The sequence below is a fragment of the Gymnoscopelus braueri genome (genome assembly GCF_963280865.1).
Source record: "Gymnoscopelus braueri genome assembly, chromosome: 1".
NCBI lineage: Eukaryota > Metazoa > Chordata > Actinopteri > Myctophiformes > Myctophidae > Gymnoscopelus > Gymnoscopelus braueri.
The window spans coordinates 12,367,199-12,438,238 of record NC_137603.1 but is presented as its reverse complement, the minus strand read 5'-3'; the positions used below and the strand labels follow the sequence as shown (position 1 = coordinate 12,438,238).

Genomic DNA, 71,040 nt, shown 5'->3' with positions numbered 1-71,040 from the left:
TAACTTATGAACTATTTTTTCATGTCGGCCTAATGGGTTTAGCTTGCAACGTGTTGTATGGAAATTGCAATGTAGACCAAGGTTTCCATTTCATCCATTAATGCATTTAACATGTGAACAGGCGCTGATATAGGAGTCAGTTGTGTGGTGTATGATTTAAGACACACACAAGACCTAAGAACTAATGTGGGAACACATTGCTGTGGAGTAGTGAGTGAATGTGGAGAAGAGTGCGTAATCAAACAGGTGAGTATGGGAATTATGGGTACTGATGTTTTGAGTCTTTTTTATAGATGGCATGTATACAAAAGCAACAACAAAATACTAAAGGATTTTCCGAGTCTTGCCATGCATGTGCTTGCAATGCAGCTAAAAAAAGGGTGGCCAGTGACTCACATTTTAATGATCCACAAACTCAGTCATCATTTTATAGTCATGCAACTCCAAATGTTATCTTGATCTGAAACTCAGTTCTCTAGTTTCATAAATAAATATGTAAAAAAAAAAGAAAAAAAAAAGAAATTTGCCTGAGATCATAAGGACTCAGATTTAGGGTAGGTTACAGTACACGGCGATACAATGAGTATGAGAAAATGGACCTGTAAGTGCCCATGCGGGACTTCACAGTGTAGGTTGAGTGAAGCTGTTAAGGCTTTACTCATACCATACATTGTATAAAGTGAAGTCATTTTGGAAAGGTCATGGGGTCACCAAATTGAGTTTGGTTCATCTATAGATCTTGTGCGCAAAGGTGGCGTTTTGACTTGAAGGTAGTTCTAGATGAAAGCTCATTGGGACACTCAAATGGTTAGGGTTCATCCTCCAAGGAACACACGTTCAGCATGTTTCATGGGAATCCGCGTATTAGGTTTTGAAAGAATAGAAGAAAAGCCATGTCAAATGCTATAAAAATTTCACAGATGTACCAAAGTACTGTAGAAGTAAAAAAGTTTTACTTTTGGTACATAAATCTAGTATGCTGGTATAGCTTTTACCATCAGAGATTGTTTTCTGACCCGCTTTCATAATTATATAGTCCTCTTGCAACATAATAAAAGACTCAGAAATCAGTCATATTCACAAATTGTATTTGTAAAGAAAAAGTGAGCATATGCATCCATCAACATCCTTTACTTGTATAGCAGCTTCTGACATTTAGCTTACATAGATCTAAGAACAATAATAAATATGATTTAAGCAGTCTGTGAGTAAGTTTTATAGATTGTCCATTTTCAACATTCAAAGCTGATCTGATGTGGGTTTGTATATTGTGTGTGATTGTGGGGAAAAATACACACACACACACACACACACACACACACACACACACACACACACACACACACACACACACACACACACACACACACACACACACACACACACACACACACACACACACACACACACACACACACACACACACACACACACACACACTTATAAAATCATCTGGCATTAGAAACTGTAATTAACAAGTGTAAGTGCACAGAGCATCTTGATGCAGTTTAAACAATGAACTTTACAATATATTTTAACATGATAGGCAGCATTTCTCTCAAAATTCAGCTCTCTCCACAAAAACAAAAAGACAAACACTGCCATACTGAATAACATCATAATATAGCTCTGTCAGTCTTAAGATGAATCGATAAGCAATTATCTGTTTTATATTTGAGGCTGCACAATAAATCAAACCATTTAAGTAATACAAAATGCCACATTTCTCACCCAGCATGTTTAATGGTTTCAACACATTCAGGGCAAGTATTTGTAATGCAACTACAGCAATGTTTATCATGAAGGTGTAGCACACCTGGAAACAAATGTTATGAGACTTCATTGTTGAAAGGTACAATGATGTAGCAGTTTTTAGTTTTACAACAGATTATTCTGCATGTGATATTAGCAGGACTAACCGGTTTTCTGCTGAGCAAGATAGGTTCATGTCTTCTCAGCATTCTCAGCACAATCTAAATATGACACAAATTAGCATAAAATGGCAACAATGACATTCAGGATGTGAAACAAACTACTTTGGTCCACTCATCTCAGAACTGAGCATATCGCTAGACAAATATTCAATTTAAGTATATTTTTGTAAAATCCTCAGTGTTCATGTATACATCTGTAACTCGAGTGTACAAATGTAACCAAATGGATCTGTATGGGTGTTAAATTAAACAGAGGATTTTACAGTGTGCCAAAGGACAAATGATTTGACAACCAGATAGGGTTGCTTTCACGCCTTGATGTCATTGTAACTTCATGTACCAAAATTGTGATCCTCCAATAGACAAAAAAGTGCATCAGTGGGATAGCTATATAAATTATATGACATTTCCAGAATTAAAATAAATGCTCTGCCATTTTTGTATCATAACACCTTTGACTTTTATACTGGAAAGAAAGGCATGCATAGGGTAGCAAAACTCCAGGAATATTCAAGGTGGAAACTTTCCATGGGAATGAATGGGAAATAATGGGAATATAATGGAAAAGATTTAGCTCAGGCTGTAATTACCATGTCATATGAAGATAGAAACAAGTCCATTAATAATTAATTAATTTGCCAAATACATCTATTAACTTGTCAAATACAAGCAAAGTGAAATGTACTGTTAACTAAATCAGCAAGTTAACTAATGATGAAAAGTACTTTGACAATTTGAGCCACTAATAAGTGATCAAATTTATAAAATGGAAACATTTAAAATGCCTTAATTAGCATGCTCAATCAAGCTACCTGCTACATGGTAACGGCTAGCTAGTTTTTGCTCGCTAGCTAGCTAGCTAGCTAGCTAGCTAGCTAGCTAGCTAGCAGGGATGTTTTTATTAATATACTGGAGTGAATATATTTTATATATTCACTCCAGTAAATTAATAAAAACTTCCTTTGGCTCGGACAGTGCAGTAGTGTGGGCTGCACGTGACAGGATGCACTGTGCATTCATTCGAGGTTGTAATTTTACTGACTTCCAATTTAATGGGATGCTGGCAAATTATCTGTACCTGTGGATGAGTGTGCTGCTGAATTCAGTGCATGCATTACTAACCTATATTAAAATTCCCATGTGGGTCTGCGGACAGTGGACAAACATGCTCATGGTCACAAACCCACGTCAACATGACCATATATGGAGACTGGTGGACGGTAAACGGCACAAACGTAACATGAACTGTTGTCAGACAACAGAAACCGTAGCCTAATATCACTGATTTGCACATGGATCAGAAGTGTGATGTAGATGTGAGAGCCGCATAGCAGCCTGTACTTTAAATGTGATGGCCCAAATAAATGGGCATACTTTTCACCAAAACATGCCATAAGACCAATTGCTTTTATGTGTATTTCCCCACAAAGAAGTTCACTATTAAAAAGGCACTTTTTAACATAATGCAAATTGTGCACATTTCCAAAATTCCCCAGCTTAAATTCCCTTGGAAAATGTCCACCCCTTTGCAACACTAGTTGGGAAACACAGAAATGTAGCAAACATACAGTAGGAAAACATCAGTACACACATATCCGTGTCACTGACTTGCATTATGGTCAAAGTCAGTCAGTTCTCAGTTCTCAGAACACAGAAGCAAAAACATTCTGTTATCTAGTCCATACCAATACAGGGGACAGGGGGTGACACATATGTTGTGTCAGGGACCCCAATATGAGAATATTGTGTCCGGGTAACTCAGTCGGTAGAGCTCTCGCCATTGGACCACAAGGTCATGGGTTTGATCCCAGACACCGCCAACTCAGTGTATGAGTAGCACGTGCGGCTTGGGTGCAGCAAGTCGTGCAGCACGTGCGGCTTGGGTGCAGCAAGTCGTGCGGAAAGTACTGGGAGCTGATGTGGCGCTCCACCTCAGCAATCCACCTCCCAGGGGTCTGGCGCATTGTAACGGGGACAGCCTCCCGTGTTATCGGCTGATACCGACAATAAGCCTCTCCCAACCTACTTAGATTAGTACAGAATTCTTCTGTACTACTACTACTACTGTCTAAAGTGTACCTACTTACCTACTTAGATTAGAACAGAATTCTTCTGTACTACTGTCGCTACAGTGTAGATGGGGAGATAGTCTTGTATAGCCAGACGATCAGCTTACACACGGTGAAGTTAAACTGCAACTCATTTCCCTGGGACCGACTGGAACCCCCTAAAGGACCCCCAGAGGGTCCCCAGACTCTAATTTAAGAACCACCAATGTAAATGTCTGTACATGCTTATGATCTCTGTCACAACCATAACCTCCTGTGAACAAAGGTGTCTAAAGTTAACAGAAAACTGGAAGGTAGTGGGGGGAAAAAACAGCTCATGTTGTTATTGTGTAGTGTGTTACTGTAGGTGACTGTGGTGAAAATACACTTCAAATCATAACAAGATAAGAAACTAGAAAAAGTGCTCCTGGGAGCACAGGTCAGATAGCTTATTGTGGCCTCCTGGTGGCGGTATAATAGGCCAATGTGAAAAGGTGGCATTTCTTCCTCAGCCTAGTGGGAATCGCACGCTGCGACATTTTGTTCAAAACGGACCAATCCTGCAAACTTTGGAAGCCAACCTTAGCCAATCAGGATGGAATATGAAATATTGGACAGATCCGTCTAGATCACATGACTATAGAGATACTGTGTCCCGTATCTTATCATTGTGTTGTTAAGATACTCATTTGCCTACTTCATGTGTCCATTTCCAAAGGGTTCTGAGACCAAAGTGCTTAATGGTATGGGTGGGAGCTAAATAAATGTATTTACATAATATACAATTTAGTTTTTTTTTATGTGTAGAAGTGGGAGCTAAATAAATGTATTTACATAATATACATTTTTATGTGTAGAAGTGATGCTCAGCTAAGTCTTAAGTGTTAATATAACCCTTAAGGGTTCATCTTTACACTCTCAGCGTCAAATTAACAATCAGGATTTTGCTGTGTGAAGTTTATGAGATTATGCTCAATGTCTTCTCAAACAAATGTTATTCTCTACATATTACAATATCAACCACATATCCAGACATGTCGCGACTGTTGACAGGCAGTTCTGGGGTGGCTAGAAAAAACAGAAGGCTAAATCGTGGAACAAGAAAAAAAAAAGAAAGAAATGGTTTGCTTTGAGGTAAGGATCCAGGAAGAGATCCACACAAGCTCACTCAAAATGACCTATACACACACATCTCCCCTCCAACTGAACCTTCACCAGGTCGGCATCACGTCTGGGAACCAGACCCGGCCCAGATGCTTGGAAACCTCCCAGTGGATGTCATCCAACCCGTAGCGGTTATCTGGCACCAGTACCTCCTCCATGATGGAGAGCTGTGTTAGCCTGTGTCCACACATCTTGACAAACTCCACAAAAGCGCTGCAGGACACCTCGCACTCTCCGAGGCCGATGGCCGACAGCTGCGTGCAGTGCTGCGCGATGCGGATCAGCTCCTCGTCGAGCGGCCGCAGACCGTTGGCACACACCACCAGTTCCACCAGACGTGGACAGTTGAGGCCCACCCGGCCCAGAAAGTCTTTACTGACGGAACGGCCAAAGTAAAGGTGCGTGACAGGGATTTCGTCACGGAAGAAAGGGCCGAATTCATCCTCGTACAAGAAGAAGTACATGACCAGGTTAAACTTGGGTGAGTGACGCACCATCACATCCCAGCTGCTCTTCTTGATGGTGTGGAAGTGCTGGCCAGGGTTCTCGCTCACCACGTCGATGCGAAGGTGCTCCAGGTGCACATGTTTCTCTGATGAGAGTGAGATGAGCAGCTCGTCACTCAGCAGATGGTAGTTAAGGGCTAGTTCCCTCAGTCCATGGCACTGATCCGCTACACACAGGATACCTAGGATTTAGAGGAAATGTTAATAGCGTTAAAAAGGCATACAGGGAAAGCTTGTTCCAGCTATATTTGCGCACAACAAATGAGCAAGTTGCCCTCCTGTCGTTTGGTCAAAGGTGTACTAAAATATACAAATGTACATGTTTATTTTCACCTACAAGAGCACTTGATAAACAACTTTTTGCAGATTTGGAGCTTTGAAGTGGGCAGAGGCGTCTAGACATTCAGAATAAGAAATAGTTTTCAACAGCACAAAACTTGATTAAGTTTATGTTATTATAGCCAATTATTTATACACAACCATGTAGCAAATAGATGCAAATGGGGTTCTAGGCTCCTGTCCAACAAAATCTTAAAGACACATTAATGAATGTGAACTGAGACAACTATGTGAAAGAATCACATTTCTCCCTTTGCCACATACAATGCTCATGTAATGCCTAATTTATACTTTGCTATACGACGGTGTCCTCACCTAATAGCAGATCTACAGTACAAGTTCACAACATGTCCTTGAGTTTGTAGATCAGCTATTTTCACAGCGGAACACCGTTGTGCAACTAAGTATAAATCAGGCTTCATTCTCTCATTCCACACTCACTCTACATATTTTGCTTTCCTTTCACACTCTAATGTATTATGTTTCTTTGCAACATCTCCCCGCCCTCGCCTTCCTCCAACTGTCGGTACCTGCAGGTGAAACATGAGGACAGCTGTTCATTTTCAGCAGTTTGAGCGTGTCACTGTTATTGGCCACCAGGACCTTGAGGGAGGGGTCATCTACGGGCGTGTCATCGATCTTCAGAGAGGACAGTGACTTGGAGTTGACGAACACCACTGTGAGTGCTGAGATGAAGTGAGACTGTTGAACAGACACAAAAGACATATCTGTGACTCACAGTTTTAAGCACATTAACCCTGGCGGCACTATTTTGGCCAGGCCCTTTTCAAAAATGGGTCAAAAATAGATGATCTATTAGATCAGTGGTTCTCAACTTGTGGGTCGGGACTACCAGGGGGTATTTTCTATTTTCAAAGTCAAATTAAATGTAATGCCTCAACTCCTACATTCCAAGTGCGTACCAGGGTGGGGGTCCCGAGTTCAAATATGATTTTTTGGGGGGTCGAAGCCACATGGTGAGCTTGTAGATCTGCCATTTTCAAATAGCCGAAGTATAAGATAGGGCTTAAATGGTTAAGTAATTTGGTTCCACTCAGTATTATTTATTTTTACCAAGTAAACAAAACCCCTGGAAATGTGAATGTGATTTTACTTGACTTGAAGTCAAGTAATATTCTGCTGACAATGTGCAGGTTTGCCTATGTCTAAACGGCAAAGCAAATATTATGTCCCGCTTCCACTTTATTTGTTGAATCACTTTAACTGGATAGGGCACACAGGCTGATAATAAAATTGCCATATAAAACAAAATAAAAGCCAGTGTTTTTGTGGTGGCTTGTGCTTTTTCATTATGGCCACCTTTTTAGTCTGTTAGCACCAAGCTGTGTCTTACCGCTGCTGTCAACCTTCCGAACCCATCAACTGTGTTATTGATAAGTATCAATATCACGTTGCTGCCCTACATCTCCCTACATCTGAATAACCAGCAGCATCTTCTGTTTCTCATCTTCCCCATTTTTACCCCAGTCTGTATATTGTCATCGTATTTACCTCAAATGAGTCTATTGTTTGGCCTAGCTCATGAAAAGTACACTGCAATATGATAATCAATGTTAAGAAATACAATGATGCTACTGTATCACAAGGACATAATGTGCCTCAAGCTGTAAAAGCAAATAACATCACGTACCCTGCAGACCAAGACACTGAACCACTTAAGCGCTACATATTTTGTTGCAACAAAAAGCAGATCTACATTATCTACATTAATTGAAAATATCTGAAATATTCGCCCAAAATAGGGATACAAGATTAATGTGGTTAAGTACTGGATGACTTTCCATGCGATGGTTTACATATGTTGACGATGGCGTCAGTTGCAGCTTACCTTGGGTAGCTCCATGAAGCTGGGCCGAGCTGTTGAGATCAGCCCCAAGGTCTTCAGAGAACAGTTCACCAGCTGAGAGAGGATGTCACATGCTGCCTCAGCGGACTCTGTGCTGCTGTCCACCTTGGGAAAGAAAATACATACAGTAGTAATATCTCCCTCCATTCAGTGTGGGAGTTATTAAACTGAGGAGAAACGCCACTTGGCTGCACACTTCGGTCATGTTCCTTCTTTTCCTTAACCTCTATCACCTTCCCACTATGTCATACACTTTATCCCATCCCTCCATTTATTTTCATTCATCCTACTCCGTCCCTCGTCTCACCTTGAAGCTGACATACTGTAGGTGGTTGGAGTGTCTTTTGATGATCTGTTTGATGAGGTCTGGATGTGTGGCCTTGAGATAGGAGCTGGCTGGCTGGTTCAACTCAAACTCAAAGCATCGCCACAGCTCTGGCATGTGAAAAGCATGGTTCCAGCCACGGCACACCTATACGGGAGGGCAGAAGTGAAAACAAATTACGTTTTTTTTTTTTCAAATGAAAGGATGATTTTCAGGACGGCACATCAGACCTAAATGTATCCTTCAACTTGTGATTTAGCCCCAAAATGACTGACTATCACAGGTTTTGTAGCAATTTGTAGCATTTATAACTTTGTTAAATGTAATTGAAAAATGTTTGTTATATAAAATTAATATTTTAGTGTTCTCAGGCCCCACTGTTCCGGTTAACCAGTGGGCACTGCTCAGTCAACAAATCAGACATCAAGAATAGAATGAAGAATAAAGGATCAATTGAATGATTATGCATTAAACTACTATGTCTGAGGATCTACTAAGTATTAATTGAGTATTACTCTAAAATGAAATGCCAACCATGGCTTGTCTGCTCAACTGAAAGGCAAGTACCATATATATTGCCTTTCAGTTGAGCAAGCCATGGTTGGCATTTTTATTTTATTTTATGTGAAGTATAGCCTAAGCTACTAGCTACAGTTCTAACGGCGTAACTTCAAACAGAGTGGATAAGAGGCAATATCTATCTGCTTCTATAAGCTACAGTGTGACCAGAGACTGGGGGCAACAGTTTCATAAAACACAGAAGTGAGGTCGGAATGGGTTCCCTTGCTAGATTTCCTATACTTTTTACCACATGGTTTTCGATAATAAGGTCTAAACCAGAGGTCTTCAACAGGGGGTCCGCGACCCCTAGGGGGTCCGCGGAGGTACTGCAGGGGGTCCGCGAAATTGTTGTTTGATTAAACAATATTTTTGTTTAAAAAATAAAATAAAAATATTTTTTTCCCCAAAATGTCAAATTGTCTTTAAACATAACATGAATGCATAGCAAACAGATAAATGGAGGCACAATGCACAATAACATGGTATGTTTATACATATTTTGTAGAGAATTTTAATTTTAATTTTGCACACCTACTGGGGCAGGTGCGTATAGGAGCAGGCAATATAAAACACAATTGTATACATAAATATACAATATATGTGGTAGCCCCCCCTACCCTACGAGGTAGGGGGTCCCTGCTCCATCTCCCCATCAGTTTGGGGGTCCCTGGCCTGAAAAGGTTGAAGACCCCTGGTCTAAACTAAGAGTTTCATGCTATGGGCATTATAAAATATATTAGTCCCCTGTGTGGTTTAAGCTAACTAAAGTAGCCTACTTATGTGCAAAATGCAAATGGCAAATAAATCATACAAATAGTGTTTATTTGTGATTACCAACATAAGCCTTTGTTTGTTACAGAGCTTATTATTGTTTAATTTATGTAAAACCCAATGCAAAAATTCCATTGTAAATCAACGATGGGGACCCATGGCGGGAGTAAATGCCAGGTTGGCCGACAAAAACACGCCATTCCCGCAGCACTCTATTGATGGCAAATAATGACATGGGTACCTGAGAGGCAAAAGCCCGGTCCAGTAGAGGCAAGTACATAAAGATGTGAAGCAAGAGCTCTTGTGGTAGACACTCCCAGCGGACCCGTTCCTCCAGTGACTCCTCATCTTCCTTGTCTCTCTGGTTGCAGGACCGTTTACAACATCCACCCTGAGGCTCAACACTGGTGCCTCCACCATCTTCCTCCTCCTTCCTTTGAACACCTCTTTTCATTCTAGAGAAATGAAACAGGAGTACCGGTACTCAGATTCAGTCACCTAAGCCATTGCGTGTGTGCATGCGTGCGTGCGTTTAGATTTATTGATATTCAATTCATCAGACATTTAAAGACATACAATAATATACAATAACATACAAGACAGTTTAGTTTAGTTTAGTAGACCTTGTATTGTGAATTTGTACTTCCATGTACTGTTATGTACTGTCATGTACTATTCTCATGTCTTTCTAAATAAACTACATCAATCAATCAAAAGACATCATCAATACTAGTAGCAATAAACGTATGTACAGTAAACAGTTGGGGTGGGGGACATTTCTAGTGTTAAGCTTAGAAGACTTTTAGAAGACTTTTAGAAGACTTTTCTAGGACCAGTCACAATTTGCAGACAGGTGCTTGTTATGGCGGTTTTGAAGGAGGGTACTAAGGACTCACCCTTTTTTATGTCTGTTGGAAGGGCATTCCACATTTTGGTGGCATAGCAGTAGAACGAATTTAACCCCTTGTTTGTGCCAAATCTGGGTTGAACGAGATCAGTGGAGCTTCCACTGGTGTTGTGCCTGTGTGTGTCTTTAACGCTAATGAAGTAGTTTGACAGGTACATGGGTATGTATCCCTGTTCTCTTGAGCATCTTGAAGACCAGGCCCATTGCAAGTTGCTTTACTCTGTCCTGAGCCATCCCACCCTAGCATAATGAGCAAGGGTTAGGTGAGTTCTAGGTGTGAGGCCAACTAGTAACCTGACCAGTTTGTTTTGAGAGGTCTACTAGACTAGAGTACCATGAGGTGCATGCATAGTCAAAATGATATTGGATGAGTACTCCAGCTGGTGTCCTCAGTGTATTCCTTCGTGTGTGTGTGTGTGTGTGTGTGTGTGTGTGTGTGTGTGTGTGTGTGTGTGTGTGTGTGTGTGTGTGTGTGTGTGTGTGTGTGTGTGTGTGTGGCGACTGAGCAGGACTGTTGATGCTGAGCAAAGGTGTAAGCAATGTGCATATGCATCTAATTATCTAAAAGATTGTAGAAGAGAACATTACAAATAGGCTGGCGGACATATTTTATTTTCTGCCCAAAAAGTTTATTATACAGAGAAGATGGGGTCCTAAGAGGCTTCCCACCCTGGAGAATAGACTTTCAACAACACAAAATAGCCTTTGTTTCAGTGAGTAGCTAAATAGTTTTGTTTATTTTTACTAAAGACGGAGACCTGGCACGGCAGTGGAATGTTCGGTCTATGAGCACAGCAGCGCGCCTGGCAGAGAGAACTCACTAACGCTCTGGACCAGAGCTACAGCAATCTGGGCACCCAGCGCCAAATGAAAAGGAAAAACAGCGCCCTCTGCTGTTTTTGACTATGCAGAATCTGTTCTTGAGAGATTAGAGCTACAGTAACAGTAGACACACCTCCCACTAGTTCCAACCACAAAAACATCCTGAGTGACTGATATACCCGTTTGTCATTCATTCATCTTTTCAAACTAATCCAGCTAACATTTGGCCACACTTGGATTTTTTTTGTTTGTTGGTTGTGGTTTTACATAATTGACGTTTGCTGATTACATGACAAGAGGATGACGTAACGTTTGATTAGCATACACGTCATCTCCAGTTTAAAAAAACGTAGGTACAGTCAAGTTCCAGCTAAAGACAACGACTTTATATTGTTGGTTAGTTACCCATGGTCTTACCTGCGTTTAGTTGCAACCGATGCTTGGGGATAAAAGACGATCAGTCTCGTCAACCAGGACCCACACAAGAAAACTGTGTTCGAGTCGACCAATCAACCAATCAAGCACATTCAGTCATTCAGTGCACATTGGACCATAACACAATGGCGATGTGTCAGGGGTGTTGGTCAATGATACAATTCACACGATTTGATTAGAGATTTGTAAAAGTATGTCGTTTCCAAACGCCTGACCTACCTTTTTTGCCACAACTCGTGTCCTCCTGTCTCGGTACTTTTCCCTGCCGGCTAAAGAATGGCGTTTGTTGTTGTGTCCAAGGGAAATGCCTGCACTTGCAGCGAATGTTCAGCAGGGGGAGCTGTAGCCTCAAAAAACAAAACCAGAAAACTCAAGAATCCTCAAGTTTAGTGGTGGTGGAAGAAGGAGCCTACTCACATGTGTGTGTTACTTAAGTATCAATATTGACATGTAGAACTACCCTGTTACAAGTAAAAGTCCGGTAATCAAAATGTACTTGAGTAAAAATATAAAAGTATCGGCATCAAAATATAGAAGTGTCTCTTGGTCCTGTTTGAAGAGTTACTGCCACCACTAGGACCTCAGGGGATAATATGCATCAACCAGCCCAAGTTCTATAATTACATTACAGTTCTGTAATTACATTGTTAATAAAGAACTTAATAGAGGACTGCTAGAGTGGCTTTGGATATTAGTTTGTCTATGTGCCATAACATCCACAATAAAATATAAATGAATTGCTCAGGGTCCATGGCAAGATTTCTGTGTTTAGAGTTATAAGATTCTTCCAAATCTTTCAAGATGTCACAATTTCTAAATAGCTAATGTATCAAATAGGGTGGTTAAGTTAAACTGGCTTTGATGTTACAACTAATCTTGCTGGAGGCCGCTGTAAACTCCCTCAAGGACCCATGTGGGTCATCAGACCCCACTTTGAGAACTACTGGTCTAGATCTACCTACAAGGGACCTTGCAACAGGTTCCTAACAGGTGGTACCTGATTCAATCAATAGTGGTAGCTTCTGTGTGATGAATCCTTACTTTTTGACTGCACCTCTCCCGTCATGAAATAATCTTGATTAGAGATGGTTATGCACAGCACTTTTACTATGAAATGTAAAATAATTATTACACTATGGGTTGTTAGCATACAGTTTATGTTTATTAAAATGGGACGGCTTTACAGTTTGTACATTCCAACCACATTGGCATTGATTTACAAAGCAACAAACAGGTATAAATACAGTATATACATACTAGTATAGATATATTTATAAAATACATTTAGATTTTTCCACATTAATTCTTTTAAAAAGTATTTAAAGTCGTGATAGGCTGTTATTGGAGGGATTGTTCAGCAAGCTACATTTAGAATGTTCTGCCATGTTGTGCATATGCTGTGAATTTGCCATGTTGAATTAACCTATCTACAACAATTTGAGAATCATCTTCCAAGAAATATGCCCAGATTTAGACAGACTTCTATCTAGAAATGGGTACAATTTACAAAAGGCCAAAATCAACAGCACGGGCACTACAGAAACATGGGAAACCTGCAAAGGCTTTGTTGTTAAACATAAGGGATAGATTAAGATTGGTTTGAATGGCAAAACAATAAAGCAGACAAACTGTTTTCTCCCCATTGTTTTTCTCATTTTGTTTACTCACCTAACATTCCTTAAAAATTAGGACGATAGACAACTTTTAGGCTTGACATGACCATCCCAGCAGACTTTCAAGATTGGGATGATAGCTGATTTTTGGGAGAGTTTGGGGTGGATGATTGGCACAGTGTTGGAAAGCAAAAATGTAAGGACTCAGTTTCCTACCCCACCATGCAGCTGCACACCATTAACATCATTTTTTACACAATTGATTTCCATTACTCTGTATGGAGTGCCATTGTGCGAGATAGTGCCACAACTGAGACTGGAAACAGCTGATGACAAACATTGTGCAAGAAAAGGAAAATCATGCAAAACAGATAAATCACACACCCTTTAGTCTATAGAGGAAAGTCTATAGAGGAAAGGTAACTTCTGTTGATAACCTTCTTGTTGATAACTATCTTGTTTATAACTGTGCTTTTACAACAAATTAGATACATTTATCTTTTCTGTGAATTAGTTATAGGGCATACTCTACCCAAAAACAAGACAGTACTTTTTTTTTTTGATTAGTAGGAGTAACCTTTAAGTTTATCTGTGACCTTTTGTTTTTGGTTTAGGCTATTAATGAAAGATGATTTCAGCTATTATTGTTAAAGGTATCCATGCTACAGTAGGATATTTCAGACATTTCATATATTCTAATAGAAATGACGTACCATTTTCCCAAGTATGGATATGGTATAGCCATATCCAATCACAGTAAAACAATGAATGCATAATTTGTAGTCTGTGAAAGTTGTTACTTTTGCTATTGAAATTTTATGAGAAAACAAAACGTTCCTTTCACCATAGGCCGATAGATAGCTAAACAAATGTACACTTCCCATGTTGGCATAAAGTGACTAAATTTAGAGCATTTTTGCTTAGGGGACAGCATAGTCGAGAGTGAGAGAAAAGCTGTGAGAAAGGGGCATAGATGTGCCACACAGGTTGGCAGCCACACTTCCAACCATAACATTGGTAGACGGTATATGCCTCCACCCACAGATTCTCAGAATGCCTGTGATGCCAAGCTTTTCAGAGGAGCATCATTTATTGATCCCTCTTGATACATCCCAAGTAAGATTCATTAGTTGCATTGACCATACAAGTCCAAGCCAACTAGATATAGTGTAACAAAGACGATATAACAAAGCAAGTTTGTGTGTGTGCGCATCTATGTTGGGAGAATTTAATATATGGTTGAAAATATGTTATTTTCAGCTTTTCCAGACCTGTATGTGTAAACTTCATATGACATTTCATATCAGGTTTCACATTATCATTAAAAGGACGTCAACCATAAAGTTCTCTCTTTACGTTTTGCGTTTACATGACATTATGTCCTTTTCTGTCTATCCTAACCCTCCCAGTCTTTATCTGAACCCCAAATGAGGCTTAGTTTTGACTGAGGTAAATCATTTAGTCTACAATAGGATTTCCCATTATTGTTGCCATATGGCTAGCTTCCACCATAAATAGCAGGGCTCATTTCATTTTCACTTTGTTACGTTCATCCCGGTCCATTAGTGTGTCTGACCGCCAAACCTCAAAAAGTAATAGCTGGAGTGGAATTAACTTTGCTGTGCACATTCGTACCAAGAGGACACATATACTGTAGTCTTTGTAACCCCATGACCTTTCCTTCCACCATCACCCAAACTTTCAAACGAGCAAACCAGTGAGATTTTTAGGCCTTGGCGGAGGTCTGCACTCTACTGAGTGCATTATTTCTTAACCACTTTTTACATAGCTTCCCTAATTTGGGCATGTCATAATAGAGATAATGCAAAAAAATAGCAGATCTTCAAGCTCACAACGTGTCACGATGCGACACGTTGTGAGCTTGTAGATCAGCTATTATTACACGACACCGTTGTACGACAAATGATAAAATGTGGCTTATAAATGGTTTAAATAAGCATCGTCTGTAGACAGAGTATAGAAACAGAGTAATGGACTCTGTAATAAAGCCTCAATTATGCTTTGTGATACATTGTTCTTCACTTGTGAATCTGTTAATTTGAGCAAAATGACAAAGTATAATTTAGGCTGAAGAGTGACACCGATCTGAAATTCACAGACAGAAACAGAAGTTTCATAAACAATGATGTTATCTCGAGTCTTTGATGCATTTCATCATTCATCCAGATTAGTTTTATGTACTGAGCATGACAAGACAATGTGAACAAGTCACCTCGACAGAAAACATAGGATCATGTAGTTTTGTTAAGACAATTCTTATGTCCGATGTCCTTGGGACAAAATACATATGCAGACAGAACATCTATTATCAAATTATGAAATTACCAGCACAGAAAAGGACAGCTTTAGCAAAAGCCTTATTTCAGACATACTTTTCTATATGAATGTAGATTAGGGGCAGTAAATTATTTATGTTCGTTACATCACAGTGTGAAAGGGCTGTATGAGAGCGGCACTGGAATAAATAGCTTAATTCATCTCTCTCACACACACACAAAGGCAGCGTTGCCTTTCTCAGTGACCTCCATGGTTGCTTCTATTCGTCAGGGTAATGGGTGTTCTGTGCTTTTTGTGAGCTCCATAATCCTCAACCATCACAAACGTAACGTATCAGACTTGTGTGTTGCACTTCCAATCACAGCCAAACCTCACTGCGGCTCAGTAGATGGAGTCTCATGTATGGTTGCTGCTATTGGTTAGCAGTCTCTTCGTGGGAGAGTCTCTCACTCTTTGGGCAGCACAGTGTGTATGGACAGGTACTCCGCCTGGCAGACATACCACGTCAGGTTCACTGAAGGTGTTGTGGCACAGGTGACATCCCTTCGTTTCTGACACAATCACTGGATTTTTCCGCTCTTTCAGCTGAGAGAGATGGCATATTAGAAAACATTATATTCAGTTGATTAATAATATTATCGTTTAATTGAATAAATATTAATTTCACCTAAAACATGGCAATCTTTGAAGTTGTTTTATTTATTATTATTTTTTACATTAGGCTAATTATAACGCCTTGAGGTTCTCTGTTGTGTAATCAAGATAACCTACTGCTACTCTAGATGGGGTTAGCAACATTTGTGGTTAAAACTGTCAGTAAGTCTTGTTGAAAATCACTGGCAACTGTCTTCTAAAAGCAATAATACATTTGAGGCTGTTATATATCAGCCGTAGTAATCTATTAAGCAATAATACACAAGGCTGTGGCAGATCATGATTACATGCATGATATACCATGGCCTCTTGTAGTATTGCTTAATTGCTACAGGACAGTGAGTGAAGGAACTGGTTAATAAATACATTTATGTTGCATTAACATAAACATGAACGAAGAAAACAGAAGGTAAACATTACAGGTTAAAAATAAAATAAAAACATTGAAAATGAAGTGACTGATTAATAATCCTACAAAATAAACAAGCTATGACTAAATCTGAAAATCCATAGGATTGAAGTGTTAAATAAAGGTTATCTATTTAAATTAGTCATGTCATAAATTAGTTGTGCTCACCCTGTCATGTTGTAGCTGAAGGTTTTCAGAGCGTGCCAGCCCCACGGCAATCTGGGAGGTTCGGCAGGCATGCATACTGGCGCGAACAGCACGACCCAAAAAGGGCTTCAAAAGCTGCAGTGACCAGCCCTCAGGGAGCATGCTTAGTACCCGGCACGCATCAAACACCTCCCCATGGCGGTTCAGTAGATCGACTGCAGCCATCTCCAGCTCTCCACCACCACCAGCTATCTTGGAGGTTCCGTGAAGGTCTCTGTCTAGGTAAACCCCCAACAGGAGGTGAAACAAGTGTTGTCGGAAATCGGAGCCTTTAGAAGTAGCGGCCCATATACAGTAAGCCTCAGCGGAGTTGAAGTCTTTGAGCTGATGCACCAAGATCTGCAACGCCTTATCGTGCTCTTCCTGTTTCCCATGTAGTGTTGCACGCTCTAGCAGCAGCTCTTCAGAGTTCCCCAGCTTACCTAAACAGAACAGGGGGAACGAGAAACAATCAGGGTGAAAGCCTGCACCAAGATCTCCAGGAAGTCCTCGGACCTTGGTCCAAAGTTTAAGCATTCGTCTTTGGATCTTTAGCCATTTATAAGACAGTTGTCTCACCCAAGAGCAATTGTACACGGTACAGATTTGACTCCCTGAGCAGAGCCTGCAGTTGTTCTCTGGCCCTATTCACCTGCTCCTCGGGTGCTGGAGACTGTGACATGAGTGACAAGACCCTGTCAAGGTACAACACAGCCAGGTGTGTGTGGAACTTCTCCTTCTACAGCCAGAAAGATGAAGAGCAAGTTTTAGTAACATTCAGAAGGTTCCAGACAGCAGATTTCTGTTGACTAACTGCATCAGATACATGTCTTTTCCAGCACAGTGTTGAGTATGTCTGTTTCCCATACCTGTAACCGTCTTTCGAGCACCAGGTATTCCAAGTAGATCAGCAGGGCCTGGCTGTGCTTCCCCAGGTAAGTGATGATGTCATCAGGGTTCAACTCACCTGACTGGTCTTTACTGGTGGGTCTCTTGGTGAAGATCTGGACACCTATCTGAGAACACAATGAAAACAAAAACTTATCAGGTTAACACTTTTGTTTTACTATTTCATGAGAAATAGTGTCTTACAAAAAGTATTCAGTGCCCTTGACAGTTCCAAATCCTGTCTTACAAGAGGTACTTTTTTGCTGGCCTTTTTTGCTTAATTTCAGATAGGTCAGTTTAGAGAGACAGCAAAGCCAAGGGCAGAGTGAGAGGAGAGACAAGCAAGACAAGACTAGGGTCAGAGTTGAACCTGGGTCCTTGCGCTCGCAAGGTGCACGTGATCAGAGCTGAGCCACCAGGTAACCCCTCCAATTGGTATTTTTATTTATTGCAAACTCATATGCTTTAACAGTACATTTTCAAAGCTGAAATTAGTCATTTTCGATATTTTAAAGAACATTGAAATATGCTGCTTGCATACTCCATACATTAAAGATGGAGTGCCATGATATTTTTCAACCCTAAAACCTGATCATAAGGTATTATTATTATGTAAGGATTTTTTTCAACAAAAAAAAGTGTACAGTAAGTGTTAAAATGTTGTTTTTAAGTAGACACACCCACCAGTGCATTAAGTATACCTGGTTCTCACCTTAGCACCTCCTCCACCACCTTAGCACCACCCACCTGTCCTAGTCCCTCCTCCTCCTCATGCCCACACCTGTTGTGTTATGATAATGAGGGGGAGGGTGTGGGCTTTGTGATGTCACTAAAGTGCTGTTTCTCTATTGGCACGTTTGACCCTCAAGGTTTCAGCCTCCAGGAAGAAACTCCAAATAGTCAGAGAAGACATAAAACACCATAAAAACACCACCGGGGGGCTTAATGAAGTTCTATCAACCTCATAGACACATGAAAAACAGAAAAAGTGCAAAAACATGGCACCACCTCTTTAATATTTGGTAGTGCACATTAGTTATGTACCAGCTTTGCACACTGTTATATAATAATTGATGATAATTGTTCATTCGTTGGTTGCTCAGTTTGGTTGGATGAGACTTTGTGGACTGCAGTTTTCAAATAGTGCCACAGATTCTCAAAGGGATTTCAATCAGGACTTTGACTGGGGCTGGGCCACCGTAGGACATTGAACTTTTTGCTCTTGAGGCACTCCAATGTTGCTTTGGCCTTGGGATCATTGTCCTGCTGAATGCTATCCCAAGCGCCAGGTTTTTAGCAGACTGAAGCAGGTTCTCTAGATTATTGTCCAGGTAATTTGCTCCACCCATTCTTGATTTAATTTGAACAAGATGCTGCTGAAAAGCCACCCTACGCTACAGCATGGTGGTGCTGCCACCACCACACTGCACTGTAGGGATGGCATTTCGTGAAGTATGGGCATTGGGCAGCATTAGGTTTGCACCACAAATAGTGCTTTCACTGCTTTGAAACATTATCCCATGAGTAATTCTCTTTTGAGGCTTCCTTCTTGCCACCCTCCCATACAAGCCAGTTTTTGGCAGAGCTCTCTAGGTATTGTTGTACCATTATCCTAATTTATGGATTTGTGTTACATAATCTCTAACTTCCACATGGTCTTCTGTCTTCACTTTAATACCTTTCCTTCAGACAGCCTGACCAATGATCCTTAAAACAGAGTGGGGGTTTTATATCCAGAAAACTTGACAGTTAATTTAATGGTTCACACGGAAGCGGTCAATGGTAAGGCAACTGTTCCTTCGTTAGGAGCAATTTATTTCATCTGTGTAGACGTAGAACTTCCAAGGCACAGGAGTTGAATACAAATATAAATATATTCTACCATAACAATAATGTCATCATAAAACAAATGTTTAGTCTTTAAATAAAAGGTCTTTGTAATTGAGTAAGATGTGAGAATTCAAGGGTCTGAATACTTGTGCAAGGCACATGTGCAACTGACTTGCACATTTGCATGCGTCATGTTTTAGGATGCAAAAAAGAAAATCTAAAAGCAGACGGTTACAGTTACTGTAATATGATTAGAATGAACCAATAAGAAGAGGCCAGTGGCAAATACAGTTAGCAAAAGTCCCTCCTTTTTTAAATTTGAATGACATTTTCAAAATACATTAGGTGTGAGTTACATACCGTGGGATCTTTCTGCAGGGCCCAGTCTGCATACTTCCAGACGAGGTCCAGATTTGTACAGAAGCTAAGGAAGTCCACAACATACTCGTATAAGTCTGATCTTGTGGTGTCCTGCAGTTCCCCATCTACTACACGTATCCACATCTAGAGGGAGAAGTCATTACAGAATGTCACAATGGTACTGCAGATTTTGAAGGACCTGTTAAGACCATTTCCTTTTATACCTGTAGTGCTGCTGAATCCTGCCCACTATAACGATAGAGGAGTCCAAGTGCAAAATATCTAAAATGGAGGAAGAAATAAAAGTTAAAGTTAATTTATCTTTCTCATGATCTCCTATTTTCATTTTTTATACTAACTCAACACCTGATTAAAGTGAAAACAGAAACAGGACTAGAAAAGTGTGCTCCTCCGAGCACAGGTTTCCGCCAGGCCGGGTTGCCTACCCAAGGCCCGCTAACTTTGGAAGGCAATCATAGCCAATTGGAATGGGATCTGAAAAAGTAGCCTCAAGAGAGAATGTGTACCGATTTGTGTGAGTTTTGGACGGAATCTATAGAAGTGGTAGCAAAAGGTTCTGAAGAAATGTGACATGGCAGAATATGTAATCTGGCACAAATGGCCGGGGCCTATATGCTTGCGTCATGATCCAAGGAATCCAGGGGAAAAAATATTTTGATTGTACGACCTACGGTTCAAAAGTTCATGTGAAATGGCCGCTACAATGAGGATTACAATGAGGACGATTTGGGGTGGAGGCTCTTTCTTGGCCTGATGTGAATGCAAGATTTCACGGCAATCAGCCATGATTTGTGGCATTTTGAGCAAAACAACACTCTTGAAAACTTTGGAAGCCAATCGTAGCCAATCAGAATGCAATATGAAAAAACGGACGTCTTGATCATATGACTATAGAGATAAATAATGTGAACCGATTTGAGTGAGGTTTGGACAAAATCTGTAGGAGTAATATAAAATAAATTGTTTTGCAGAAATCTGGTGGCGCTATAACAGGCCGATGTGACAAATATAAGGTTAAGGTTCTTCCTTAGCCTCCCGGGAGTGTGCGTGCAAAGTTTCATGCCGATCGGTCCAACAGTGCCGGAGATTAGCTGCTCACTAACTCACACACACAGACGGACGGATGGACAGGGGCGAAAACATAATCTCTGGCCTTTGGCAGTGCGGCCTGGTGGAGACAACAATGAAGGGCCTGATCTTAAACCCAAAGTAGCAGTTGCAATACCCACTTGTGAAATTTTTCAAGCCAGGGGGCGCTATCTGCAAGCAGACAGGCATTGTCGGAAGCCAACAAGTCCAGCAGGCTGTCATGGTCCTGCTCAGCATAGAGCTTCAACAGTGCAGTGTCAACGTCCTCTATGCAGCCGTTGGCCACCTCTGTGCTCCGAACCTGGGAATGTACAAATATTCAATGCACAAATTCACATTATGCACCGACAGCAACATATTTATTATAGGATAAATGTTCTACAAAGGGTGTTACATCAGAAGTCAATGTAAATACAGCCCTTTTCCTTTTTGTTTACCTCTCCCAAGTATGTGATGAGGAACTTTTTGCATCGCAGCACTTTTTCCTGATCCCCCTGAGCCAAGTGGTTGAGGTCGGCAAACTCGTGAAGGGGAGGGTGACAGCGTGTGAAAGAGGAGGAGGCTGGCAGCAGCAATGGGTAGAGAGATATCAGCTCCCGCACATCCAACTGACCCTTCCTGAAAATAAGAAAGGAAGGGCCTAATTAATTGCTATTTTTATTAATAATACAGTACATAAGCTCTTCTTATTTCTATCTAGGAGTAGAACGGATCCAAACATCTAGGACTAATCTATTGAAACAATCTAGGTATAAATAGGGTGACTAAGGTAAACTGTATAAATTATTTCATATTCAGTCTTGTAGGCTATTTCAAATTGAGCTATCCAAGATCCGATCAGCAGAGAGAAATTAGACTATCAAACAGTTTATAGTTGAGGTAATTAAGGCCTGAGTGATAATGAAGATCTTAATCACAGAACAGCATAAAGTACAATAGAAGTCTCAGCAAAAGCTCAAAAATAAAACCCTTACCTAAAGTGTTCTTTTGCTTCTAAAAACTGAAGTTGGCCAAACTGTATGAAGCCAGCCTGCTGGAGGATTCTTTTGTGCAAAATCTGTAAAAGGAAATTGACAATAAGTAAATAACAAATGTCCTATTATTTGTGTGTGTGTGTGTGTGTGTGTGTGTGTGTGTGTGTGTGTGTGTGTGTGTGTGTGTCACACACACACACATATATATAAGAAAGAAAATAAATTATATTACAAAATAGATTGTGTGTTTTAAGAAGTGATTTTACCAAGTGTACTTATCATGCTAATTTATACCTGGAACTTGTCTTTGGGAATGTTTCTCTGGGCTCCCTCTGTGAGGGTAAGTGCTTCCTCTACTCTGTGACTGGCCAGCAGGTCCTGTATCTGTCTCTCCAGAGGCAGAGGCACTAAAATGTACACCGCCTTAGTGGAAGCCAGAATCACCTTTCCTAGAGCACACATACAGTACAATGCACAGGTCACTCTCCATATAATATACACATCTGTTCACCAAAGCCCTATACGTTTCTGTGGGATGGACAAAAAGGGTCAAAAGAGATCGATGTGCTCATATTAACATGAACAGATTAGGTACAATGCAAGAGTAAATTATTTAGGGCCTGCCAGGGTGATTTATTTTCCGCCTGGGACCTAAATGAGAAATGTAATCTCTTGTTTTGTGGCTCAGGATTATACTAAATACTACCTACCACAGGAAGCACCATTATTTATGGTTTAAAATTTAAGATTAATTAGCCTTCGAAAATCAGTAAGAGCACAGTGCCGTCAATGGGAAACATACCAAACTGGTGTTTTTCTTACCCAATTTGAAATTCCAAATGCTCATTGGAATTTGCACATGTAAAGTAATAAGGAAATAGGAAGAACAAAACATGTGTGAGAGGATACCTTCAAAGTCTTGCAGAATGTGTCCATCCCTGAATGAGAGTGTCTGTTTTAACTGCTGATCCAGCATGCTGTGCACGGTGATGAAGCCTTCGTCTAGGGCCACCACGTAAGGAAAGCACACAGCTGCACCAATCACGCTCTCTGCCCAGTTCACAGGGGCACGCTGGGACACTCCCTCTGCATTGGCAAACATTCCTGATGGTATATGTGGGAGAGGTGTAGGGGTTGAGAAAAGGATGTTTTTTTTTAGTTGTGCATGAAGATGACAAGTATTCACTAGCCCACAGGTTTTCAAAGTGGGGGCCACCTCGGGGGCCAATTTGGAAAGGAGAGGAAAATGAAGGGAACATAAATGGTGTATATACAGTAGATCAATTCAAATGCAGTACATAAGATTATTGTGCCAGTGTAGCTAGCCACTGTCAACCTGGAGTCCCTATTTTAGGCATGTCATTATTGTACAGATTTTTCAGTTTTTCTAAAATAGCCCATCTACAGTGCATCGCAACGTGCTGTAAGCTTGTAGCACATTTTAACATCTTTTTTTAAAAGACATTTCTCAATAGGGGGGACACAGCCAGAGGCTATGGCTCTTTGAGGGTCCTTGCTAAAACAAATGTATTATTCACATATAAGTTGCATGAAATTCAAACATTAATGTGGAGATTACTCTAGTCCCGAGTAAATTCTGAAACCATCTCCGCTAAAAATGTTGATATGAATGCATCAATCCATTTTTCAACATACATCAATGCTATGAGTATAGTACTATATATAGGATATTGTGTTATAGTACTCAAATAACCGACATCCTACCCATTACGTGAGTGCAAGCTAATTTCCATGGTGCTTAAAGCAATATAGTGACAGCATAATTCATGACTCAATTGAAGAGCTCAAAGATACAGGCTATCAAAGTTGGACTATGTAAAGAGTACAGACGGTAAGTATTAAAAAGTAGTAATACTTCTTTGTACTTTCTACCTTAACCCTTTGTTTCATCCTTACTGTGGTGATGGGAGATAGTGGACCAACATGTTGGCACTCTCCCCCACCATCGTCAAAACACCAAATGAGGGAATATCTTTTGTTAGTATTGTGTTCCATCCCTTCAGTAGACTTTCTATGACAACTATGCCCTTCACTGGTGCAGTGAAGCTGTTCTGGCAGCTTGTGGTAGCCTAACCACTTAATAACATTTGCTTTTCCTTTGATTTATCACCCGTCTGTATATATGATCAAATCCCAGCTAAGACATCTAAACAACCCCAACATGTTTTTTGAAGTAACTCACCAAGACCACCAGGTGCAGCCAAGAGGAACTCCTCCCTGCCAATCCTTTTGACAATTGGCCTCCTTTCCTCACTGTTATAAGGGAAAAGATCTTGTGAGGCTCCTGTGCTGTAGTTAAGGATCATGTATTGTGTAGCGAGAGCCAGGCACAGGAAGTAACCATCAAGACTGATGGCACAGGGTTGTTCGGGTGTGGTCACCTCCTTCACCAGCTGAACCCTGTCCTCATACACCATGTAGATCTGCACTGTCCGCCGCCTGGATGAAATCACACCCAGCTCCACACAGAACGGGTCTCCGTTCACTGGGTTCTCGTTCATGCAGAACGTTGCCACACCTTTGATCTTTCCCCCGCCCCCCGCCGCGGAGGGCACCATCTCCAACGTGACCATATCGACTAGGAACACTATTCCATCACAGAGGACAATAAGACGCTCCAAAGCTGAAGCGGCCCGCAACTCGGTAACTGGTTTCTTCAGGCCCAAATACTTCTGCAGCAGCTTCTGAGCAGCGTAAGCCAGTCTCCCTTTTGAGGAGGTGACCTCCTCTAGGAGGAAGTGGTGGATGAAGCAGTCATTTGTGCCCACGTACAGGTGCTTGCCACAGCACTCAATACACTCTATATTGATGCGAGCCTTGTCACCCATCAGGAGGTCTCGCTCCACCGCGGGGACCAGCTCAAAGGCCTTCACACTCATCTCCACCAAGGCATCTACACTGTAGAAAGCAAAGTAAAAATATAATAACAATCACAACAACAAATGTTATTAAAGAATTAAGGAAATCCAACTACAGATCAATACTACCTATGTAAGCCTTTTCTTTACTTCTTGTCTGCACAGAGCAATTTTTCTCAAACTTTAAAATGTCAAGGTCTCCCCTTAAAGGGCAAGACCACTTTGGTAGAGGTTTGGGTTGTGTAGTTACCTTGCCATGATGTAACTCCAAAGGTGGAGCTCTCAAAGTCACTCTTTTAGCACGTAAACAAACACAAACAAAGCTGATTCAGACACTATAGAACATCACCAAACCCGGTAGTTTATTTTTATTGGCAACCTCCTGAAAAACAGTATTGGGTTTTGTGATGTTCTATATTGTCTGAATCAACTTTGTTCGCGTTCATTTACATGCTAAAAGAGTGACTTTGAGAGCTGTTTTACCTTACAATGTAAATCAACGAGGACCATATTTTGAATGATCAATTTCTAAACAATGGCGCAATTATTTCTGATTTATTGTCCACCTTTTGAGTTACATCATGGCAAGGTAACTACACAACCCAAACCTCTACCAAAGTGGTCTTGCCCTTTAACTCACACAGTATACAAATGGAACCGTTCCATTTGTATACTGTCAGAGTTACAGACTTGTAAGGGTACATTTAGACCCCCCCAAAAGGAACCCTGCAATCCACTTTGAGAACCAATGGAATAGAGAAGCTCTAAGGGTACCTCAGCAATAGTTATTGAGGGAGGGCAAAGCGTTTCTCTTTGACCTGCCCATGCAGATTTTCATATCTTGTCCAGGGGATGTGAACTTACTGGATACATTTCACCCACATCCCCTATTTCTCACTCATTCACTCCTGTACTTTCCCTGTCCCAGTAAGCAGGAAGTAGTGTGCTTTCAATGTGCCTTCTCATGTTATTTGAGTCAATTTAAAGCAGCAAGTTTACCTGGTCATAGATTTGCCAATTGCTCAACCTGGTAGCTAATGTTCTTCTACTGTACTTGTTTGACATGTAAAACAAGTATGCTTTGCCTCGGCTAAGGGTGACTAACCTATTTTGGCAAGCTAACAACTCTTCTCTGGATGCTAGTTCAATTAGCAGAGGCTCCACTGAAGTTAGCGTCAACGTTTGCTGTCCGCATCATGAACTTAAGGTTAACTAAACATTGTTGTAATATGATCTAGTCACGTTAAATGTCTGTTCCCACTAACAAATACATCCACGTTTAGGTATACAACAATGTAGCCAACACTGCCTGGCTAGCTTCAGCCAGCTTGCTAGTTAGGCTAACATTAGCAGAGTCAGCCTGTGTTCCAGTGTTACCTACCTAGTTAGAGCTCAGCTGTGGCTAACGAAGTTAGCAGATCATTTGATTGAGGAAAGCTGTCAAAACATCACACCGTCCACTGACATGACAGTGGATATGATGAATTAATTCCGAATGGTTCCCTTCCCCAGGGAAGATGCTCTGCCCAGTAGATAACTCTCTCCCTGGCTCTCCCCTCAGCTGATGGTGATGCCGCTAAACCCAGGCAGGCAGCACCGGACTCTCTCTTTGGCAGGTGTTTCGCCCAGGTGGGCGTGGTTTTGAGGTAAGGTTAAAGGGCAAGACCACTTTGGTAGAGTTTTGGGTTGTGTAGTTACCTTGCCATGATGTAACTCCAAAGGTGGGCAAGAAATAAAAAATAATTGCTCCATTGATTAGAAATTGATAATTCAAAATATGCTCCCCATTGACTTACATTGTATGGTAAAACAGCTCTCAAAGTCACTATTTTAGCACGTAAACGAACGCAAACAAAGTTGATTCAGACAATATAGAACATCACCAAACCCAGTACTGTTTTTTTTCTTAATAAAAATGTCAACTTCGTGTTGATTTTGCCATTTTTAATAAGTAGAAAACCTGGACTGGATCTGCGGATCCGGATCCAGATCTTCAAATAGTTAAATCAACAGGAAGTTGAATTTTTTATTAAAAAAACAAACAGTACTGGGTTTGGTGATGCTCTATATTGTCTGAATCAGCTTTGTTTGTGTTCATTTATGTGCTAAAAGAGTGACTTTGAGATCTGTTTTACCATACAATGTAAGTCAATGAGGAGCATATTTTTTAATTATAAATTTCTAATCAATGGAGCAATTCTTTTTTATTTATTGCCCACCTTTGGAGTTACATCATGGCAAGGTAACTACACAACCCAAACCTCTACCAAAGTGGTCTTACCCTTTAAAGGCAGTGGTGGTTCCCAAACAGTGGTTCGGGGACCCATTTTTATCGGTCGCGACAATAGACCGCCGAAGTCTGACGTCATTTACACATCCTTTGTTTGTCTACCTGGTTCGCAGTTTTCCACCCCCGTTCTGAATCCCATAGACGTATTTAATATCGCGTCAAATAAGAACTGTGTTCCAAAAATAAACAAATGACCCCGGCGTGTTGACTCTTATGGATATGAAGCATCAACTGACGGTGAGAAAACGCTAATGTTACTTCCGCCGAATTAGTTACATTTTCGCCAGAAACAGACTGTATCAAATATAAGTGACTGACTATCATAAACGATACAGAACCCCCTCCCTGACAATAACGCCGACACGCGGTGTTTATTTTTGGACCACAATTCTTATATGAGACGATTCTAAGATGACCCAATGTTATTCTCCATAGAGAAATTACTTCCGCAAACCTGGGGATGAACGAGTCACGTCAGGACTTCGGTGCTCTATAGAGCACCGAAGTCCTGACGTCACTCGTACTGTATAGTTTATGATAGTCAGTCACTTATATTTGATACAGTCTGTTTCTGGCGAAAATGTAACTAATTTGGCGGAAGTAACATTAGCGTTTTCTCACCGTCAGTTGATGCTTCATATCCATAAGAGTCAACCCGCCGTGGTCATTTGTTTATTTTTGGAACACAGTTCTTATTTGACGCGATATTAAATACGTCTATGGGATTCAGAACGGGGGTGGAAAACTGCGAACCAGGTAGACAAACAAAGGATGTGTAAATGACGTCAGACTTCGGCGGTCTATAGAGGTATAATATAACTAGAGGGCGGATTGCCCCGCCCCCAGCTATCATTTCAATGAATGTGCTCAGTGGCGTTTTGAAGCACCCGGAAACCTGCCGGAAGTAGAATTATTGGTTTGATTTTGTACCCCCATAGAGTTATGAGCATGCGCACTAGTGTCCTTTTTGCGTTCTACGGCAGCCCGTGTGTCAAGGATTGAACGCGATATATTTATTAAATACACTCGAGATGCCTATGTATAACTAAATGCATATGTGTTTATGTATAATATGTTTACATATTTATATCTATATATATAAATATCTCTCAGCATGTTTTGCGCGTGCATGTATTTCTCCCCACCTGCAGTTCCAGCTTTGGCCACTGGGGTGGCAGCTTCAATGTTTCTCAGCAACTCTGGGGGCTTGGTCGCGACTCGCAAGTAAATATCCCTCCTTTCTTTTTACTTATTTAAAAAAAATATATATATATCATTATTTTAATTATTTTTTATATTTTGATTTATTCATAAGAAAATCTAAATTCCATTTAAAATACAAAAGTAGCAGATCTACAAGCTCACAACGCGACACGTTGTGAGCTTGTAGATCGGCTATTTTCAAAAGTTTGGGTCCCGGTGAGACATAACATTTCTCTTTGGAGTCACGACCAAAAACGTTTGTGAACCACTGGGTTATGGCATATTTTCTGTGAGGTTAGGGTTTGGTTTAGGCATATAACCACGCCCACCTGGGCGAAACACCAAAGAAATAGGGGAGTCCCCAGGCAGCACAGCAAAGCACTGCAGGCCAAATCACCACAAATGGGCGTGTCTTGTTTCTTCACTCGCACCCTGTACACACATGACACATCACCTAATAAACATGATGCACTAAAGCCAAAAAGTACACTTTGGGAAGACTGACAAATTCTGCTTATTAGTGAGTTCTCTTGCATGCCCTGCTTGGGTACAACACCACCTCATTTGCGCTTGCTGGCTGCAGGTGCAGTTGGGGGTATGTTCAAGAGCAGTGGTTCTTAACCATTTCATTTCAACAAGAACACCACCCACGGCCCTAGCCTGGAACCAGACGAATCTGCGAGTGCAATTTTTTTTTGATTTAGTCTAGCTACGCCAGGCTACCACCGCCCCCCTAACTCGGAAACGGTGCAAATGGAACCAAATACACCGTAAGAGTCCATTTGGTTCCATTTTGCACACTCAGAGACCTCGTAACTGTCCAAAATTGGTACCTAATTATCAATAATGTAGCTGGGGAACCCCTCTGGAACCACTTCAAGGACCCCTGCCCTGAGGGTCCCCGGATCCCACTTTGAGAACCACTGTTCAAGAGTGTGGAGTGCTTCTTCTTCTTTATTGTCTTAGGTGTTTTGTTTAAAGTATACCAGCTTGCACCCATGTGGCATAACTGCCACCTACTGGAGTTTAACTTTGGGAGCTTGTCAAGAGCTGAAAACTTCCACTAGGCTACATAATAGACCCCGCCCCCATCCATATCATCCATATCATCCCCTCAGAGCTGAACCTAAACCGTACCCACTGCCTGCATTCTGGGAAGACTTAAGTTACTCCTCCCTCAATCATCATAAATGTATTCACCTTTCACATCCATAATGCCAAGAGACATCTTAGTTGCATTCACAAAGACTTTAACCCATGGACGGACCAATGGGGCCAGTGCCCAGGGGCCTTTGACTACCTGCATGGGGCCCATGGGCTGCAAGGCTGATTGACAATTTACTATATATAAAGCCCCTCAGCCTATCCTATATTACATTTACCTTGAGGTGGTTACTGTCACACCACCTCGCTGTGGAACAGGTATGATGACGGCATCATCCACATCAATGTTTGCCTGGTATGCAAACTGCAGGGAGTCAAAGGAGTCTCTCACCAAGGGGCTTAAGGACCAGTCTCTCAAAGATCTTCATGATGATGAGGTGTGATGTGATGTCAGAGCAAATGGCCTGTAGTCATTGAGAGTGCAGGGGTTCTGTACAGGAGCTGTCCATACTGGCACACAGTAAACCTAAATGAAACACTGACACTCAATGTAATAACTAATAAGGTAATAACATTGAAGGTAATAATATTACCTTCAGCTGTTTACCATCAAAATGGCTGCTGTGAAAAGTCATATGAAATTTATAGTATGGTAGTACTAACTAAACTGTTCAGGCAGAGGAGATGGCATGAAAAAGTAGCATGGAAATGTGTAGCGCGGTGTCACCTGTGAGTAAAAATAGTAAAAACGTGTTACAGTAGCGTTAGGGAGTAGGGACACTAACAGACTGAACAAGCTGGTGAAGAAATCTGGTGGTGGACCAGCCGAGCCTGAAGAGGCCCTCAACTCCCATCCCAGCACTGTCGGGGGAGGAGGTCGAGATGGTGGACACCTACAGTACAAGTAAATGGTAGTACACATGAACCATAAACTGGACTGAACTGACAACTTTATGGCTCTCTGCAGTCAGGGACAGAGCAAGCTCTTCTTCTTGAAGAGGCCCAGGCCCTTGTAGTCAGTGTCCTCTTCTTAGCTATCTTTGCCATAGTTGTTGGGGGAATGTCAGCGCAATGAACAAGTTGGTGAGGAACGCTAGCTCCGTTGCTGGACAGTCTGGAGGTGGTTATGGACGCCTGGAGGGGAGACTGAGGATAAGATCTTATCTTATCTCGTTAACTTAACTTCATGCTGGCACACAGAGATACAACTAAATGAAACACACCCACAATTATCTTTAGCTATTTACATGACAAAATGGCTGCCGTGAAAAGGATCCAATAAATACAGTATTATTAAATACAGTTATTATTTCATTTTGATAATTAATAATACTATAAAAAATGTCTTGCGTACTGAGTTATTACTATGTATTCATACTAATGGACATGGTTAAATTAATAATAAATTAAGCCCTAAGGTGGTGGAAAGTAACTAAGTGCATTTACTCAAGTACTGTACTTAAGTACAATTTTGAGGTATTTTTACTTTACTGGAGTACTTCCAATTTTAAATACTTTAACTTCTACCCCCTACATCTCAGTGGCAAATATTGTACTTTTACTCCACTATACAAATATTTGAAAACTAGTTACTTTGAAGTAAATAGCCGATCTACAAGCTCACCATGTGTCGCTTTGCGAGGCGTTGTGAGATCTGCTATTTTCAAAAGATTTTTGTATACATTTGAAAACATTTGAAATGGGACCTTCAGCACAATGAGTACTTTCTACGTTTGTTACTTTAAAGTACATTTTGATACCAATACTTTTGTACTTTTACTCAAGTACATTTTGAATACCGGACTTTTACTTATAACAGAATATTTCTGCATTGCAGTATTGACACTTTTGCTTATAAGTGAATCATTTGAGTACTTTTTCCACCACTGCCCTAAGGTGCAGGTTTAAAATATGTTCGTGAACACAACTCCAATACAGTTCCCCCAGCATGCACTTGACCAACTGAACTGTCTCGCGACCAACTCTATGCTCGAGACAACTCAGACAAGCCATTTTGTTATGCTAGCTAGCTCGCTACATGGCTAAAAGCCTCTGATGGAGTGCTACGATATTACAATAAACAACATGTCAATTTTACTTTTTTGGATTGCCACTGTCAAAAAATAACATTGGGACTAGCTGATGTTTAGCTAGTAGCAACGTAGAATGGAAAAGTAATTCGGAAATCCTCGCTTTAAAGCGCTGTGGAAGGGGGGCTAACTCATTGGGCTAACAGGTTAGCATAGCAACAAAAAAAAAACTGCTGTTAACGTTAGCGCGAGCTTGTTAGCGTAGCCAGCTAGCCGTTAGCTTGTTGTGTTGTTGTTGTTGTTGACTCGCTTATTTGTGCCTATCTGTCAGTCAAAGAGCTCACTCAACAGTTAGGGTGAAGCTGTTGGTGACACAAGGAGGGACAGGCGACTTTGACAAGCAAAACCACAGAACCGTTTGGAAGGAACAGTGGCGTTTTGTTGTTGCTCGCCCGGCTAACTAACTAACCCCCCACTCTTACATACATGATGGATGCAGACACACGACAGGACAAGAAGGCTTTGACGGAGCACAACAGCAACGGGGTGACCATCAGGACGTCTGCTACCGTGGCCTCTGGGAAGACGGGCGCCTCCAAGAAACTAGTGATCAAGAACTTCAAAGGTAATGTTTTATGTTGTTGTTGATCTCATGTAACATTAGTATTATTACCCGAGGAGCTATAACGGCTTGTTGCAACCAGGATGCCTTTACAGCAGGGTGTCTTCTTTTTCAGGCCAAGGACCCCCTTAGCTGAGAGAGAGAGAGATGAAGCAAAGCAGGGACCCCCCCCCCCACTACATATTGTATAACATTATGTTGCAGATTATACCTTTTCATAGATGGCTTCATCATAGACTTGTTTGACAGCACTATCACCAGTGTTGGAATCATGTTAATGTGTATTTTCAGACAGTTAACCACTTAATATCCTCAATACTTAGAAAACTTGTACTTGATCTGCTCTTTCCCCCCTACTACACCAAACCTCTTTGCCGAAAATAGCCGATCTATTGTGAGCTTGTAGATCTGCTATTTTCGACTAATGTTCCCCTCAGAAAATTAATTCTAGAGTTCAAGTGGTTAATATAATTTTAAAAAGTTCCTATCTCACAAACATAAATTTTGGTGGCCCCCATGTAGTAGCTCTGAGGACCCCCTAGGGGTCCCGGACCCCCTGTTGAAGACCCCTAGCTGCCTTACAGCTTTTAGTCACATTAACCCTGGCATCCCTATTTTGGGCATGTCAATAAGAGGTAAACATTTTCACAAATTTCCCCCCACAACTTGTCTAAAATAGCAGATATCCAAGTTCACTATCAGAGCTATCAGATTGCCTATTTTCGAATAGTCCGACTATAAAATAGGGTTTATGTGGTTAATGCACCATACATAGCCTGCTATAGTATTTACTAGTGACATGATGTCATTCTACTCTGTTACCTAAGTACAAAAAAAAGCAGTATCTATTCTGAATAGGTTTCGGAAATGTGCTTAATTGTATCCATGGCCAATTCATGCAGAATATTAGTAATACAATAATACACACATTTAGCCTACATTACTCTTTTTACAGAGAATGACTATGGTCTCATAAACTTGCTGTGTCAGTGCATTGATCATATCAGTGATGTGCCAAAGTTACCTTCAACTAAATAAAGACAAAACTGAGCTAATTGTGTTTGGTGCCAAAGAAGAAGTGCTCACCTTGACTCCCTTTGAAGCCTAACAAGAAAGCCAGCAATCTTGATGTAATTATTCAGATATAGTCTGTAATTATTCAGATATAGTCAACTTTTTAAGTGAGCTTATATCTGTTAAAAATTCTGCACTTTTTGTCACAAATTTTTATTCTAGTTGTCATCTTCTTCAAAGACATCACGGATCATGCTAATATTTGGCCTTTACCTTGTTCCATAAATAAAGGACACATAGTCAATTATATATGTGTTATAATTGTGTCCAATTAATGACGCTCAAGCATTATTAACCGACCACCCTGTTGTACCTTGAAAATAGTTCCTTACTAAATATTTAAAGAAATTGGTAACAGGTAGGTGGAATTCATCTTTTAAGCTGATCAAAGAACAACATTATGCCATCTTTATACAATTTCCTAAATGTTTTACCTTTGTTCTAAACGATGTGAGTAATTCCATCCCTCAAGGCATCTGGTAATGCAGAACTATTATGGACAAAGGACATCAATGTACAAATATTGTTGATTCTAATATTGAGCCATATCTCATATCATAGCTGGTTGAGGGTGTTCCTTCCTTAGAGAGTGTGTAATTCATTTTTACAAGTGTTTGTAATATAATGCTGAATCCAAGAAGGAGGGTTCACTTGCCATGTCCAAATAGGGATAGATTGTGCAACATGGCCAAGCATGGAGGCCGCCATAAGATAAGATAAACCATTATTGATTCCAGGAGGGAAATTCAGGCATTTTATTCTAGAATTGTTTCCTTTCCATAAAACTATAAAACCTTTCTGTTAAGACAGTACAAGAAGTCTTGAGATATTTGTAGGTTCCCTCCGGAAGAGATAAAATTATTATGAAAGTATAGACACTTTTATGTGGTTGACTCGACCTATCAATGATATCAGTAAATATTAGTTAAATGTTGTAATCAGAGCTTAATAATGTGATTTGTCAATCAATGTGAGCTACATAATTTAGCATCTGTTCCTGGCAATAATAGCACTGGGATGAGTGCCTGTCTAGTCTAGAATCGGTGGTGGTAACAGACCCTGTTTAAACACATCTTATGTAGATATCCATGACTAACCTGGGGAAGGATTTTAAATCCAATTGGGAAGCCATCCATTCCCTGTGATTTGCCCCCTGAAAAACATGCATGTTAAATGATGTGCCAGTCTGTATTTGCCAAGCTAACAATTAACCAACGTTATCTCCCATGTTCATTGTAGCGATACATAGTTCATAAAAGAGCATTCTCAGCCTGTGTAGGCTAGGCTATATTATATTCTACCGTTTACTTTTTTTGCATTGAAGGGTCTGTTCATTCTGTGAGGTCTTGATGTTTTTAATGTATAATGTCCAGAATTCTGTTGTTTAAATCAAATCTTTCAAAAGTGTCAAATTGTACTGTATGACAATATTATGTCTACTGAAGAAGTAAACTAATTAATTCAGTCTTTATGTATGAGGTTTTGGCTTTAAAGGTGCATTAATTTATATTTGTTAAATCTATATTCTGATAAATCATTGCTGTATAGAGTGTTTGTTCAGTAACGGCGGCCTCGCCCTCTCTCCAGCTATTTAATAAACAAAATACATTTTCAGGGCGGGATACCAGTTTTATCCAATTATGAGAGAGAACTCATCAGGATACAGGATAAAGAAGTGAAATTGGAATTGATAACATAGAAATGAGCAGACAAAATTGGAACTGGAACATTATAAAGGCTGATAAATGGGCACTCTCCACCTGAAAATTAATGTTCTGTTTATTAAAGAGCTGGAGAGAAGAGGATACCCCTGTTACTGAAAAAAACTATATAGCCATGATTACTAGCAGAATATAGAGCTTTAACATTTTAAGAAAGCCTTTTTTTGTTAAACCAAAAAAATATCACTTACAGTTAACATCTTTGTCGGTCTTGTGCAACAGACAGGCCAAAACTAGCTGAAAACTACACTGAGGACACTTGGCTGAAGCTGCGAGATGCGGTGGGCGCCATTCAGAACAGTACCTCCATCAAGTACAACTTGGAGGAGCTCTACCAGGTAAGGTTGTTTCTCCTGAAGGACATGAAAGATTGTTAACACGATACATCCTGAAACCTCTCTCTGCTGTGCATTTTGTCTCAAGGTTTTGTGAATGTAATCGTTAGGCTAAATAAATATACGTACATGTGGTACATCCTCTTTGTATGCCTTAATTGCTGAACGTAGGACTGGGCGATATGACTTCAGATCAATATAAAAAGTATTTCAAACTTTTGCCTCAAATGAACTATTTTATTTATTAAGTAAAAAGTAAATAGCCAATCTATAAGCTCACAACGCGCTGCGATGGGACACGTTGTGAACTTGTAGATCAGCTATTTTCACTATTTTTTTACACCACCATTGTACAACAAAGTATAATACAGTGTTGAGTTGTTAATTGGTCTAATAGATTTTGTCGATTGTGAAAAATCTATTAGAATGTTTTTCTGTTGATATGGTATAAGAAAAAAAAATTCTATTATTAGAAAAAAAAACTGCTTCTCGATTAACCTACCTGAGCAAGATGAAGTCATTTATTGGTTCTAAATGTCGGTTTTGATATATTTTCGGTTAATTGTAAATGTTTGTCTTTCCCCCCTGCCATATTGTATGTCTCTTTTGGAAACACTCCCAAGGCGGTGGAGAACCTGTGTTCCTATAAGGTCTCCCCCACACTGTACAAACAGCTACGTCAGGTCTGTGAAGACCATGTGCAGGCCCAGCTCCACCAGTTCAGAGAATATCCTTTTTTTGTGTGTGCATGGAATTGTGGTTGCCAATTTACAGTAGTTCTTCACTAGCTTTTTCACAAGGGGGCAATAAAAGCCAGCAATGCAAAGATTTGAAAACATGAATGCTATTGAAAATCACAGTGCAGTCTTGTCATGGATTGCTTGCTAATAACACATACATTTATTTTTCAACCAATCCTCTCTTCTTCAAGGTTTTAAAAGCATCTTTTCTCACCACCACCATATTCTGCTCACTGTAAACCGTCAAAGTGTATGCCTAGTAGTTTCGTCTTACACCACTCTTGTCAATGATCTGGTACCAGTTACCTTGTTTTATTAACAAGGTTAAATAGAAATAGGTATTTTATTTTTATGTAGTCAACACAGAGCTAATGCTGTTAAAAAATAACTCCCAATGTTCCTGTTAATGTTCATTGTTAATGCATGCTTTGTGACATTTGATAACATACTTTCTCCTTAATCTGAACATGCTACCTGACACTTGACAGGGGCTGAAATTATGCTTTATTCTTCCAAATTATTATTGAGAGTCAAGACTGTCAAAATGTTATTTATAATACTTTTAAGATTTATTTCAAGGCCACAAGGGCTGCCATTTCAGTGCTCGCACCTAGTGAAACTAAGCATTAACTCATTCACTGCCTGAACTATTTCTGGCCGCGTTTGCCCACTGCCAGAGATTTGTAATTAAAAAAAAATAAGTACTCAGGAGCCGAGATACAGAATTTGTAAGTTTTAAGTTAACAAGGAAGTGGATAGGAGTCTAGATCTTCGAAAAATCATATCTCCTTTTGGGTCAAAAAAAAAAAACGTTCTTGGCAGAATTGGTAATTGGATATAATTACGTTTTTTACGTTCTAGGCAGGGAATGAGTTAAGAAATGTTGACTAAATTAACATAATATTGATTGATAGGAACTTGCTTCAAATTGCTCAGTCCACATGAGAATGTAGAGCAGACTGACTAGTTTGAAGGCTTTTCCTTAACATGGAGCCCACAGAGTCTTTGGACAGCCTCTCCTTCCTGAAGCGCATGAATCGCTGTTGGCAGGACCACTGCAGGCAAACAGTTAAGACGCCAATATTTATTTTATCAGCTACTTGCACTGTTACTTGTTTCACTGCTTCAATCAAACTTTATTTTAATAACTGCCGTTCTGCAAAAGAAAACAGCATGTACAGACTGTATTTTGTTTTTCTCTTGCATCAGATCATGATCCGTAGCATCTTTCTGTTCTTGGATCGTACCTATGTTCTTCAGAATTCTCTTCTCCCATCCATTTGGTAAGACGCAAGTCCAATGATAGTGTGGACCAATCTTTGCGATTCCAGTGTTTGGAACTAAATTATAATATATATGTGTGTGTGTGTGTGTGTGTGTGTGTTTTTGCAGGGACACTGGTTTAGAGCTGTTTCGTACCCACATTGTAAGTGACAGTGGTGTTCAGAAGCGCACAGTGGATGGCATTCTGGAGCAGATAGAGCTAGAGCGCAATGGAGAGACAGTGGACCGCAGTCTGGTCAGAAGCCTACTAGGCATGCTGTCAGACCTGCAGGTAACCGCATTATCTGCACTGTTACTTTAGAGGACCCAATCTGTATCATTGTTTTTTTACATACGCATAATCGCATATGCATTCTTGTCCAGGTTTATAAAGAGTCCTTTGAGGAGAGATTTCTGGTAGAGACCAACCGCCTGTATGCCGCAGAGGGACAGAGGTTGATGCAGGAAAGAGATGTGAGGCCTATATTTTTTTCTTTTACCGCACTGATTCATATCATTAATCATCAGTTACACCTTGTTTATACATTCATACCCGCTGCTGGTTGTTTGAATGCATCGGTTGCTCAACTTCCTGTGCGTGTGTCTCTGTGCGCGCTTGCATTCAGGTGCCTGAGTATCTGCATCATGTGTCACGTCGTTTAGAAGAGGAGAATGACCGTGTCATCAGCTACCTTGACCAGAGCACCCAGTAAGACCCTGCAGACCCCTTTCCACCTGGAAATAAACATGTTTCTCATGCAGATTGTGTCCAAATGTGTATACTGTAGCCCTATTACATTTACACCCAACATTAAAATACGTCCATAATGAAAAATATTTACAGAATTTAAAACAAGGGCAAGTTCTTGGAACAATGCCATCTACCCCTTCTGTCATCTGACACTGGCATTTTAAATATTTCTTTGCTAGTTTCAAATGTGTCTCACATACAGTAGTTGTTGTAAAGTGGGTTTGAGGCACATTGCACTTGTTTACTAATACAGACAAATGCATCTCTGCCTCCAGGAAGCTGTTCGGGCGATCTTTATTGGGAGTAATACCTTAACTTAAACACTATATACTTAGTTGACCAGAGTCCCCCAGGGCTCTATACTAGGTCTGCAAGTATTATCTTCTACACCAAATATCTTCACCGAAAATAGCCGCTCTGTTTGCCACCAGAATAGGCAGCTAGGGTTGAAGTGGTTAGTGTATACCAAATCTGTAACAGTGAAAATGCTGTCATTGCACAGTGCTCTGACAGTACTTGTTGGAGGTGCTATTGTCAGCAAAGGAGAGTGAGATAAAATACATTAACATACATAACAAATATAAGATTAAACATTTACAGCATCGTTTTTGATACTTGCTTTGCATTACTTTGCGTTTTGATACCGTTTCATTTTCTCTTCACAGAAAACCACTAATATCCTGTGTTGAGAAACAGTTGTTAGGGGAACACATGACGGCAATACTGCAAAAGGGTAAGGATGCTGCAGTGACTTTCATGATTCCTTTTATGTTGTGCTTATGAGTAAGCCAGAGAGTCTATCTATGTGGTCTACATCAAGAGGGGCTGTACAAACATGTTTTATTCGGTTGTGTTTGTGATTTGGAACACACAGTTGACAGCAAGCTCACAAAAAAATAAATAAACCCTGTTTAATGTGATTTTAGTAGATTTCATAACAAGCATTTAATTAAATATTAAACCTAATACTCAAGCCCAATTGTATACTTCGAAAATAGCTATTTTAGAAAAAAAAGGGAAAAAACTGTCTTGTGTCAATCTTTATACATAGCTGCATGTCTACAGGGCCAGTTTAATTAAGTGAAGGTTTTGTTTTTAATTATTTGACATTATGTATACATACATGTACAGTATGTACAAGTAAGACGCGCGCACGCGGGAAGCGAACGCCAAAAAAATTGAATAATGAAAAGAAATCATCTAAAAAAAAGTAACCAATAAAAAAATATATTAAAAAAATAATAATAATCTGCGTTAAAAGGAGCATCTTAGAAAAATACAAATTCACAAAAAAAAAACTTTGAATGTTTTTGAACAATTCAACAAAGTGTTTGAAGTGCCTGTTTCACCCACTTCCGGGGGGCGGAGCCAAAATCCGAAGTATTTGTTCGTAGACCTCCACTTAGGGGGGGTAGAAAAAGTTTCGGAGCGATTCGGGCACTTTTCATTTAACACATTGAATGCCAAAAACGGTCCGGACCGTTTTTGAGGGTCCAAACGAGAAGTGCCGAAAACGGTCCGGACCGTTTTTGACCCAATTCTATTTTTATACATGTGGGCCACGTGGGGCGCTAAAACGAAACTTTGACATCACCCTAGGAGTTTCTGAGAAGAAGAGGCTGGATGAGGCTCCATGTCAAAAATCCTTCCGGTCGGCGTTTTCAATGTTATCTCCTTGACTAAAAGCTTAATATCTCCATTTCTTTTTAATGTGGTGGAAACGAGCCGTTTCCGATCGGCGATCACGCTGCAATGGAGGATCGCGTTGGAAATATTATTGTTCCAGGCGTTAGTCGGGACCCTCCGCCGTCTCGCACGCACGCTTTGTTTACATGCACTTCCTCGTCGGGGCTTCTGCAGCACGAAGCGTATAACGCAAGTGGATGGAAGAAATGCAGGCACTCAACGTATAATATTTTAATAAACCTCTGGCACCCAATGTGTTAACATGGGGTTTCAATGGGGAGTTTTTAGGAGCCTTCTCCGGGGCGTGGCTTCCGGGGGAAGGGGCGGGCTTAAACGCAACCTTGACAGGTGTGTTCAGTTTTCCAAGACCTTTCATTTGATGTATGGTACGTCTATATTGGACATTTACTTGGCTGCACACAGGGCTGAGGCAGTGCACGCACACAGACGGACAGAGACACACACACACACACACACATCCCGAGCACGGTTACATAGTAAGCTCCACTTGGTCGGAGGCGCGGCTTCGCCGCGCCTCCTTCCGCGTTCGCAACTACTGTACATTCATACACACACACACACACACACACAATAATGTAACGGTTATTTATTTGATTGTTTTTTCATCAGGTCTGGGCATTCTGTTGGACGAGAATCGTGTGACTGAGTTGTCCCTCCTGTATCAGCTCTTCAGTAAGGTCAAGGGAGGACTCCATGCACTGCTGCAGTTCTGGAGGGACTACATCAAGGTACATGCATACTGTACCTACACACACACACACACACACACACACACACACACACACACACACACACACACACACACACACACACACACACACACACACACACACACACACACACACTACACAGCACTATTCTCTAATCTTCAAAATACCCATCATTTGTCTGCATTCAGGCTTACGGAGGAGACATTGTAAGTTCACCAGAAAAGGACAAGGACATGGTGCAAGACCTTCTGGACTTCAAGGACAAGATGGACAATGTGGCACAAGGCTGCTTTGGACGCAGTGAGAGTTTCATCAATGCCATGAAGGAGGCATTTGAGACCTTCATCAACAAGAGGCCCAACAAACCTGCAGAACTCATTGGTAGGTAAAGAGAGAGAATTGATAAGTCACAACAGTTCGATAGGAGATGTTTCTCATGCTCAGGGATGCAAACAACTCTTTTATGAGAATGTTGCTCTTTTGATTTATATTTGGGTGACTTATGTGAATCGTTGAAATCCAAAGACTTATGGTGTTTTGGGGCGTGAGTCGCGCGACAAATGTACACATGCACTACATTTTTATGAGAACAATGACAGAAATGTTGCATGGGAGCATCCCGTGCCTTGTCTGTGCAACTGAGTTTTACGCAATACTCCCTGCACATGCATTTTGAGAGCAGTATGCACTATTTGCAGATCTTTTTCTGTGAATCATTAACATTTACTTATACAGTATGTGTTTTTTACTTTTAACATTAGCTGGACCTGTAGGTAATGTTATAACTTTGAGTGCCTAGTTTTACGTTAGCTTGCATTGTTATCAGTGCTGAAAATGGCCCACACCGTGTTCCGCCTCAATCATTCAGATGTCCTGATAATACACATATGGTGTGTAGCTGGCTAGAAAGGAGGGAGTAGAGTGAAGTAACGTTAGTTACTGTAAATGAGAAAATGTGTTTTATTTTCATCTGTGCACTTGGACAATCTAGTATTTGTCATTAAAAGTTAAAAGAGAGTAGATGCCAGCTTAGACCAGATTGCCTATTCTAAAACCCAATGTGATAATGGGAAAGGTGGCATAATAATTGTAACAATAGAAAATCATATACGGCTATATTTCTCTATTACTATTTTCTGTACATGTCATATTGGTTTTCAATTGTAACCGTTGCCCAACCAGATTTCTGTGCAAGGTCCCTCCAGTAAATTCTGCCCATTTTCAGTATTGGTTAATCTAATGCAGATAATTAAAAAATTTTGTATTAATCACTTAAACCCTATATACTTAATTTTACTGGAGTCCCAAAGGGATCTACACTATTGCCCCTCCTTTTTACCATCTACACCAAATCTCTTCACCCAAAATAGCCAAGCAGTGTACTTTTTGTGCAACAGTTACTCATGGATGGACTAACCTGATTTTAAATGTCCTCTTGCACAGCAGAAAATGCAAACAAGTGTCTGCCTATTTGACACTTTATGATAGTTTACTAATTCGTCTCTGTCTTTTATTGATCTGAATACATTAAATGGGATTTCCTTTCCTTGTAAGCATACTGTATAACAGGTGTTTGTCATGTGGTTATGCCTTGTGGTAATGCCTTGTATGACTGGTAGGTCTCTTTTTTCATATTATGAACTACTACTATTGTATCCCTGAATACTACACCAGAGTGGCAAGTGTAGAACTACTGCAAAAAGCATTTGGAGCTTGTTTGTTTGTTTGTTAATTATGAAAAATGTGTAAAAACAAACAAATATGATAACACATTCTCTGGCTGTCATTCTTTATTCAGCTAAGTATGTGGACTCGAAGCTGCGTGCAGGTAACAAGGAGGCAACTGAGGAAGAGCTGGAGAGAATCCTGGACAAGATCATGATTATTTTCCGCTTCATACATGGTCAGTCATAATTTTCATTTATTTCACTTTTTAATTAACCAAATATCCTCTAAGAAGTGCAACATTCCAGGATGTGGAATGCACAAAATTGCACAAACATTTGATTAGTTCATAGTTCTATCAGTATGCAGCAGTTATACCACACAACTCTTTATTAATTATTTAACTTTAAGACGCCATGTCCACAGAAATAGTTTTTTTTAGTTGCCATGCATTTCTATGGTAAAGATGTGCTGGTCCTCTTCCAAGCGCCCGAGCTGGAAACGGTTCAGCTTTTGGAGAGCACCATCTAAAACATACTGATCCCTGCCCTGATGAGGAGGATGGTGCCATGATATGAGACTAGATTTCTTCTGTGATTTCGGATAAATGCACTTTTCTGAACTACCTGGCTGTTCTAGCTCTTTTATTATTTGCCTTTATGCACTTTAGGCATTATTTATGAAAAATCTCACTGTGTCATTTAATTTTGTGAAAGCACCAATAGTCATCCCCATAATATTGTTACATTATTGGTATTGAGGTATTTGGTCCAAAATATTATATACTACATTTTGATTTCTCTTTTTATTTATCTCCATCTAGGAAAGGACGTGTTTGAGGCTTTTTACAAGAAGGATTTGGCCAAGCGACTACTGGTTGGCAAGAGTGCCTCGGTTGATGCTGAGAAGTCAATGCTTTCCAAGCTCAAACATGGTGAATATTCAGTTCCAGGCATAGGCATAGTTGACTGGTAAATTATATGACTTTGGAGTGACTGGCAAGTATCTTAAAGGGATAGTTCACCCAAAAGATTACTTATTTTCTATCAATTACCTTGAATTCATGGAGATTTTCTTGTTTTTGTCGCATTCCTAAGCCAATAATTTGATGAAAGGCCGAAAGATGCTAATGTCTCCGGTAGGCAGTGGTGGACAGTAACAGAGTAAATTTACTTGAGTACTGTACTTAACTCATTGAGTGCCATTGACGTGTTTCACGTGTTTTACCGCAATGGCGCAACGTGCCAATGACGTGTTTTTTTGGGGGGGAAAAATTCAACAGGGGGTCCGTGACCCCTAGGCGGTCCTCAGGGTCATTGCAGGGGGGCCACCCATTTTTCTTTTATGATACTTTTTTTTGTTTTGTTTTAAATGTCTGAAAATATGCATGAATGCAACATACTATTAGCAAATATTAATTGTAAGAAAGACTACTATAGAACTATACCCCCAATCCCCACTGTGTGGAGGACAGTAGCAATTTAAGCAACAGATAAGATAACAATATAGACCCAGACTAGAAAAAGTATACATACTTCATATAATTACAAATATGAATGATAATAATTCATAGATAAGTCCTAATAAAAAGCCTGTCAACAGAACCTACTGTAGCAAGTTCACACTTTTGAGTGTTACTTGCATAATGTCCTATAATGGTAAACCACACTTCACACCCACATACTATGTCTGAGAAATTTCCTTCTTCTGCTGCGTGTTTTTAAAAGTGTTGCATAGCGAGTGCTGACAACTTAATTTGCTATTTTTGTGCCTTTTATACTCTTAACAAGAAACATGGAGACTGCCATGCTCAACTAAAACGTTTTCAGACTTATCAGGATGAGAATACAAAGCGACCTAAACTACATTGTATTGAATGAGAGCAGGGTGGAGAGCAACTGTGGTTCAGCCAGACCGATTTTTAAATAAGAGAAGGGCAATTTCTCCTATGTGTGCACCTGATGGCACTTCATGCTACACAGGTTACAGGTTAAACTGCATGCTATGCTACACAGGTCACAGGTTAAACTGCATGCTATGCTACACAGGTTAAACTGCATGCTACACAGGGACTAGGGAGTCACTCGTAACGTTGCCAAAGAAATTAGTGCTGAATTGTCAGATGTCATGAAAGCTGTGAAGAACACACTGCTCTACTTCACCGTTCTGAGGTTCGGTGGATGGATTTTCTCACACGAAGTTATGTGTCTAGTTTGGAGTTTTTACATCTCCAAAACTGCACAGAGCTGGCTTTTTTTGGGGGGGGGGGGGGGTGAAATGTCCAGAACCCAAGATAACGTGATCCGAAGATTTACTGCTCCATTCACTTCCTGGTTAACTTATTACTTTAAAAAAACCTGTGTACCTGTGTACTTTTTTTTTTTTACTATGTATTTTTGGCGAAACATGCTATTTTCAACGCTTATAACAAGGGAACGGGAATCGCGATGACATTTTTTTTTTCCACCGAAGCACAGTGAAACCCTATGTGATTAGCAACCATCAGGGGATTGATCATACTGGAGCTAAATATTCTGTGACTACTTGAAAAGGTACGAAAATCGCAAAATCCTGGCAGTCTGGGCTTTTTCGGCTATTTAGTGAATGAGTTAAGTATATTTATAAGCAATTACTTTTAGTTGTAGTGGAGTAAATTTGACCATTAGTATCTGTACTTTTACTCAAGTTCTGGGGTTGAGTACTTTGTCCACCACTGCCGGTAGGAGACTCAAAGTTGACTCTTTGAGTCTCCTACCGGAGCCGCCGCCAGTCATCAAATTATTGGCTTAGGAATGCGACAAAAACTAAAAAATCTCCATGAATTCAAGTGTCCATGGGGTGTGTAATCGATAGAAAGAAAGTCATTTTGGGGGTGAACTATCCCTTTAAAAGCGCAAGGTTGGCATAGAATAGATTCACGCTGGTCTTAATCATAAAACATCGGTATAAACCAAGCCTATGAAAAAAAAAAGAAAATGTTCAAGTTTATCCATAAAGACACTTAGAATAAAATACAAATCCTTTACATTTTGCTCCCTCTTAAAACAAGCCAGAGATATTTGTTCCTGTTCTCAAATATATGCATAGCAATCTGCTGCAAGTTAGAATCTTAAGCCTGATTTATTTATACTTGTGTGGTGTCACTCGCCTAAAATAGCCATGAGCTTGTAGATCTCCTATTTTGTACGATGGAGTACAAATTAAGGATTAAACGACTGAAAAGCAAGATGCAACACTATGTGATGTATACAACACTGTGTGATGTTATCAGTGTGATAACATGAGATGTGATATGTGGTTTTCCTCTAGAATGTGGAGCAGCGTTTACAAGCAAGCTAGAGGGGATGTTTAAAGACATGGAGCTGTCAAAAGACATTATGATCCAGTTCAAGCAGGTAACACTCAGTACAGTACAGGTGTGCGGACACATACACACCTGCCTCAATTTACACAGACTTCTATCTGAGACTATGGTATATTTTCATTATAATTGAAAATGTATTTATACATTTTAGAATGCATAATTGATTTACTAGACTCAGTAGCCAAGACTCAGCCTGGCATTCCTTTCTCCCCCAGTACACTCAGAACCAGAGTGAGCCTAGCAACATAGAGCTCACTGTCAACATCCTCACTATGGGCTACTGGCCCTCATACTTGCCCATGGAGGTCCACTTGCCCCCAGAGGTAAGCTTTTGTCTATACATTTTGGTTTGTACAAGCATCTAAGACCCAAACCTAGCGTCAACTGCACAGAAGTCCATGACCAGAACACTACTGTCGTTAAAGCCTGATGTATTATAAATTAACTACTTAAGCCCTATTTTATACTTCATCATACAATAGTGTTGCGTGATGAATGTAGCCGATCTGAGCGTGTAGTTAAGACATTTTAGCTGTTTTTGAAAAACATTGAATATTTGTGGACATTTTTGCCTATATTTACATGCCCAAAATAGGCACACCAGATGTAAAATGGTTAAGATTTATGCTTTCCCACCTTTTCATGCAAGCAATGCCCATTGCTAAATTGCCCATTGCATCTGCCCCTCTCCATTATTTCTGAGTGTTAAACATTCCAGCACTATATATATGTTTTAATTTGTTCCCAAACCCTCCACCCGTCTCTTGTTGTTAGATGGTGAAGCTCCAGGAGGTTTTTAAGCTGTTCTACCTGGGGAAGCACAGCGGGAGGAAGCTACAATGGCAGCCCACGCTGGGCCATGCAGTAGTCAAAACAGAGTTCAAAGAGGTGTGAGTGATGTCATAACACATACAAATGGTATTGCATGGTGTGACATGCATAAGTTTCTTGTTCATTGAAGGCAGTTGGGAATACCTGGATCACACTTGTTTCACACCATTCTTCTCCAGGGCAAGAAGGAGCTGCAGGTGTCACTGTTCCAGACGCTGGTGCTGCTAATGTTCAACGAGGGAGAGGAATTCAGCGTGGAGGAGATCCTATCTGCTACTGGCATAGGTGCCATGCTTTTCCATTATATTTACACTATGTATTCTAATTTATGTGTACTTCCTATTTGAGGCCAGTTGCATGTGAGTTGATTCTATTGCATGTTGCCATTTCCTGTGCTCTGCAGAGGAAGGAGAGCTCAAGCGTACCCTGCAGTCTCTCGCTTGTGGCAAAGCACGCGTCCTCAATAAGAACCCCCGGGGGAAGGATGTGGAGGACGGAGACCGCTTCGTTTTCAACAGCGACTTCAAACACAAACTGTTTCGCATCAAGATCAACCAGATCCAGATGAAAGAAACGGTAGGGACACCATGTTCATCAGCATCAGGTTTTCAGTGATCCTACTGCAGCATAGACTCAAAATGTCATAGAATTTATTAGGGCTGCAACTATTGACTTTTGACTATTAGCGATTTATTCTATCGATTACTGTTTGAGATTCCTGTTTTTCTGATATATATTTCTGATTTCAAAAATAACATCTACACATCTACAAGCACACAACGCATTGCAATGCAACACGTGAGCTTGCAGGTTGGCTATTTTCACTGAAAATAAAAAACTAAACAGCTGAATTTCAAAATGTCCCCCCAGTTCAAAAAAGAAATTAAAGGTAGGCTACGTGATATTTTTTGGTTAAAACAAAAAGTATTTTGTTAAAAGGTTAAAGCACTATATTCTGATAGTAATCATTGCTATAGTATAGAGTGTTTGTTCAGTAACAGGAGTCTCCCTGTCTCTCCAGCTCTTTAATAAACAGAAAATACATTTTCCGGTAGGTGTCAAAATCTCAGCCAATCAGGAGAAAGTACCCATTTTAAGCTTCATTTTTACAGTGTTCCAGTTCCAATTTTGCCTGCTCATTTCTTAGTTTCATCACTTCCAATTTCACTTGTTTAATCTATATCCTGATTGAGTTCTCTATCCTGATTGGATAAAATTGGAAATGAAACTGAAACTGAAACGAAAATGCAGCTGGAGAGACAAGGAGACTCCTTTTACTGAACAAACACTCTATAGCAATGAGTACTATCAGAATATAGAGCTATTTAACACTTATTTTAACCAAAGAAAATCACTTACCCTACCTTTAAAATCAATTACTGATACATTTTATAATTTATAAAATTCAGTAGTTCGATTAACCCTAGAATACATGATCTGTGTCAAAGTTACTTGTATTTGAAGGGAACCTTCTCAACTTTTAATGGCTGTCTGTTCATGCTGTTGTGTGTGATGTGTTGGTCCTCCCACCAGGTGGAGGAGCAGGTGAGCACTACAGAACGCGTCTTCCAGGACAGACAGTATCAAATCGATGCAGCTGTGGTGCGCATCATGAAGATGAGGAAGACCCTCAGCCACAACTTGCTGGTGTCAGAGCTCTACAACCAGCTGAAGTTCCCTGTCAAGGTAACCTCTTTAAGCATCTCGGAGTCCTTCTGTACCTCGTCTCCTAATGTTGCTCTTCTTAAGTCAAGTAAAATGTATTTATAAAGCACATTGATAAACAACAAGCATTGACCAACACGTTGTACAGACCAAGAGGTAGCTAAATCACAAATACAGAAATCATCGACATAGCGATACAAACGTATTCTATGCTCTTTAGATACCTCAATAAAATTATATAATGTGTGCATCGAAAAACAAGAGATCGGAAAACAAAGTCTTCCTTTATTTTCCTGAACCGATTATCTGACAAAGGTCACAATCATTCAAAGATATTGTTTGTTCATAAGCTGGTCCTGCTGGCTCTCTTTGACTTCAATGCATTCCATCAAACTTCTGGCTCCAGTTTCCCTCCAAGTTTTTTCTTTTTGAATTTGGAAAAAAATGGTTTTGACTACTGCATTTACCAGTTTGTTGAGCAGAATTAAATAACACATTGTTGTTCTTTCTTCACAGACTAGAATACAGTAGAATAGAAACTGTTAACTCTATTGAACACATGGAAAGTTACCTTCATTGTCGTATGATATAATAAGACATCAAGTCTACTAAGAGCATGGCATCCCTGTCCTATCTTTGGCTATCTGTAAGTTTCTATGTGTGAATGAGTATGGATGAAGCCACACGAAGGCTTCACGAGGTGAAACTGCTCTTTGCAGGCTGGCTTGCTGTGCTGTGTGTCCTTGTGTGGTGACAGGCTTTAAGACAAATGGAAATTGTGATCTTTATAAATACTTCACCAGTAGTAACAGTAACAGTAAATGTGCTTTGAACAATATCAATGTAACTAAGATTTGCTACATTTTTACATGCATACATTGTCAAAGAGATGAGATAAAAATAAACACACACTATGGGACACACCATGAGATGGGCCTGAATGCAGTCCATTAATGTCTCGCATGTTTTCTCCACAGCCGGGCGATCTAAAGAAGAGGATCGAGTCACTTATAGACAGAGACTACATGGAACGTGACAAGGAGACTCCTAACCAGTACCACTACGTTGCCTGAGGTGGCACCACTTGTCATGCTTTCCTCATGGCGAGCTTTGAGCTGCCCCTCTGAAACAGCATATAGCCCTTCAGCCACCCGACTCTCCTCCGGTGCCCATCTTTTCATCTGTCCGGGATCCTGGACCCCAATGTCCGGATCAGAGAGTGCCCCAGAGAGGCCAGACTCGGCTGCACTGTTTCCACCCAACATCACCCCTGACTGAGTAGAACTGGTCTGAGATGGGTTTGGAGGAATGGTCCGGGTTGATGGTCAGTTGATGTGACTTGCACAGTTCTGTTATTGTTAAACTCAACAAAAAAAAATAACTAGCACTTTCCCATGTTATGTTCTTTTTTTTTCTTCTTTTTTCTTTCTTTTTTTTTGGCTCCATCCACCTTGGTTTAATCAGTTATTTTCCGCTGTATTGGTTTGTCTTTAGTTTTATTTGTAGTTCTTATGGCCAGCATTTGTAGTTCTTGTGGCCACTTGCTTCTTTTTTTTTTCCCTCCTTTTTTTTTTAAGCTGTGTCTGGCAATCATAATCTGATTTGGACAGAAACAGTGTTTGGAGACAAGGACTCAAAGGCAAGGAAAACAAGAGTGTGGCTACAATGTAATGAACTGTGGCAGAGGGGTTGTAGGGTGGAGGCAGGAGTTCTTGGTTTGGGGGGCGGGTTGGGATGCAACAGCTTAAAAAAAGAGGTCAAGCCACTTGGGTATTCCTTTTAGCGATCTAATATTTTGACCAAAAATGTCCAGTGTCGTGAGCTGAATTTTTGTAGATGAGATTGTATTCTTTGTAAGAGTGAGAAAAGTGAACATGAATAAATGGATATTTAATGAATCAATGAATGGATGGCCGACGATCAGTGAGTCATACTGCTTTGAATTATGAATTGGTGAATTTATTTCTATGTGAGTATGCCTACCATAAAGACTCCCATCACTGTGGGCTATTTGCTCTTAATTCCTTTTGCTGACAATGCAATGAATGTCTCCTATCCTTTGCAGCCTAATTGGATTTTGTCTCATGAATTGGGAGTAATTATTTAGGACAACAAATTATTCCTAGTAGGACAGCTGTCGGCAGCTCAAACCGTTATGTAACAAAGGGAGACCTTGTGTCGACTGCAACTATTTCTCTACAGCCTGGTAGTAAGACTCCAGTGGTGTAATGCCCAATAAAGATTACAAAACACATTGGTTCATAAAATACTGTTGGATGTCACAAAGCTGCCTTTTCTCAATGTAGACTGCATGCTTGGTCTCAAATATTATGTTTAATATACCCGTATGCTGATTAGTCTAAAAAAGCTAATGCTAAGACTAATAAAGCGTTACGCTTACACTCCCATGTGAAAGCCAAGGGTCCTGCAACTGTCACACTGATGTTTTAGGCAATGCATAATGTTGATATAGTGGGAACTGGGAATTAAATGATTTGAGCATTGCCTTAAGTGAGATGTGAGATAACCTGTTGACATCTAGTAGGCTTACATTATTGACTTGGATAAGTTATTATAAAGGCCAAAAATCACAATAAGGCTTTATAGCTGCTAGAAATGAAACAAAACATTTGAGTTCACTTTTTTAAAATAAAGTAAAATCCTCTGCTGATAATTCTCTAATCAACAATGACCAGAGAGCTTGGCAGTAATGCAGTGTTTCTCAGTGTACGTATCAACACTAATTGCCAGGTTTTTACCGCATAAAAGTGGCATGTTCTTCTCTGTTTTAAACCCAACAAATATGCAAGCGGAATGTAACAGGGTCCCGTTAAGTGTTGTTGGACATTCAGAGCGTTCCCTCTAGGGTTTCTGCACACCCTCGTGAATTGATGCAAGGCCATCAGCTGACTTCCCCCTTGCACCGACCTGTTCATAGGAGGGCTCACATGCTGCTGCTATGGTCTGCAGTGCAGAAAGCAGCAAAAAAATGTGAACCAGGGATGTCTCCTCTCTGCAGTGGTGTAAAGTAACTAAGTACATTTACGCAAGTACTGTACTCAAGTACAATTTTGAGGTATTTTTACTTTACTGGAGTATTTCCAAATGTCTGTACTTTTACTTCTACTCCACTACATCTCAGAGGCAAATATTGTACTTTTACACAATTATTTGAAAACTTTAGTTACTAGTTACTTTGCAGATTTTGATTATTACAAAAACATACATTAACCACTTCAGCCCTATATACATTTCGACCATTTGAAAATAGTCGATCTACAAGCTCACAATGCATTGCAATGTGATGCATTGTGAGCTTGTTGGATAGGCTATTTTCAAAAGATGTGTATACATTTGAAACTTTGACTTTTGGTACTTTAAGTATATTTGGATGCCAATACTTTTGTACTTTACTCAAGTAATCAAAATTCTGGACTTTTAGGCTACTTGTAACAGAGTATTTCTACATTGTGGTATATTGATACTTTTACTTAAGTAAAACATGTGAGTACTTCTTCCATCACTGCTCGTCTGGGATTTCAACCTACTAATAATCTTAATATTTCGGGTGTTGTTGCTAGTGTCTTTGAGTGATTGTGTGTGGCCTATATATTTTGGTATCTTACAAAGCTTACAAGTCTTAATACATTTAGAAAAGGCTATAGCTATGTTATTAGATTCCTATAAAGACGTTTACACAGTACATTAACCGGTTTGATGAGTATACTTATGAAAACATGTCATGGTATCTTGTCTGTATAAACATAAAGCATTGTGCTTTTTGACAGTACAGCACTGTTCGGACCTCACGTGACCGTGCTGGGTGTTTCTAAAGCCACTGGTTCACATGCAGGATTGCCATGTCCGCTTATTATAAGTGACTTTGGGCTAGTTTTTCTGTAAAGTTGCTTGTAAATATTGGTGGTTGCGTTTTTTTTGGGCTAAAGTGTAGTTACTTATTTGGGCTTGTTTCCTACTGTTGTTTTAACTTGTTTAAACCAGTGGTTCTCAAACATTTTCATAATCAACAATGAGCCCCAAGTGAATATGTATTTGTCCACGGACCCCCATTTTGTGCCAGGGAGCCCCCATACAAGATTTTTGAAAATAGCAGATTTACAATCTCACGCGTCGCACCGCGACTCGTTGTGAGCTTGTAGATCAGCTATTTCTATTTTCAAATAGCCGCTGCTATTTTAAAGTGCTCGTGTGACCTAGTCGCTTGTTTTGGGCTTGTTTTCATAGACCTGGCCGCTTGTTTCTCTCGCGAAATCTGGCAACCCTGCCGCTGGTTCACATGACTTCGGACATTCTTTCTCCGGGACATGAACCATCGTATCTATCTGCTGCAGACTAGACACAGCCAGAGAGACCATGAAGACGCCCGGAATTAAATTAAATCAAGCCACAACTGCAGAATAAAAACAAACAAACAAACGAGAAGAACCGTTAACTTTGTAATATCTGACTGAGCTACAATTTGACGGCGTATAGGAAGGAAGAAGCGACGCGTCAAGTGCGTATTTTACGCGCTGATCTACCTGCGTCTGTAAAGTGGCCATCGTTGGGTTTTTTTTTATTGATAATAACAATAATACATTAAGGATTTGAAACATGACGGGCTCCTTTTCTTTGTTCGCTCTCATCGTCTGGTTTCAGATTCTAGGTGAGTGTTGTGTGTGTGTTACGTCATTGTACCGTTATTACCGCTCCTCAAAAACGACGTCACGATGTAGCTTATAGCCTAGAACAGTATAAAGGTAGGCCTACACGTCACATTTGACAGAAAAGCTTGCAAATGTATTAGGAAATTGGAGCAAACAGCCCCTGCCGTATGTGTTGTTGCAGTGAGACAGGTGAGACGGAAGAGTTTCTACTTCTTCCTAAATATAAGTTTTTTAGGCAATTGTATCTCATTATGTGACACTGATGACAGTAAGCGCGAAGAATTAAGTGAAAGGCTAAAAAAGACAGCCAATTACTGTGTGTTATTGTAAGAGAGGCACTGTCTGTCTGTCTGTCTGTCTGTCTGTCTGTCTGTCTGACAGCCAGATACACGCGCATTGTCCCTTGGAGCGCTTCACGTGACCGCAGCGTCGCTTTGTGTGCCCAGATCAACACTGGCCCTCTGAGCAGTGTTGCCAGATTTTGTGTGAGAAATGAGCAACCAGCCAGGTCTAGAAAAACAAGCTCAAAAGAAGCGACTGCTGGCAGGGCCGCAGCCCACATGAGCACTGTTACTGTAACGGCGATTTGGAAATAGCAGATCTACAAGCTCATAACGCGTCGTATTTGTTGGAATATTTTTTAAACATCAACACAAATCTGGTGCAGGGGTCCCGGCCCGGGCACAAAATGTTTTCAGATGGGGGTCCGTGGACAAATACATATTAATTTGGGAGTCTTTGACATGAACATGTTTGAGAACCACTGGTTTAACATTAGGAAACAAGACCAAATTAAAGCTGCAAGCAGTGATGACCGGGCCCTCGCACCTCTGTCCTAGCCTGGTAAACCCCCCTCCCTCCGGAAATCTCATTTGTGTGTCGCAAGCTTCTTCCATTTGATAGAGTCAGGTGACCTCTGTCCACGTTAGGGGCAAATATCGACCAATCAAAATAGGGTGCGGTGCTAAGTAACTCCTAAGTAATGAAGGACATGGACTCTCAACCAAATCAAGTGACGTGACTCACAAGTCTGTACAACAAACTGTTCAAAAGTTATAGCAAAAAATAGGAACTATCAAATATCGACCAATCAGAAGAGGGGCGGGGCTAAGTAACTCAGATGATGGACAAGGATTTTCAACTGAATCAAGTGACGCGACTCACAAGTCTGTACGACAAACCGTTCAAAAGTTCTAGCAAAAATAGTAACTATGTATCCAATATCGACCAATCCGAAGAGTGGGCGGAGCTAAGTAACAGCATTGAAGGACACGGACTCTCAACGGAATTAAGTGACGCAACTCACAAGTCTGTACGACAGACGTTTTATGAAAACTCACGCTTTTGATAAGGTCTCTTACGCTGAGCGAGTTTGAGGTGATTCTGACCATCCTCTTAGGAGGAGTTCGTTAAAGTACAACCCGTGAAAATGGCATGAAATGTGCTAAAACCACACGATAAATTCAAAATATCTGACTTCCTGTTTGGTTTAGGTCATTTTGTACATTTTTGACATGATACAGGTGTGTACCAATTGTCATACATGTAGGTGAAACTGTATTGTGGGGCTTCAACATTGACATTTTGTAGGGGGTGCTATTGAGCTATTTGACCACGCCCCTTTTTGAGACATTCAGTAATTTTTCGTTACTTGTGATGTGTGTGTAAAGTTGCGCAACGTTTTGAGTACGTTTAGTGCCTCATTCATCTCTGAAGAACAGATTCTGCTCTGCGTTTGAATCTGTCGGGGGGGTTCGTCATATCGCGTACGCACTGGCCTACAAGTGGGCGTGCCTTCAGATCAGGAAGCAGGCCGCACTTTACCCAATCAAATGTAGTGGGCGGGATTTACGTGTCCGCCGATCCTTCCCCACTCGAAACAAACCGAAACTCATTTAACAATAGCGTCCTCGGAGCAGACAAAACCACGGAAAGATATTCACATTTTAACTTGCTCTTTCATCATAACAAGTGGGCTCATAACCAAAACGATCCATGTTCTCTGGGAGAGGTGGTGTTAGTGTTCCGTGTAGAAATATTGTTAGTGGGAATGAAAACAGTCGCACCACCGGAAGTGAAAGGCTGAAGGCAGACCAAAACCCCGGTTTCCTTGCGCACGTGTGCTACGTCGACTTCCTCCCAGAGCCAAGTGAGAGGTAAAAAACAGCAGAGGGCGCTGTTTTTCCTTTTCATTTGGCGATGGGTTCCCAGATTGGTGCCTCATAAATGCGAGTTCATTATTGCAAAGAATAAGAATACGAATTTTTGCAATTTCAATAGGGCTTCCGGGCCCTAATAAGCACCTACACTTTAGAAACAAGCCCAAGAAAACTGCAACCCGCAACTACCAATATGTACAAGCAACTTTACTGAAAAAGAAGCCCAAAGTTGCTTATAATAAGTGGACATGGCAACACGTCCAAAGTGCGCTTCACGTGACTGCAGCGTCGCTTTGTGCTCAGATCAACACTGTGTCGGTGGGCTTGTCATTCGGCCCTCTGCTCTGACACAGCAGTTGTCAGTGATTCTAATATCTATTGTGGTGGCTCTACACACACTCAGCCAGTCTTCTGCCTGGGCCTCTCGCACAAGACTGCGATCAACTCAAATGTTTGCTCATTCAGTTAATATTATGATTATTATAATTAGCCTTGAGTTGTGGAATTCTTTTCTCATAGCCTAAAGCAGTTGTAAGTGAGATTTGCAACTCGCCTCGCTGTGTGGACTATGCACACTACCCACTACATTACATTACATTACATTACAGTCATTTAGCAGACTACCGACTACCCCATTTAAAATGTATCAGTAGCCTACATCTGATATCTATGTTGTGTAGGCTGTCATGTGTAGATTACTGCATTGGTGCTACTGATGACTTTTAGGCTACTGCTTAGATAAGAGGGGGGTGGAGAGACAGAATGGACCACTGTAGGCTAGTTAATCGGTTCTCAGCCAGGGGTCCTTGGGAAGGTTCCAGAGGGTCTCCAGCAAAATTAACTTCAAAATCAGTTTATCCACACGACACAATTTTATAAATCGGCTATTCAAAAATAGGTTGTGAGCCTGTAGATCTGCTATTTTTGAAAGATTGTAAATCATTTTGAATGATTTTGAAATGAACACAAATATTCTCTATTGGAGCCCCCCTCTGGCACAAATTATTTTCCAGGCAAACCAGGCAAAAACAAAACAAATTTCATTATTGATCCCACATTTGGTTAGGACATTATTAGCAAATTATAATGCTACTGAAAGACCTGATACAACAGAGAACAGAGGACTGAATATTGCTAACAAATAGTAAATCATATTGCAGATCACACACAAAAAAACAACAATGGTTGCCTGAACATCTTTGTAGATATTTTGGAAAGTAGAAACTTGCATACACCTACAATGCTTAATATCAATTAGGCCTAAAGGTGTTTTTCTCTCCAATGCTTTAACCCACACACAGTCACAAACACAGGAGTGAGTTGGCATCTTCTGGGGATGTATTAATAGCTGTTATGAGTGTAGGGGTGCCAGGGAAAGTAAGCCGAGGTTGTAAATAATGTTTTGTAATTCTGTCAGTCTGAGCCATGCTTGGAAAGGAGGGGGGGGGGGAGAGGAAGCTTTTTATTTATTTATGTTTTACAACCATGACTCTTCATTCTTCATCACTCAGGAAAAGTTCTAGAACCTCTGACATAAATCTACTACAGAGCAGGACTTCCTCAAGTCAAATTCCATAAGCTAGAGTGCTGTTTCTTTGAAGACCTTTTAAGCACAGGCATGAGATTGGGGTTAGAGGCTAATCACTTCTTTTGAAAATGGTTGTAGGAGTTGGGTTTGTGTGTTTGTCCTGGCTCTCTATTTGTTGCTCTCTACAGCTCTCTGCTGGTCAATAGTATAAACTACAGTGTGGTTAGTATTTGTAAGTTATGTGTAGTAATATTGTCGTAAATGATTAATATTATTACCTAGTGTTATATTAAATACATTAATGGCCTTTGTTACATCTAACATCTAAATATGTTTTCTGGCATCCAGTCATGGAGGCTGTTTAGTCATTTTGTGCACCATATGTTGTATGTTTCTGCAGGCTGCGTCCAGGCTGTTACACTAGAAGTGAGGGAAGGAAACTCCACCTGCATCAAAGCGGATCTTTCTGCATCTTTCTCCATCACATATGATACCACCGGGGCAACGGTATTTAAAAAGTTCTTGCAACAAATAGCCATAGCTTCTGACTGTGGCCCCCATATTGCAAAATGTTTTTTTTTGTTAAAGCCCTAGATTTTTTAAATAGCCGATATAAGATCACAACAATGCATCGCATTGTGACATATTGTGAGCTTGTTTTTTTTTAGTGTGCTATTTTTGAAAATGTTTGAACATTTTAGAACATTTTAGAAAATAATAACATTCCCAAAATAGGGACACCAGGTTGAGAGTGGTCTCTCAACCCGGCCTATGATTAGGCATAATATGCCTAATCATATGAGTTGAATTTTAATAAAAAAATCTAATAATATATCTTATATAATGATTTTTGTTTGTTTTAATTGTTTTTCCACATTTCTCTCCTTCCCAATTGACCTCCCTGGTGCCCCCTGGTGGCCCCCACTGTGCTATGGCATACTTTTAGAAGTGACATCTGCAATATCAACCGCGATGCGTATCATGTCCGACTTTCAAAACCAACTACCTTTTTCTCCCCACCTCTTCTCAGAGCACTGTACAGGTGCCACTCCCCGACTCCACCACAGTGGACACGGAGAGCAGCTCATGCGGCAGCGACGGCAGTTCGCCATGGCTGGTGGGCACGTTCGGAGCAGGTCACTCTCTGGGGCTGGGCTTCTCCACCAATGGGAGCCTCTACACTGTGGCCAACCTGACAGTCCAGTACAACCTCAGTGATACTTCTCTCTTCCCTCAGGCCAACCTGTCTGGTGAGAACATCACAGTCACAAGCAATGAGATTAATGAACTACATGTTTTTTAATGTTTTATGTTTTTGAAATAATTCTTTCTAAAAATAAAGGTTATTGAAATTAATTAAAACTATTATTATTATGATTATGATTATTATGTTGTAAAGACACCCACCTGCTTCTCAAGCTGGCTTTATAAGACCCAATATCTGTAAATCCATAGCTCATGTTCCGCTCCGCAGGTGGTATGGGTTTGTAACTAATGATGCTAATTCTGACCCATCTAGGTGTGGTTACTCTGGTGTCCACGTCTGTGGGGATTTGGGCGAGGGTCAACACCACCTACCGCTGTCTAAGCTCTGCCAGTGTTCCAGTGGGCACCGCCACCGTCACTTTCTCTGATGTGAAGCTGGAGGCTTATATGCTTGGGGATGATTTGAGTCCTAATGGTATGACACTCTGTCTGTCTGTCTGTCTGTGTCTGTGTTGGTGTATGTGCTTGTAAGTCAGCCAGATTTGTAATTCTTTACATTTTGTGTCCCTCAGAAAGTGTCTGCACCGCTGATGAGACTAGTACAACTGTTCCTCCTCCTGTGACAACAACCACCCCAGCCCCAGTTCCTACCCCTCCAGGACAACCTGAACGGGGCTCATATTCATTAACCAATGTCAACGGCACAGAATGTCTCCTGGCCGAAATGGGACTGCAGCTCAATGTGTCTTTTTTCTCCGTATCTCAGAATAAGGTAATACCCAAACCCAACGTTTGGGCAACAATCCAAAATTATTATGATTATGTTATTGTCAACAATTACAACCACTTACACTTTGGTTATTTGAAAATAGACAATCTACAAGCTCACGAGTTGTGATGCAACACAGTGTGAGCTTGTAGAGCTTCTATTTGTGAAAAAATTGTAAAAGCTTGTGTGACAGAGTTACAGTATTATATGGACTGCCTTGATACAAGATCATAATAGTTGTTACTCTCTCTCTCCATTGCCAGACTGTGCAGGAACTTGTGAACCTGACTCCTAATCTGACAACTAGTGCAGGATCATGTGGTCCCAACAGTGCAGCCTTAGTGCTAACGCAGGACACAACCACCACCCTTACCTTTACCTTCACTCTGGTAAGGTTAGCCCTCTGTGTGTGTGTGTGCGTGTGCGTGTGTGTGCGTGCGTGCATTCGTGCGTGTGTGCGTGTGTGCGCGTGTGTGAGTGAGCCATACTTCTGTAACACTATACATACTTCTATTGATCAGTGTTTTCATCTCCCCTCTTCCTTCCTCATGGTGTTCCATCTTCAGAATACCACATCTAAAAGGTACCACCTGAGTGGCATTGCTCTGGTTGCTGGTTGGCCTGATATGACTGGTAATCTACTATCCTATCATATGTCATATAAACCTGGTTTAGATGCAGTAACGTACATGGTGTCTTGGACTGCATTTACAATAAAGAGTCCTGACTCCTGATCATTCTCTCTCCCTTTTTCCAGCTCCACTCTCAGCCAGTAACGACAGCCTTGATTACATGCCGAGTTCGTTGGGCCGTTCCTACATGTGCAGCGCAGAGCAGACTCTGGCTGTGGCTGCTGCATTCTCTCTCAACACCTTCCGACTGCAAGTCCAGCCCTTTGGGGTTACTACCAATCAGTTTGCTACAGGTAGATCTGCTTTTCTCTGGCCACAGTCATCCTCTCTCACCTCTAACAAATCTCACAGAATTCACAAGAGATTATTGCTCTTTCCCCACCTTGTCATTTAGTCTTTACCTATTTGTTCCACTTTGAGCAGCTGCCAATGAATGTTACTAAGGGTTATCAGTGAGTCGCCCTGTGACGGGCTTGTGATTAGACAGACACAGGTTCAGTCCACCTGAAAAACATGGCAAAAAATTACTAGGCAAGTGTATATGAATAATGCTTTTCTCTCAATCACCACCTGTGTGGTCAAATGTGCCCTTGAGCAAGGCACTCAATATCCAGTTGTTCCTAAGGAGCTTCTCATTGCAAAAAACCTTTAACTTAGGCTCTAGTGGTATGCTACCAGGTGGGAATATATGTTATTATAGAATATGAATGTGGAGCAGGGTGTTGTTTAAAAAAAGAGCACATGTACTCAGCAAAATATGTTCCTCGCTGAACAACTTAAAATACATGTTCTATACGCTTCTTCTGTTCTCCTCTCCTTCAGCGGAGGAGTGTCAGATGGACCAAGACCAAATGCTGATCCCCATCATTGTGGGAGCAGCTCTGGCCGGCCTGGTGCTCATTGTCCTCATAGCGTACCTTATTGGCAGGAAGAGAAGCCATGCTGGATACCAGACCATCTGAATGGACATGGCGACTCTCTTTATTGCTGCCACATCACAAGTATCCCTGTCGCATACCCGACTGACTGATCCATTCAGGTGTAGAGCTAAACCGTCATACGTGCAAATGAGGCGCAGATGGACGCGCTTGTGTGTATCTGGCGCATGATGTTTGCGTGAGTGTATGAATGGGTTATAGTGTGAGTACATGCATGAGTGAGTGAAAGCGATTGATGCTCAGTGTTTTTTGGGGTGTATGTGTGTATGCACATGTATGCAAATGTGTGTGCATGTCTGCACCGCCTATGTGACCTTTGAGTATTTGTGTTGACTTTCTGTTACTTACTGTACATGGATGGTGAAGAGAAACCCAATACTTGCTTTTTACTAACCATTGTTTGGTATAAATTAGTTGCCCCTGTTTTAGGCTGTAGAGTAGGCTCAAGTGTGCAAGGACAAAGTGTAACCATACCTGTGGTCCTATCCACGGACAGGATGAAGCGAGCCCTAATAATCATATATTATTTCTCAAAATTGCTCTCGCTAGATTGTCTCTTCGGCTCTGTTCTATTCTTATTTAAATATATTTAATTTGGTTGAATTTGCTTTCATATCTATTTGATATTGTATCAAATACTTGTTTTGTAAATAGGCGTTTTTAGGTCACATTTTAAAGTGACTAAAATGGGAGAGAAGATAGAGATAACCCATCTTGTATCAAATTATATAATTCTGAGTCATACTCAAAACAGGTCAGAATTGAATCAATGGCAAAATTGACCGTTTTGCGACAAAACATAATTGTTTGCCTCTTATCAAGTACTGCACTACTGTAGAAATTGTCCAGTAGGTCAGTGGTTTGAATAAAATAGACAGGAAAGAAACTAACGTTTTTGTTAGTTTGAGAGAGTTGTTAGAACATAAAGATTCTCTCAACTGTAATGAATATCCCTCTGTACAAAAGTATTTTCTCAGTATTTTTTGCATTTAATAACAATGAGATTTATAGAAGGCCCATATTCTACAATGAAAAGGGAAGCCTATGAATAAAAGCCTATATAACTTTGCTGTAAATGCAATGAGGCTTTTCTCACCGTTTGGTTTTGGTTTAAGTTGCCAAGTAAATACAATATCTGTTGCTGCTATGTGTAAATGCTGTTGAATGGCTGGAGCCATATACATTAAGAGTGACTATACTTTTATTTAAATAGAATTGGATTGTGCCATTTGTTTTTTCCATTCTTCAGAGGTTGTGTGAATTATTGGTTTTGATTTCCCCCTCCAATGATTGTTAATATCAATTGTAGTGATTTGATCTTTTATTTTTATAGAGAATGCTTTGATCTTGTTTTCTATTTTGCATCTCACTAAAGTAAATTAAAGAAACTTCATTTATCATTTCTTCTAATAGTGCCCAATATATACAAGCACATAAAAAAATTATGGTTTAAAATACTGTATGTTGTTATAGCTCTTACATGTTTAATTTGAGCACGGCTACGAGGCCTTTCCTGTAAACACCCAGACAAAGAACAGTGACACCATTGTGAGGAAAGAGGGCAGCATTTTAATTGTGTATAGATAACATGTAATTCAGGTCAGCATTTCACTACAGTGCACCAAAGCTTGTTCAGGAACCATAGCCATTTCTCCAAACCAGAGAGAAGGCAGAGTGCTCATCACGTTGCTGGCTGGAGGGCAAACTTCAAGTGATCGTGATCTCATAACAGTTAAGACAATTCCTACAGTCCCAAGAATAACAATGGCTATTGAAATATTATAAAGGAATGAAAAATGTAGTTGCGACAATACAACTTGTGTTTAAACACCACACAAAGTCCCCCTCCAGCCATGTTTTAATGTATGTAAAATAATCTGATTAAAATTAATCATAAATCATGTTAAACATATTATGTTCTTTAACAACATACTGTATTATGTTGTTTAAATTGATTTTCATAAGTAAAACTCTCCCTATTCGAGAAATTCTGGATCTATTCATATTCAAATATGCGAATACCACAGACTCAGCGCAACGTCGTCTAAGGTGGAAGTAATTGGACCATGACAGGTTCACAGTATAGGTGACATCACACAACCGGCTCAGATTTGCAAAAATACAGAGCAGCTCCCCACCTCCACTGTCAGAATGTGACAAGGACACTCTGAAGGCATGTTCTGCACATAATAATCTGTATCGTCAAAGCCATGCCTCCCAGAGGAATTAACTGTAGGAAAAATGTTACTGCAATTCAGTGGAGGGAGGGGGTCTATAAGTGCAGCACTTCACACCCACCTTTTGTAACCTAGACGAAGAATTATTCAGATATGAAATTATCACAGATAATCTGTAAAGCCGTGATTCGCTGTAATATGTATGATAATCCCCTTTAAGGGCATCAACTAGGTATAGCACATACAACATTCTGCTAAGCTTTATCTCTGCTGTAGCACACTATCAGGAGTAAAGTGCAAATTTATGCATGTTATCAGATTCATAGAAAATAAAGTCGATCCACTTAAGACAAACTTCACAGTGAAAATACCTATTTCAAATGTCTAGAAAGTACCCAAATTGAATCTATGCAACATTCATTTAGCTTCTCAAATAGAAATTATGCTACAATTCTTACAATGCATAGTCATCGCTTTGTGTATACCAACATTAATCAATTTACAGTTATGCAGTGCTATTGGTTGAATGTGTATTTAAGACACAAATTAAACGCAGCAATCACTGTGACAGTAAAGTCGGTCATAAACAACCATAATCTAAAAAAAGGTGCAAATGAGGTGTTGAGAGTTTATCCCAAGTCAGAATCATCTCTCTTTTCAAAACTCCAAGGTCACTCATCGAAGCCAAAGGAGTGTAAAGGAGACAACAAATGAGTATTGGGACACATCCCTGGAATGTGTATTGTGTTTGACTGACAAGTCAGGGTTCAGGACTCCTCCGCAATGATACGGGCACGACACATGTCCCGCTGTTTGGTTATGGTTGCCATGGAGAGACTTCCTGGTTCAATGAAGATTTTCTAGGATAGATAAAAGGCAGATGGGATTATAGGATTTAACTACTTAAATTAAAAATACAAATAAATAGCAGATCTACAAGCTCACAATGTGTCGATATCACAGCTTGTTGTGAGCTTGTAGATGTGCTATTTTTGTTATTTTTAAATAGGACATAAGTGGTTAATATGGGATACCATTTCAATTTACCTATTCACATCTACTGGTCCTCCTCCAATAAGATGAAACTGTATAAGGTTTTTTACCTGCATGAAAGTATGGCATTCCTCAACGAACGGTTCGCGTACGATCTGTTTGAAGGTCTGGCAGATGTCCGGCAGTGACCGGGCCTGCTGAATCACTTGCTGGTTATGGTGGATGAGTGTCAGAGCAACACGGAACAGGATCTTAGAACCCTCATAGAACAGGCAATCCCAGATCCGCAGAACTGTCTTTGGAAGAGAAGGAACCAAAGAATGTACCGTTTTAACAAACTAAATCATTCAGTTTATCTAGGATAGTATGTACTTTACAGACCGTTTCAATCACATAAAAATAAATATGTAACACAGCCGGTGCACACACCTCCCAAACACAGAGATTCGGCGCATCCTCCACAGACAGATACAGACATGCACGGTTTGTATTTCCGGTAATGTAATTCATATTCACCCATGCCACAATGACAGAACACCGTTTTATGCGATCTGGTACGCATTCACACGCCAGTGGCATGATGCAACCATACAAAGTACCAACCTGCTCATCGGGAGCAGTGGTTTAGGGAGTTCATTGTCATGTACACTTCCGACACGGCACCACAACTTTGATGCACCCCTCCTCTCACCTCTACTGGGAGGACATCTATGTAGAGACAGATGAACCAGCGGGACACGACCAGGGTCCAACTGACATTCTGCTCCACCATGCTCTGCCACACTCCAGGGGCTTTCACTTTGACCAGCTCCCCTAACACCTCCTGGTCCGTCTTCAGCCCCAGCATGGCTGGGCTATAGTAGTCTACTCTCACACACACACACACACACACACACACACACACACACACACACACACACACACACACACACACACACACACACACACACACACACACACACACACACACACACACACACACACACACACACACACACACACACACACACACACACACACACACACACACACACACACACACACACACCAAATTCAATTCCTTCCCATAGGCAACAGATCTAAAGTCGTTCATACAGATTAAACTAAACACCCTGTATGCAATTATTATACATTCACACTGATGAGACTAGACTCTATCTATTTATTCATTATTTTTCAATAGTTTGGACATCTGAAGCATACTTTATAGGCTTATCATAAACCAGGTAGTTGAATTCATTACAAGAAGCAGATCAACGTGACTGCCTCGTCAAACTGTGCGTGTGTGTTTGAGTGAGAGTGAGATACAGACACATCGGCCTTAAGCTACAGAGAGATAAAGACCATGTGACCTCCTGTAAGGGTTATTCATAGCACATACTGTAGCAAAACCAGAACAGTGATGTGGTTATTGGTGGTGCAAGGCAACACAATACACACCTGGCAATATCCTTTCCAGAAGAGCCTCCATCAGCCAGAAAGATTTCTCCTCATCTTTAGTGATAAGGAGCAGGTAACCAGCAATGAAGTTCATGCCCTGAAGATACAAACACAGTTTACCAATGATTCCTTCCCAAGAAAAATGTAAATTAACCTACTGTAAATCAGCAGATTATACAAAAAATAGCATTATTCTGTCCCAAGTAACTAATGCTAACCTGAATGCAAAAGGTATGTCAACTGTATTCTAGAAATAGATTTTAATACATTATAAACATTATATTTATAGACACCATTTGTCAGAAAAGCAAGCTGTATGTTTTTAATATAAATGTAACACTAATGTCTGTTCCACCCTTCTTTTATCCAAGAAGTTGAGTCACTTGTGTCTTGTATATTCTATTGTTTTGAAAACAAATTTGCAAAAGATATTCTGCTGCCTATTGCAAACCACAAGTTGCTTCCGCATGAAAACTACCTTTCAAATGCTATCTTGTTCACATACTCACACGCTTGCTCTTTGACAAACTAATAAAAGATATGCACCCGCTGACACAATAATAGACCTATTATAGACACGTTTTTTCGGGCCACTCCCCAATTTCCGCTTTCATCAATTGTGTGCCGATATTCATACAGCTTCCTGTTGATCGGTGTTGTTTTAACCAAGTAGTTTGTGTTTTAAACTACTGTTATTAAAAGAGACACTATGTAGTGTTGGGTATCAGTGACCACTGTGGACACAATTAACATGGCAGCCAACGTCTTTGCCTTCATTACTCAAGATTGTAACCATATTTCTCTATAGAGTGTGAATATGACGAGTGGCATAAAATGTAATTGAACTGTAAAAGAGGAACCATTAAGCTAATGCTTTTAACTGGCTAAAATGTTGTGATTCCTTTGGTGCTTAGTTAAGCATTGCAGATGCATTAAGAAGTGCAACCATAACCACTAGGCAGCAGTACATACTGACAAATAGCTGAACAAACGGCTCTAGCTACTTAGATTTCAGGGCCTGGTCCAAGTCAACAGGTGACAGGATAGAAGGAACTACCCAGCTGTTACTACTAGGATAACAAATTGAACAAGAGGGAGAACAGTGTATTTGAAAAAGGGAAGCAGAGGTTCCAGCATGACCATGCCGGAGTATTTGCCCACAACCACCTCATGTTTGATGTGGTCCTTCAAATAGAGCTAATTTACTTCCTTTTTTGCATAGTACATGTTCTCTTCCACCACAACGCAGAAAAGCTCACGCTATTTCCCCCGCAGCTTCCTCTCGTCCTGCCGGCTGCAACCCAGAACTGACACAGTTGTGGGTTGCCACCCAGGGTAGGCCACCCAGGCCACCCAGCATGGCAAAGAAATGTGCTCCAAGCTCACCCTTTTTTGTTTTGGGGTTGAATTATGGTGCACTGTGTGTATATTTTTCATTCATGCTGTATATACTGTCTAAATGCCATGCATTATGTCTTTCACTGGAAAATGATGATGTAATCAAATTTGGTTAAAAAAAAAAAGGGGGGGGGGGGGACTACGCTAGAAACCCGACAAGAAACGTATAAACAGTCCTGTATCCAGAACTGTGATGAAGAGCAAATCTTTCAAATTGATTTTGTGGTGCGTGGTTGACTGCATTTTCACAATCAAATGAACTTAATATTTCAGAAACAGAACCATATTCAATGTAATAACCCACTAACACTAGAGGAATTTAAAAGAGATTCTTAACTTTGAGAGACAAATTCAGGTATCAGATCTAGACAATCTAGTAAAATGTGGCCTCTATGAATTGTGGTTTAAGGTGGATTTTCTATTTAAAGAGCTCAGCATTACCTGACAGTAGCCCACTGCTGGATTGTGGTGTCCATACGCTAGTAGCACATTATAAAGAGGTTTCTGCATGCATGGGTTGGACGTCTTGCGGAACAGGACATTGTCTGGAAATGTCCTGTTCAGATCTAAGAGAAAGAGACCGCAGAGAAAGACATTGTGCAAGCGAAAGCAAAAGTAAGAGACTGAAAGTGTGTGTGTGAGTGAGTGCCAATAAACCGAGTGTGAGAGAAAGACTTTTTAAGAGAGAGAGTGACAATGAGAAACAATGTGTGTGTTTGTGAGTGAGTGAGTGAAGCCTGACCTATGCGGACGGTTTCCACCAGTTTGGGGTCATGTTCTGCGACCAGTAGAGACTGGTAGTAGCCTGTGTTCTTCTCCAGCCGTTCAAGAGCTCCACTGGCAGCCATCCAGACTAGAGCCCTATGTTCATTGGGGACCCCCTTTCGTACGTAACGCTTTACTGAAGGGGAGATACAATAACTCACTTTAGAACCCAGTGGTTTATTCTGTGAAAGAGCTATACTGCACACATGTACTTCAGTGGTTATCACACTCACGTTTGACATTCTTTTCCACTTTGCTACCGCCCTTGAGTAGCTTTGACCACTGGATGGCTCGCCTAGTGAGCACAGCCAGGTACTCGGACATCAGCTCTTCATATGATTCATAATCAAAGTCCTCTGACCGCTCAAAGCCGTACGGATCCACACTGGAGGAAGCAAAGTCACACGCCATCAGAGCATGAATAAGATCATTCATAAGACTGTCCAAAGCACCAAATATTTGTCATGACGACCATCTTAAATCAGGCATTGCTGGCATTTGAGTAGAGCTATTAAGATAACCGCAATTATTTGGCATAAACTTCATAATCGTTTCCATTCAAAGCCTAAAAGGCAAACAGAAAATATTTTTGTATTCACATGTTCCAGTTCATTTCAATGCCAGAAACACAATTAAATCATCAACACTTATTTGCATGTACAGCAAGTAAAGCTTTTTTTATTTTTATAAATGTGTAATTTTGTGCATAGCCTGTCTGTTGTGACAATGAACTGAGTCATCGGCAATCTGATTCCAGACTGAGTGAAAAGCCATGGGAGACTCTGGCTCAACTCAAAGCCTCAAAGATGTAATCCTATAATCTGACATGCTGCTTAGTGCTTACACTCTCAAGAAGGAAATAAATGCTACTGGCCGTTGTCTACAGTGATAGGTACAACAATAAGACAATTTAAACCACTTAGTTATACCATTTTAAATACTGAACACTGTCCTACACTTAACTTGACATGGATGTGAAAACACTGGGTTAAAGTAGGCTATACAACAACTGGTATGTTGTTCCCCTGTCAAATGTCCTACACAAAGCCAGTGTGTGCAGTACAATAGAGCTAGGCTATCCCATGTTGTCCATTGGAGCATGGTGGATTTCAGACGTCTTTAATTGCAATGGTGGAAAGTAACTAAGTAAATTTACTGAAGTACTGTACTTAGGTATTTTTTACTTTACTGGAGTATTTCAAAATTTCTATGGCCTACTTTTACTTCTACTCCACTACAACATTTGCCTCTGAGATATACTGTAGTCACTACAGTATATCTCAGAGGCAAATATTATACTTTTACTCCAATACAGTTATTTGAAAACTTTAGTTACTAGTTACTTTGTAGATTTAGATTATTATAACAAAATAAACATACATTAATTAACCACTTCAACCCTATACATTTAGGCCATTTGAAAATAGCCTATCTAGAAGCTCACAATGCATCGCGATGCAACGCATTGTGAACTTGTAGATCTGCTATTTTCAAACGATTTTATACAAACTTGTGAAAGGGTACATCCTGCATAATGAGTAATTTATACTTTTGGTACTTAAGTACATTTTGATACCAATACTTTTACTTATACTCAAGTACATTTTTAATTCCAGACTTTTACTTGTAACAGAGTATTTCTACATTGCAGTATTGGTGCAGTATTGATACTTTTACTTAAGTAAAACATTTTAGTACTTTTTCCACCACTGCTTTTCTGTCCAACTTGTATACAAATTAGATGCAGCAGGTTCACAGGACGAATGTCACTGCATCTGGGACATTGGACAGGGACATGAGTAACCATCATAATACATAGAAAGTTTATTGGTGATTATATTAGTGTAAACTGATTTATTCCCAGTGTGTGTGTGTGTGTGTGTGTGTGTGTGTGTGTGTGTGTGTGTGTGTGTGTGTGTGTGTGTGTGTGTGATTGATTGATTGATTGATTGATTGATTGATTGATTGATTGAAGTACTTTATTTAGAAAGACATGGAAAAAGTACATGGAAGTACAGTTAACAATACAAGGTCCTCTAAACTGGATCGCTCATAAAAGCTTGTTTCAAATAAGATCCCCACGCACTCAAATCATGATGACATTTAAGAAAATTGTCAGATATACACTACTATGCAGAACATCATACAATCAGCTTACAGGTTACTGGTATGAAAAACAAGAAATACAATATGTACAATAAACAGTTCGGGGGGGGGGGGGGGGGGCAGTTTGGAATTGCAGCCTCCTGAAGGTGTTTTTTTTAGGGCAGTTTTGAAAGTGAGTAGGGTTTTACACTCCTTTACTCCTTTTGGTAGGGGGTTCCACATTTTTGTTGTATAGCATGAGAACGAGTTAATTCCCTTGTTTGTGCCAAATCTGGGTTGGACATGATCAGTGGAGCTACCTCTGTGTGTGTGTGTGTGTGTGTGTGTGTGTGTGTGTGTGTGTGTGTGTGTGTGTGTGTGTGTGTGTGTGTGTGTGTGTGTGTGTGTGTGTGTGTGTGTGTGTGTGTGTGTACTTGATCACTGGTTCTTATCGTGGGACCCCCCCCTCACGGACCCCCAGTGGTTCGTGAGGGGGGTCCCCACCTGATCGTTAGGAACCATAATACCAAATGCGTTATGTTACGGGTCTGTGTTGCCATGTCGGCTTATGATAAGCTTTGTGATTCTTTTTCTGTAAAGTTGCTTGTAAAAATTGGTAGTTTGCGGGTTGAGTTTTTTGGGGCTCGTTTCTAAAGTGTAGTTTATTTGGGCTTGTTTCCTATTATTGTTTAAACCAGTGGTTCTCAAACAATTTACATTTTCATAAGGGGGATCTCATTGGGGATCTCATTTTAAACAAGCTTAGTGCTTTCCAGTTTAGTAGACCTTGTATTGTGAATTTGTACTTCCATGTTGTTCTCATGTCTACTAAATAAAGTACATCACATCAATCAAGGACCCCCACAATTAAGATTAGGCTATTTGTCCGCAGACCCCCCCCCCCTCCCACCATCTGAAAATATTTTGTGCCAGGGAACAACATTTGTCAAAAATCTTTTGAAAATAGCAGACCATGTGATGCGTTGTGAGCTTGTAGATCTGCTATTTTCAAATAGCCATCGCTTTGGGCTTGTTTTTCATAGACCTGGATTGCTTGTTTCTCTCACAAAACCTGGCAACACTGATACTGCTAAAACTAGCCGTTAAATCAACTCCAGTGTTTTACTGTGTACTACCAATATAATGATACGTCCATCCCGATCCACACTGCTAGCCTGTTAGCCTCATGGCCTACAACAGTACCTGTTCACCCGGTCCCTGGCGCTGCCGCTGACGCCGGGGCTGCCGAGCTGCTGCAGCGTGTGGGTCCCGTTCCTCTCCATTGCAACCCGATCCTGGTGGGAAATCCGTGCTCAAGTCTCTCATGCAGCCTGTCTCTGTCTGCAAGAAGAACACAACTACTATCTAGTGGTGGTCCAAACGTTTAGCCCACACATGAACGGAGACGCTGCTGCTGGCTCGGTGGCTGTAACTTTCTCCATGAGTGCGCTCCTCGATCCGAGGGACTTTGTTGTGGTGGAACACGAAAGCTGCGATTACTTCGTTCTCTCTTAAGCTACCGATTGCGAAGTAATCCAAAGAGTTAAATATTGGGAGTGTTGGTTTAGTGAATAAATACCGATCCAATGATCACGAACAACCCCGGGCTGGCGTGCGTGGGACGATCTGCCCTGGATCTTCTTATTATCACTCTTCTTGACGAAGGATCCAGAGTCCAGACAGACATGCACCTGTCCTCCTGTTGGTCCTGCAGCAAGAGACTCTGTGTCTGCATTAGAGTCAAACAACACTGTCGTCATTTAAGATCAAACGGAACAGCTATGGCTAATTCCATTTCATTGAGAAAGCGTGTCAAAATGGGCTCATTTTCAGTCAATCTGGATTGTTGTTCCTTCAAGGGACTAAATTACAGTGCTGCTCGAGGCACCTGTCAATCATGCCTGGAATGTGAAGTAGACACGCCCTCTCCGGGCAACGTAATTTTTGCTGCGAGCTGCGACACAGTAGAAACTTGGGAAAACTTATAGTAGGATATTATGTGTGTGTGTGTGTGTGTACTCAGTCAGTAGGTAAGCCTATGTATTGCGTAATGCGTATTGTCACGTGAAACATCAGTCATCACCACAGCTTGCAGAGAAAGGTGCAGGGAGTCACCCTTGCCCTGGTCCAGAGCGTTAGTGAGTTCTCCCTGAATTACACCTGCCGTGCAAGGACTCCGTCTTTTAGTAAAAAATAAACACAACTATTTCGCTACTCACTGAAACAAAGGCTGTTTTGTGTTGTTGAAAGTCTATTCTCCAGGGTGGGAAGCCTCTCAGCACCCTGCCTTCTCTGTATAATATTATTGAATATTATTATTATTATACA

General features: G+C 40.6%; 5 protein-coding genes across 6 annotated transcripts; 2 read left to right on the top strand and 3 right to left on the bottom strand.

Moving 5' to 3' along the window:
* Positions 1 to 4,680: 4,680 nt before the first annotated feature.
* Positions 4,681 to 11,772, bottom strand: LOC308085358 (F-box/LRR-repeat protein 3-like). The gene is made up of 6 exons (XM_080428496.1): positions 11,662 to 11,772; positions 9,757 to 9,970; positions 8,166 to 8,330; positions 7,841 to 7,963; positions 6,522 to 6,693; positions 4,681 to 5,834 (listed from the first exon to the last, which is right to left on the bottom strand). The coding sequence occupies exons 2-6, from the start codon at positions 9,967 to 9,969 to the stop codon at positions 5,194 to 5,196; spliced, it is 1,314 nt and encodes a 437-aa protein (XP_080284622.1). The 5' UTR covers position 9,970; positions 11,662 to 11,772; the 3' UTR covers positions 4,681 to 5,193.
* A 1,057-nt stretch (positions 11,773 to 12,829) lies between these two features.
* On the bottom strand, positions 12,830 to 26,441 carry tgfbrap1 (transforming growth factor, beta receptor associated protein 1). The gene is made up of 13 exons (XM_080427225.1): positions 26,262 to 26,441; positions 24,205 to 24,920; positions 22,911 to 23,105; positions 22,296 to 22,450; positions 22,002 to 22,084; positions 21,465 to 21,645; positions 21,168 to 21,328; positions 20,142 to 20,199; positions 19,918 to 20,061; positions 17,709 to 17,855; positions 17,419 to 17,578; positions 16,822 to 17,282; positions 12,830 to 16,175 (listed from the first exon to the last, which is right to left on the bottom strand). The coding sequence occupies exons 2-13, from the start codon at positions 24,899 to 24,901 to the stop codon at positions 15,987 to 15,989; spliced, it is 2,631 nt and encodes an 876-aa protein (XP_080283351.1). The 5' UTR covers positions 24,902 to 24,920; positions 26,262 to 26,441; the 3' UTR covers positions 12,830 to 15,986.
* A 5,036-nt stretch (positions 26,442 to 31,477) lies between these two features.
* On the top strand, positions 31,478 to 50,174 carry cul4a (cullin 4A). Of its 2 annotated transcripts, none has more exons than XM_080415065.1 (20): positions 31,478 to 32,132; positions 35,147 to 35,262; positions 35,883 to 35,987; positions 36,999 to 37,067; positions 37,209 to 37,282; positions 37,392 to 37,554; positions 37,647 to 37,736; positions 37,889 to 37,971; positions 38,679 to 38,746; positions 40,330 to 40,448; positions 40,619 to 40,811; positions 42,229 to 42,333; positions 42,919 to 43,029; positions 45,405 to 45,490; positions 45,675 to 45,782; positions 46,234 to 46,347; positions 46,470 to 46,575; positions 46,694 to 46,866; positions 47,824 to 47,976; positions 48,933 to 50,174. In XM_080415065.1, exons 1-20 carry the CDS (start codon positions 31,994 to 31,996, stop codon positions 49,026 to 49,028), a joined length of 2,271 nt encoding a protein of 756 aa, XP_080271191.1. In that variant the 5' UTR covers positions 31,478 to 31,993; the 3' UTR covers positions 49,029 to 50,174. The 2 variants fall into 2 exon arrangements, with proteins under 2 accessions (XP_080271191.1, XP_080271192.1); XM_080415066.1 differs by lacking the exon at positions 48,933 to 50,174 and adding an exon at positions 48,271 to 48,349 and having other exon boundaries at positions 47,824 to 47,999.
* Positions 50,175 to 52,243: 2,069 nt separating this feature from the next.
* Positions 52,244 to 61,254, top strand: lamp1a (lysosomal associated membrane protein 1a). The gene is made up of 9 exons (XM_080427928.1): positions 52,244 to 52,621; positions 56,710 to 56,816; positions 57,340 to 57,559; positions 57,829 to 57,990; positions 58,088 to 58,287; positions 58,548 to 58,673; positions 58,851 to 58,917; positions 59,042 to 59,209; positions 59,739 to 61,254. Exons 1-9 carry the CDS (start codon positions 52,570 to 52,572, stop codon positions 59,876 to 59,878), a joined length of 1,242 nt encoding a protein of 413 aa, XP_080284054.1. The 5' UTR covers positions 52,244 to 52,569; the 3' UTR covers positions 59,879 to 61,254.
* Positions 61,255 to 61,400: 146 nt separating this feature from the next.
* On the bottom strand, positions 61,401 to 70,588 carry grtp1a (growth hormone regulated TBC protein 1a). Its single transcript, XM_080426129.1, has 8 exons — positions 69,916 to 70,588; positions 66,861 to 67,012; positions 66,605 to 66,763; positions 66,304 to 66,428; positions 64,465 to 64,561; positions 63,716 to 63,888; positions 63,135 to 63,320; positions 61,401 to 62,891 (listed from the first exon to the last, which is right to left on the bottom strand). The coding sequence occupies exons 1-8, from the start codon at positions 69,993 to 69,995 to the stop codon at positions 62,799 to 62,801; spliced, it is 1,065 nt and encodes a 354-aa protein (XP_080282255.1). The 5' UTR covers positions 69,996 to 70,588; the 3' UTR covers positions 61,401 to 62,798.
* Positions 70,589 to 71,040: the final 452 nt, after the last annotated feature.

Excerpts from the sequence above, each read along its gene's own strand:
- LOC308085358 (XM_080428496.1), bottom strand. The coding sequence starts at position 9,969 with ATGAAAAGAGGTGTTCAAAGGAAGGAGGAGGAAGATGGTGGAGGCACC. Across the intron at positions 8,331-9,756 it reads ACCGGGCTTTTGCCTCTCAG|GTGTGCCGTGGCTGGAACCA; the intron begins GTACCCATGTCA and ends CCTCCCGTATAG. Across the intron at positions 5,835-6,521 it reads TCCTCATGTTTCACCTGCAG|GTATCCTGTGTGTAGCGGAT; the intron begins GTACCGACAGTT and ends TCTAAATCCTAG.
- grtp1a (XM_080426129.1), bottom strand. The coding sequence starts at position 69,995 with ATGGAGAGGAACGGGACCCACACGCTGCAGCAGCTCGGCAGCCCCGGC. Across the intron at positions 66,764-66,860 it reads AGTGGAAAAGAATGTCAAAC|TAAAGCGTTACGTACGAAAG; the intron begins GTGAGTGTGATA and ends TCTCCCCTTCAG. Across the intron at positions 63,321-63,715 it reads TAGATGTCCTCCCAGTAGAG|ACAGTTCTGCGGATCTGGGA; the intron begins GTGAGAGGAGGG and ends TCTCTTCCAAAG.
- lamp1a (XM_080427928.1), top strand. The coding sequence starts at position 52,570 with ATGACGGGCTCCTTTTCTTTGTTCGCTCTCATCGTCTGGTTTCAGATT. Across the intron at positions 57,991-58,087 it reads GGATGATTTGAGTCCTAATG|AAAGTGTCTGCACCGCTGAT; the intron begins GTATGACACTCT and ends TGTGTCCCTCAG. Across the intron at positions 59,210-59,738 it reads TACCAATCAGTTTGCTACAG|CGGAGGAGTGTCAGATGGAC; the intron begins GTAGATCTGCTT and ends CCTCTCCTTCAG.
- tgfbrap1 (XM_080427225.1), bottom strand. The coding sequence starts at position 24,901 with ATGAGTGTGAAGGCCTTTGAGCTGGTCCCCGCGGTGGAGCGAGACCTC. Across the intron at positions 20,062-20,141 it reads AGGATTCAGCAGCACTACAG|ATGTGGATACGTGTAGTAGA; the intron begins GTATAAAAGGAA and ends TTCTCCCTCTAG. Across the intron at positions 17,283-17,418 it reads CCGTGTACAATTGCTCTTGG|GTAAGCTGGGGAACTCTGAA; the intron begins GTGAGACAACTG and ends TGTTCTGTTTAG.
- cul4a (XM_080415065.1), top strand. The coding sequence starts at position 31,994 with ATGATGGATGCAGACACACGACAGGACAAGAAGGCTTTGACGGAGCAC. Across the intron at positions 45,783-46,233 it reads AGGTCCACTTGCCCCCAGAG|ATGGTGAAGCTCCAGGAGGT; the intron begins GTAAGCTTTTGT and ends TCTTGTTGTTAG. Across the intron at positions 47,977-48,932 it reads AGCTGAAGTTCCCTGTCAAG|CCGGGCGATCTAAAGAAGAG; the intron begins GTAACCTCTTTA and ends TTTTCTCCACAG.